The sequence below is a fragment of the Aplidium turbinatum genome, chromosome 4 (assembly GCF_918807975.1).
Source record: "Aplidium turbinatum chromosome 4, kaAplTurb1.1, whole genome shotgun sequence".
Classification (NCBI taxonomy): Eukaryota; Metazoa; Chordata; class Ascidiacea; order Aplousobranchia; family Polyclinidae; genus Aplidium; species Aplidium turbinatum.
The window spans coordinates 36,293,676-36,365,764 of NC_137475.1; the positions used below are offsets into that span (position 1 = coordinate 36,293,676).

The following is a 72,089-nucleotide window of genomic DNA, read 5'->3' on the forward strand; positions in this document are numbered from 1 at the left end:
CTGGCTAGGCCATTTGCAAAATTAATCACCGTTACAGATTTAAAATTTGGATAAAATAAAACATTGTGTATATTTCATCTATATAACATCATAATATGATATTTGTGAAGCTTTGTTACCGGTACTTCATTTTTGACCAGCACACAAGGTCCTTGACATTTAAATTCTTGGCTGCATTATGAGCAGCTGAGGTTAACATCATGTATACTAATACTGTGTAGTTGCATTGCATTGTGGAATTTCGAAATGGATATTATTAACATTCAAAGTTGGTCAAATGAACAAGTTCTAATTTGGTTTAGAGGTAAGTTTGATCCATAGCGACTGCTACGGATTGATAATAATTGAATTCATATCTACTTCAGAAATGTGTGGTTATTAATATGCTCAGCTATTTTCGTTTTCATGTTATTACGTTGTGTGACATTGGTTGTTACAGAACCCATTTTACCACTACTGATGTGTAATTATGGTAAATGAATTCACTGATAACCTTAATTAATACTTCGTGTTTAGTTGGATATATGGAACATGCCAAAATAGAAAAATTGGTAATATTAAAGACTATACCTTTTACTCCAAAACAGAAAATAAGCGTATTAATATTATTAAATTTCAGTTACACTTGTTTTAAAGTTTATCTGAAAAATCGATGCTGGAGCATTTGATAACAGGATTGTATTACAATCACTCTATTAAATGCTTTGCAATAATATTGAAAGAGATAAATGTTAAAGCTTTATCAGTTTCTGTTGTATGTTTTCTGTGATAGCAACATCCTTTTCATGGTGGTAAATTATTCATGAGACAGAAAAAGTTTTCCCAATTTGCAATAGAATTAGTTTCTGTAGACTGGATCTGGATGTACCAGTCGGTACTTGTCATTTTATTTTAGTTGAATTCTCTTTTTTGATGCTTGTCTTCGCAATTTTCTTTTTGTGAGGTTTTTTATTTCAAACAGTCATACTGGTAGTTCTTTCTCTTGAATCATTACAAGCAATTTTTATGCTTCATCAAGCTGAAAGTAGCAAATTAAAAAAAAATATTTTCAAAGTTGCCTGGTCTTGTGTGAAGAATAGCTCCACGATTTCACATGAAAGCGTTTCTCACCTGCTACAGCTTATTTAGATATTTGTCTCATCATTCTTATTTTGTCAGTTAAACTATCATAAAGGATGGATCCTGACTAACCGTGTCTTGTAAAATCAATTAACTTGCAATAGTGTTGGTGAAAGAAAAACTGATTGGTGATGTGGTAAACCTACCACTTTTTAGTACCACTTTTTTAGGAATATACTCTGTAGCAGCACTGTTAGCACTTAGCAGTAATTCGCCCATTTACAGCTATATATATATAGTTAGTACAGCAACTTCCCGAGCACGATAGTGGTGGGAATGACCTGAGAACAATGTGCATACTCTTGTGGAGTAGTTTATTGCAGTAAGAAAATGAATTGACACCATCAGAACCTGATCAGAACAAAAGGAGAAAGACTAGTCTGACGCCCAAAATCAAACTGTTAACAGAATGTAGAACAGAACTTGATTATATACAAATAGAAATCAAATTTAAAATTTATACCCATACCAAAGCATGCTAGTATACCGATATACTATTATACGATCATACTGCTGTCTAGAATCTAGATACTCTGAGGTTTACCCTCTGGTACATACATAGGCGCCGACTTTTCAAAAAACCTTGGGGGGCGAGAAAGGTGATGACGTCATAACCGTAACGCTATTTTACTCAATTAAAATAGTCTTTGATTAAGCTTAGTGTCTTGTTTATATTGACAAATAGGTCGCAAACCGAATTTATTAGAACCGCTGCTTGAAACGATTAGTTTTACGCATGCAGTACGCCTAGTCGTAAAAATTTTGATATTGTTAGCTCATAATTGGATCAGTTGGAAAACAAGACGATTCGTTTCCTTTTCGTGCGAGTGAATAACAACGATCAAGACAGCGAAGTTATCGAAATAAAACGTAAAAAATCATGATCTCAAGCAGAGTGAAAACCCGCTATCAGTTTTATTAACCTCGTTTCGCTAATTACTTTCTTTCAAAGCGTTGACAACGGCGAAGTGTTTTCTCTTCTGTTTTTTATCGAAAGTCTTTGTAGTCTTTTATTGAATACATTAGGCTATATACTCGAGTAAAGGTAGAGATGTTCGCAAGTGATTTTCACATCAAAAAGGCAAGTTCAACTAACACGGGACGTGCTGTTGTCTCCAGCTCGGCAGTTTTCAAAATGAACGCACTAAAAATCATTGTCGACGTAGATTACGGAGTGTGCCTAAGTAAAAGTTTTGAATACGTTTATTTGCAGTGATTCAAACTTAATTTTCAAATTCAATGATTTCTTGTCAATTCTAAACTTTATGCACTTGTTGAGCAGTATGCAAAGCTCACGAGACAAAACAGAAAGAGCTGTTTTAAGAGATCATTTTTTTATTTTTGCGTGTAGGATATAATCGTTCTTATTATTACGTAACATTCCATGATCGTTTAAGTCGATGTCAAACCTTAGCGGCCGCATAAAACAATGATGTCAGGTCAGCTAGGTGATAATAGCGGTAAGAGACGTCGTTAATGCAGGCAATATCTGCGACCAAGACCATTAAACACCTTTTCTTTTATCGGTTTTCGATTTAATTCTGACACATTGCGAAGAAAACAATGCGTTCTGTTAAATCATAATTGTCTCACAGCGGGAAGACCTCGTTGGAAATTAGACGTAGCGCGTCTAATTTAGCTGGTTTACTGAATATTGCCGTGAATAGTTACGTGACTATTCCAGCAGCGTAAGTTACTCTACCATCCACTTTAAAATTTCCATACCGTATGAGAAAGCCATGCGATCAGCTGCTGTTTTGCGGGCAAGAGCAACGTAGGCTTTTCTTGCTTTCGGCATTATTTAAGTCCGTTTAAATTATCTAAATCTCTTTCGCGAAGTGTTTTATCTTTAAAACACCACTTGTAATCACCACTTTTGTTGCCCCTCAACCATAAATTTACGGGGGGCGCTGCCCCCCGGCCCCCCCGGAAGTCGGCGCGTATGGGTACATATATCAATTCGTACTGAAAACGTTTGGCGTACCGTCATGTTGAAACTCATTGAAACTTATTTCTTACACATGGCAACATATTGGAATTTATTTTGTATATACAATATACATCTCCTTGAAAACTATTTTTTACATGTTGAAACTTTTTGAAAACCATTGAAACTAAACGTTGGACGCTCCAGATTAAGTTGTCCAGTGTCCACCACATATTGAATTGATTATGAGCAGCACACAACAAACTAACAACGTAGATGGACGCAAAACTGTGTAGCGCGATTGTGAGAAGGCGAGCAAGTACTCTCTGGCATTTTAATCCTAAGGGTTGTGAAAGAAAGCAAAGACACCTTGAGAAACCCAGGAATGAACTATGAGCCTGCAGAATTGCACAGATTCCAGAACCAATAATCATTGACGTCAGAAAGTGTAGAAACGACGTAATTGTACGAGAGTTGTATTTGTACGTATTTAACGAGAGTTGTAGCTTGCAGCTTCAACTCTGATAACTGTGGATGAAATGCATTTTTCTATGTTTGTGTTAAGATTCACAATTTTCTCTTCAAAATTGTCCAAAGTATTTGAATGAATAAAAAAGTAATAAATGGATAGACTTGAGTTTCATTATAGCCACAATTTATGCTGTTCAGCCTATCAACTATTGACTGCAGAAATATATTTGAAATAGATGAAGTAGCTTTACTATGAAAAAATACTGCTTTATGGTACTACAGCGGTGACATTTTTTTACAATACCTTTTTGAACCATGGTAACATCATCTCGATATGAATCCATCTCAAATTATGATATTACAGAAATACATTTCGTTGTTGCATTTGTGATTTACATGCTCTATATTTCTTGATCTTTCTATTAAGCACCATGAGATATTAGTTTGTTGACAGGTATTGAAAGGAACTGGACGCGACTTTCGTTCCCTCATTTCATCTCCAATTTTCTTGACACTCTGCAGCTATCTGAGCTGTAGGTTTGTTGTTTTAATGACGGTGGGTGAAATTTCTCACAGTGTTTGTCTCATAACACTGACCCTTGCTCATTCATTGCACTAAGATCACCTTTTTCACTGGCAAGAAATGAGCAGCCGCTTTCTAGCCACTTCACAGTAATACCGGAGGTTAATTAGCCGTATCGACATACTCGATTACTCGGGTTACTTTTTCACAACTTGTTGATTTTTCCGTGATTTTGTGTGTGGACCTAAGCGATAATGCATCACATCTCTTCCTGTGGTGCTGCTTGCTGTACAATAATTCCTAACTTTTACATATCCTACAGATTTGCATACTTGCAGTGGCGTACTAGATCAATTTTACAAAGTAGGCAAGGAGGGTCTGCTACTATTCGGTGAGACCGATTCGGTGAGTTCCTAACCTCTAACCCCTAACCCTAAAACGGCAATGATAATAGGCTACGGTACCTGATAATTAAAAAAAAAAATTGAAAAAATCCCCGAATAGGAATCGGACTCACCGAAACGGGCCATTCCGAGGCAAGGAAGGGGCAACATTTTTGGTGACGTCATAGACGAATGCATAAATTAGGTTAACTTTTAATATTAATTTACGCTCCCACTGGTTATGCCACTGCATACTTTTGTGTCCATTCTCAATCTGACAGCTGTGAAATTAATATACATGGTATTGTTTCGGCCATGAATAAGTCTTCGTCAAGCTGCTAACTGGACAATTTGTGCAGTAATAACAAGCAAAACAGTGTTTGTCCATTGATAGACTTGAACTTATGCAGCTTCAACTGTCGACACTTTGAGTGCACATCAACGACATTGGCTATGAGTTATAAAGTATAGCCACCATGCGTGATGACTGCTAGGTACTGTTAGTTGTGCATAACCTGTTTTCACAAGTATTGCTGAAGAAGCGTTCTCTTCAAGCTCATCTTTCAAGAGCATAATACCACACAACTACTCAGCTGAATCAACCCATTTTTGATTTTGAGTTGAAATGAACATTTTGTGCATGAATTCGATTCTGGGTTCAGAGCCATCACGTCAACAAAAGGAAGTCAAGTTGGAGAATGGTTTGAACTTAGGCTCAGACTGCCTGGCGCAAGCTGCTTATCAAAACACTGACGTAAGAGCGAAGTCATGTCGCCTTTTAAAAAGGAAGCCTCCCATAACAATATTCCCACCACGTTTGCTTCTGTTAATGCGCTGTTTCTTTGTTTGTATGAAAGGATCGTAAAAAGAAATGTAGTTTTGAAGTAGAATGTAATTAACGTTTTGTTTTCTTGCATCATTGCAAAACGTGCTGTTTTGCATTTAAACGTTATTTTGGATCCAAACTTCACTACCAAAATTTTGGTGATAGCCTTTGTGTTGAACTGATTGTAAAACTCTGCAACAAGTTTCAAACACGGTGTTACTGTGCGCGCTGTCGTGTTCCAAACGTCACATTACTTATGCGATTACGCCGTTCCCTGCATGTTATTTTAGATTGCTATCAAATAAATTTAAATAGTTATCGCTATCGTTACAAACGCACACAGCCTTTGCTGCCGTAGTTGGCATTTTGTTTTCTTGAGATTAAATTTCTTCACATCATTGTCAATTCCTCACCGTGCTCAATTTGGTCTTGCTACTGTCTTTTTTGCGTACAAGAGCTATCGCACTTGGAATGGATAATAACTATGGTCTCAAAGACTATTTTTTGGAACAGCGTCCAGAAAGCAGCCGACAAACTCAACTAGGGCTATGCAGTTGTGCAAGTTTTAACAACTCGTATCAGTCATCAGGAGACAATCCAGCTAGTAACGTTACAGAGGCGGTTTTAGTAATAAAGTAGATTTTGTTGTTTTGACCAGAACAAGGCGAAATGAAACACCAAAATCTGGTCGCTTCTGTGAGAAAGATCCCAGTCAGCAAATCAGTTTTTTTTCACATTCATCTAACCCAGGGGTTCCCAACCTTTTTACGATCTCGTACCACTTGGATGCTCTGTACTGCCAAGCGTACCACTTCTTGTAGAACAACTAATTTAATCGCATCATATTTTATTCAAAAGAATAATATTGGCGTGCTAAAATAACACTAAAGCACCACAACTAAATTCAATAAGATTTTTGTTTACTGTCCACCAATTGGTCGATGCCCGGTGTAAATTTGCATCAAAAGTCATTTCCGGGCGTACCTAGTCGGTTTCGATTTTTTTTACTTGATGTTCATCATGACTGAAAATCCCTGATCGCATTCCACGTGGAAGGGGAATCAGTAGTTGTGAAGCAGCATGGAAGCTAGGGTTGAATGTGAAGAGGTCATACTGAGCCAGAAGTTTATTGGAGAACATTCCTTGTATCCGTTGTTGAACATTTTTTTCCGGTCTAGTTTTAGCTTATAACTAGCATAATTATTAAACGCTATTTGTAGCTTAAGTCATAAAACAGTAGATGATATTTATCAAGAGCAATCATTTGCATAATTAACGCTCACTGTCCACAGCGTTGTACGACTTTTCGAAGCAACTGTGCCCCTTGTTGACAATCGACATGACCTGTATTTTGAAGATCGTATTGATACGAAACAACAAAAATAGTTGCGTAACAATAAGAAATAGGCTTCGGAAATTTTTTTTTTTTTAAACAAAATATAAAGTTGTGAATCCACGTTTTTGTGAAAAAACGGAAGCTACCCGCGTACCACCTGAAAAACCTTCGCGTACCACGGTACGCGTACCACAGGTTGGGAACCCCTGATCTAACCTCTGCAGACGTAGAATCAATGTAAAAAAGGAGTGCTTTTTGTATGTGAACATGATGGATGATTACTTTCCATCACGAACCATGCTATGTTTTTTGCGTATTCACTATTCACACAGATAAGCACTAAGCATTAAGCAACTGTAAACATTTAGGTTAGGGCTATTCTTTAATCATCGAGAATACTAGGGTGTAATTTTTAGCACCGTTTGTTCAAGTTGTTTTTGTGTTCAGTAAAACTATGCAAGTAGTCGTAGATAAATAATAATGGGCTTTCCTCCTGCATACCAAATCACTAATGTCAAGTGGATGGAAAGCATCGTAGTGATGTCATGTTGTGTGTGATATGACACTGAGTCATGCGAAAAAATAGCGAGAGGTCACTTTAGTTGTGGTAAAAACTGAATACAAATGACCTACGCTTTTATCGCATCTCAGCTTGCAAAATTGGTCTTTTGGAGAATGGTTCAATGCCTGCAGACGTTAAATCAGTGCAAAAAGGTCAGTTTTGCTGCGTCATTTTAATTTCTAAAAAGGATATAAAAATGAAGGCAAAGCGATTTTTCTCTCCCATCCTTTACGGAAGGTGATTTTTTGATTGCTTTGAATTGAAAATCACGCGGCATATTTCAACGTGACTTGGAGTAATTTAACGCCATACAATGGCTACTGCTGACTCGTTTCGAGGCATAGTTGCAATACCTCGCATGACAGAAAACTTTCTTCTTAGTAAGTGGCAGAGCCCAAGAGAGAAAAGACTTAAAAACCATTGTTTTTATGTCAGTGTTGGTTTACAATTTGAAATCGATCGACTACCTTCTCTTGAGATTCGAAAAATATGTTTCCAATTACGAGTTTATCATCCCCTAAGTTCCATTTCAAATTCTGTATGTTAGTTGCTTGGGGCAGCGTCTCATTATTGCGCAGACGTTGAATTATTGGAAAACAGGACGGGTTTTGCTAGTTAAGACCTCTGTGCGAAAGGTTCCGAGTTTATATTCGAAGTCCAAGCTTGCAAACCTTTGATGTTAAATTGCCAAAAAAAACTTTGCGTTTTTTGGTTCTTGTGTTGCTCTCGCCATCGCTCGTTTGAGGAAAGCCAGACAAAGCTGTCCATTTTGACGTTCACTGGAATTAAAACTGTCAACTGCTGTGTGTTGTTACACTGTGCCTGAAACGGCGGTTGTGTGGAGAGAAATCATGACTTTTATGTTGTTTGGCGCATAAGCGCATGTAAAATTTTCTTGAGATGGATTAAATTTTGCTTAAAATTGTGGATTGACTATAATCACAGTTTGTGGCGCTTTGTTAATTAGAAAATCTACATCCGTATATGTTTTCGTTTGTTGTCTGACTACGCAAAATTATTAAATCAATTCTTTCGCAGTTCATTGATCATCGCATTATCACGGCAGAATTCTCATCAACTGTTGGATGCTTTGGATAATTCATAAATAAAAGTTCACTTGATATGATGTAGCTGAATTTGATTTTTTTATTTGTGTCACATTAAAATCGATAAATCGAGAGAAGATTCCGATTAAATACCTAGGTCTTTTTCTTATCATTGATATTTCGTTCTTTGGCAATACGCCTTGTTATCAATATTGATGAGATTGTATGAATTGGAACGTTTGCCATATTTTCTTCTTCCCTTTAGAGAACCGTTGCACAAACGAAGTATACTTACTCGAATGATAATAGATTACGCACAGGAACAGCCACCCCTAAAGTGTGCGAAATGTGTGTTTACTGTTTTAGGTAGTTTAATATTTTTTTTGGTATAATTCTTTCAAAAATTATCATCATCCAAGTTCTGTTTTGTCCCCACTAGTGGGGGTGGCCGATTCCATCCTTGCGCCGATTATCCTCCTTCCTTTTCTCCATCTCATCTCATCAACTATTCTAAATACCTTACAAAACTTGATGCGAGAAACCGGGTGATATTTTATCAATCACTTTGAGATTTACATGAATTTTAACACCCTTAAATTTCTCTGGTCTTTGAACTTGAAGTTGAAACTACTGTGACAAGAAATTTGATCATATTACGCGAGCCTTGTTTGAAGTTTTACGTTAAATAACGTTATTTTAACTTACATTTAAGCTGTATTTATGTTAAATACGTGATTGGTACCGGCTTGCTGTATGCCGGCTTCCCATGCCACGCAGTTGCGAAAAAATTTCAAGTTCTTGTACTTCAGGTTTGGACGAAAGTTTACGACGTTACGAGCCTCATTTGAAAGCAGCAGCCATTGTCGGTGAGCAACTGCTGTCGTTGTCTCATGAAGATTTGCACAATTTGAGGATCAGCTTGGTTGGACACCAAGAACTAATTTTGGATGCTGTGTCGCTGCTTCAACAATTGGTAAGGGTGCCTCCTAGCTTTCAGTTTGCCGTTTGTATGATATCCAAATGTTTGATAACGTTAAATCACTGTAGTAGTGGAAGCCTGGAAGGGTTTGTTTACATTGAATTGTCGTATTTCATTCTTTTATTATTGACTGGCTTTTGAGAATATGAAACTTTTGACGACGGCATTAAATGTAATTCACCACCGCCTGCCATGAAAGAAGTCGACCGATAAATTCCGTTTTTGTGTGATATCGCCGAGCACACAAGATGTGTTCGTTTTATTTGAACTGTAAACAAATCCATATACACTACAGTATATATATGAAAAATTTACACGAACCAATTGTTGAGAGAATACAACTTCTCAACTTTTAGGTTACTTTCAGCTATCACTTATTGCTAGAACCTCACAACCTTGAAATAGAAAAAGCATGTGATTCTCCTAATTATTAAGTGCCCAATTGTCAGCTTTTTCTTGCGATTGTTTCGCCTGTCGAAGCGACAAGTTGTTCCTGGGACGTATCGATTATCTTGCCACACAACCAACACCTATTTAATGTGAGGGTCTGCTACTATTCGGTGAGTCCGATTCGGTGAGTTCCTAACCTCTAACCCCTAACCCTAAAACGGCAATGATAATTAGGCTACGGTACCCGATAATTTAAAAAAAATTTGAAAAAATCACCGAATAGGGATCGGACTCACCGAAACGGGCCATTCCGAAATGGTGAAGAGCTTTGACAAGCGAAGTACTTTTTGTATTGCTTTTAATCTCTATTCAGTTGCATTGTCGCAGTGCGAACAAGTTGAGTTTACTCTTGTTTTCGCCCATTTAAATCGTCTACGTGCTCTATCCGATAATTACATAGCTGGCACAGAACCATTTATGTCGAGCTGAATATGTCATAGCTCATGGCATTACGCGTGTCAGATCAAAGCGGTTTGCTCGGATTGATAAACACTGCTCGGCAGTTTGCATCGATAACAGTGTCAGCAGCATAATGGAACTATATATGTTTTTGTTCACGTTTAAGTTTAGGTTTTAACTTTTTCCCGTTTAATGGCCCATCAGCAGTTCGCATTGATGTGTTGTATCTGGCGCATTAACAACGCGAAGTGAAATGATTAAAATGATACTTCGAAGGGTTTCATTTCCTCACGTTGTACAAAGTGCAAAAAAGCATTAAAAGCTTTTCACCTGAAAAAATGTATATATATAAGCAGTCTCTTGAGCTTAAAAACGTCCAATTTTGAGTTGATCTTACAACCGCGGGGTAGCGTGATAAATCAGTTTTTTGTGGCCCCATCTCGACTACGATGAAGCGGAACCGCCAATATGGCAATCATGTTTGCTACCAAGAGGCCTAACCATTGGCTTCCATTTCAAACGCTATTATAGTGACATCTACGCCAACATCGTCACTTTGTCTCGGCAGGATTTCGGTCTTGACTCTGAGACTCTTCAATCCCGCGCTCTCTGCTTGAAATGTCGTTGTCGTGGCTTGCGCTCCACGGTTGCCACGCGACGGAGGGAGGCAGATGAGTATGAATACGATGGAGGAGTGTCTTTGCAGAGAGGAGCCACCAATCAGCTCCTACATCTTGCCTCAGATGTTCTGGATGAAGGAAAGCAACTCATTTTATGGCTGGACAGGTGCATGCATTTTCTGTACTGTGGCTTGAAGTATTATTTTTTTGCTAAGAAAGGAGCAAAATTCTTTTCAGTTACTACTGTATCTTTGTCTACAAGGTTGTCTTTCGAAACTACATGCATCATACGTTCACACCCCAGACAGCAAAATCCGTCATTTTTACATTGATTGATGCAACTTCTGATTCACCGATTGATTCAGCGTCTGCATACGTTGAATCAATGCAAAAATGACGGATTGTGTTGTCTGGGCACTCTTGTGTTTATACAATCATAATTCATCGCAAAGAAACAATGGAAAAAGTTGTAATGTATAATTGTATATTCTAACTTTGGAAAGAGTGGGACATCTTGTTCTTTGCTATTTACTAAACTACCCGTGATTAAATGTACCCCAGAGACGACGCTTAACAATATTCCGTTTTGTTTTCAAGTCACCAAATAACACGTGGTCGGACTTTGGGTTGTTGCTAATAGACTTGTTGGCGTAAACTGACTTAACAACTTGGCTCTGTCCTGTTTGCTTTTGTAAAAATCTTTCTTTTTATAGAGCTCCTTTCAATGCAAAGCCAGACTTCCGTACTTTGAGGGACAAACTGGTGCAGCTTTGCTACGAATTAAGCGTCACAATGCAGCAGGTAGTTGGCTGAGAAATGTTTGCCTGTCCACATTGTCAATAATCGTCTTCACTTGTGACAAGCTTGTAGCCCAACCCATGGACGTCGCTATAATAGCATCTGGACTGCAAGCCAAACGCTAGGCCTTATCTTGGCAGCAAACAGGATTACCATATTGGCGGTTTTAATGCGTTTGGCAGGCTGTTTCGACTTTGGCATTTTGATATATTTTTGGCGTTTTTTTTTGTTGTTAAATTTTCAGTAATGTAAATAGTTAAAAAAATTGTGTTTTACCAATGCGCAGGAGCCTATTTACAAAACGTCAGGTTTGAAAGGGCAACCTTTGACGAGTTTTGATAATAATGCTTTTCATAATATTGCATTTTGGGCTGATTTTGCCAACACCATAATTACTACCATAGTCCAAGATGTTGCGACCGTGCCATATTTTACCCTGAGAATCCATTAAAAAAACGTCAAATTTCTAAAAGTTAGCATTAAAACCGCCAATATGGCAATCCTGTTTGCTGCCAAGATGAGGCCTAGCGTTTGGCTTCCAGTCCAGATGCTATTTTAACGAAGTCCACGCCTGACCACCCCCATCAGTTTGGCACCAAGAGTGCTAAAAGTCATTGCAAGACCTCGAGCATTGACCCTCAATTTAAATCGCATTAGTTTTTTTAGTATTCAGATGTGATGAAGTAAGTCTCTCTCTAAAGTAAGCCAAGTGGTCACTTTTAAAATGTTTTCTGTTTTGAATTTTCCGCTGCTTTGCTACATTGTGCTAGACGAGTCTACTTTTATACCAAGTCATTTTTGGGTTGTGATACATCACATATCAAAAAGCTAACACTAACTTCAGTTTACGAGTTGTCAAAATTCGCCATTCGCTTTTCCAACTCTGAGAAAACGCCACAGTTGTTTTCCTTTCACTTGAAACCACGATCCAACGTCTGCAGGGTGAAGGCATGGAATTCATGTAAAAAAGAGCTGATTTTTGGCTAGGAACCATGATAGCGCTTTGTTATAACTTTCATGCGTTTGCAAGCATAGATTTCACTTGATGTGTCGTTGAATCAAAGCAATTTGCTGTACACTAATCTGTTTTGTGTTAGACCAGAGGTCACCTTGTCACTTGACAATTTCAATTTTCGTCAGCCTTTTTTCAAAGACAGCCATTCAATTCTCAACATACAATATTCAGTGCAAAAAGATTGACTAAAGACGGCACCAAGTCAGAAAATCCGTCTTTTTTTATATTTTCACAAAGTTTGCAGACGTTAAATCAATCTAAACAAAGGACTGATTCACTACCTGGATAGTTGATAGTCTTTCCATCACACTGTTTAAAAAAAACTAAAACAATATAGAACTTCATCTCTATCATCTCTATGTTTGAATACGTAAAGTCAAGTGCTTTATTTTGTAATCCTATTTCCTGCTCAGTCTCTTGTTCGTGACGTGGCACTTTTGATAGGGCCCATCTTTACGGTGAACATGAAGTATGTAAACACTTCAACAGTATAATCTTACCTTATCTGGTGACTTATTTTCATCACGTTAAATTAGCTTGCTTTTTGTGAATGAGGTCAAACGATGTTGAATGAATGTAAAACGAGTAAAATTTGTTCTAAAACTGTTTCAATCCCAGTCATCAAAGCAGTCCCCTTTTTACGTTGATTCAACGTCTGCCGACGTATAATCAGTGTAACAAAAGGACTGATTTGCTGGCTGTGAACGTCCACTCAAGCATGCGCAAATGCGATGTGACTATGTTTGTTTACAGAGTGTGTTCGCTTGCGTAATTGAAGATGCTGCTTTGAATATCTGTGCCGAGCTGGAGAACAGCGCCGACAGGTAAGCCACACGTGATCTCATATGACACTTTTGTCCACGCGACGTTCTGAGACGTTTTACCGGTATGAAAGATTTTACTGTCTGTGATTACAGCAAATTATTTGCTTTTGCGGTCTGGTTTCATGTTACAAACTTTTTTTCTAGCTTTGTATGATTTGGAGGCATTCAAGTATAGCAGCTTGTTAACTAGGTTTATAAAAATCAGGTCAACTGATGTTGCTTTGTTCCAGAGGCTTTCTGTACCATCCTTCCTCACAAATTCCTGTATTTTCATTTCACATTGATTCAACGTCTGCAGATGTCGACAAAAACTAAACGTCTGCATACGTTGTATCAATAAAAAAAGAACAATTTGCGTGCTAATATCTGACTTGTCCACCAGTCATCACAAGTGTAGCGTTATGAGGACATATATTAGTTTTCGTTAGATCGATGACACAGTCATTTTACAAAGCTGCATTGTTTCTTGTCAATTTTGCAGCGTTCTCAATTGGCGACTACTTGAAGCTCCTTTAAAACGTTTTTCATAGCTTTTTGTTTGATTAGTATCGTGCAGTCGAGCGACTCTCTCACCATCCAGCCTGTGTCATTGGAGCAAGTTCATCTTCGTGACGTAAATCCTGACGAAGGTCTTGGGCTCTTCATCAAAGCCACTTTCGAAGGTCATCACGTCGTGACTGGAACCAGGAACGGCTCTATCGCTTCCAGAATGAGAAAAATAACTGCTGGCGACGAAGTTATAGCAGTGAATGGAAAAACTGTGGTAAGACTTTGAAAAGTTCTTTTCAAATTTCTTCAGTTCTGCTTTCGACGCTTGAGAAACTAAATGATTTATTTTTGTTACTGCTTATTTTGTTTTTTCTTAAATAATACACATTTGTAGATGCAGGATTTGTTAAAGAATGTTATTATTTATGTATGTTAAAGAATGTTATTATTTGTGTATTGTTGAGAGACAGTGTCTGCAAACTGATTGATTTGATTTTTGTCGAATTAAAAGAAATAAATAAATCCGTTTCATACTTGCTTGCAGATTCTTAACTTGCTGTTATTAAAAGCTGACAACGCTTGTAAATTTGTCAGGTACAGTAATTCAGATGCGACCTGTTTATGTAAGGTGATTGACAACTCCTTGGCTGAAAAGGCAATTTTAATCTACTTTCATACCATCTGCCGCTCGTTGATGTAATCCGATCGATTTTATAACGAAACAAATGGTACGCCTGCTCACTGGGTGCTATCTCTGACAACAAAATCCGTCATTTTTACATCGATACGTCTGCAGACGTTGGATCAATGTAAAAATGACAGGTTTTGCTCGCTGGAATGCACAAGTGGAGGTAACTCTGTATGGTTATCAAACTAAACGGTCAGAGGCGTTGGCAAGACACATTTTGTCAATTTGTTGTGATTTATGTGAATTGTGGTAGCGGAAAGGCTGTTTGAGTTCTCTTCCCTTCTTGATTTTTGCTTGAGATTTGACTCTTTTTTATGTAACATCGAAGATTTCACCCAATATATTCTAGTTTCTGGTGAGGTGAAGCAAACTACTTTTCAAGATGAACCCAATTTAATAGCTGGGCCACTTTCTATCAATTTGCTTTCAAAATACATTGTTTCTGTCAAAATGCAGCTGGTGGAGCGATTTCATTCTTGTCCTCCTCAGTCCTCCACCCAGCACAAAACGAAGATGAACCCAATTTAATAGCTGGGCCACTTTCTATCAATTTGCTTTCAAAATACATTGTTTCTGTCAAAATGCAGCTGGTGGAGCGATTTCATTCTTGTCCTCCTCAGTCCTCCACCCAGCACAAAACGCTAGTTAAGCCACTGCTGCCTTGCCTAAACAAGCCAAAAGGCTTCATCGAAAATCAAGTGTGGCTCACTCTGCTTTCGTTCTGTTTAGTTTTCGCTCCAGAAAGCTGCAAATTTTCTGTTTGAATTTGTAGGTTGGTTGGACACTTGGTTCGCTTGTGGCTGCGTTGAAGGAGCAGCCGCACGAGGTCGCCTTGCTCATGAAAAAGCGTCCGCAGACTCTCAGTTCGTCTTCTTCCAATCTGCTGGCGTTGTTTCAACGTAACGAAAAAGACAGGTAGACAGTTTTCTTATTTTGATGGCAATCCATGACTTGGTAACATAAGAAAGAAATATCTCATTATTTCTTTCACTATTTTGATATCGAATCTCATTTGCATTGATTATTATCATTGCATTGATTATTATCATTGCTCCAAATGCTATTATGACGCCTTCATTATAGTAATGTAAATTTTTCGATCAATCTAGAATCTGGTTCGCTTGAGTGTTTTAGACATTGATCTGAAAGAACAGCACACTCGATTGACCCAAGCTAGCAAAGGTTGCCTTTTTTACTGTATGTTAAAATCTAGTGGCACTGAAACAATGTAAAAAAACGCAACTTTTGCTGGCTGAGGATCTTGCCAACTCAAACGTTCAAACTTTCTTAAAATTTTTTTTTGCTTCAGATCAAAACTGATTCGGGTCGCGAACCCAGTGAAGCGTATCGAAACGCCAACCATGGATTCAGGTAACAGACCCAGCAACGGCGGTTGCCGGCCAGTGTCTGCCCGCTCTTCCATGGGTACGTGGTCCTCGCATAAGTCGCATGAAACCATGGAGGAAACGTCATCAGAGAGAATGACCAGCAGCTCAGATATGAGGTTCCCAAATCCCAACTAACTAAAAAATGATCGTTTTTACATTGATTCAACGCTAACAGCTAACCCCAAACAGCAAATCAACCGTAACGTCTGCAGACGTTGAATAATTGTAAAAAAATGGTTAATTTGATTGGGATGTTTGTTGGCGAAGGAGATGCTCGATAAATAGTTCATTGCTAATGTGAGAACCTAGTGAAATATTTTCTTATTTGATGAATTTTGCCAGTTCATATTCCGGAGAGCCTATTCTATGATAGGCTCTCCGGAATATGAACTGGCAAATTCTTAGATAGTTTGATCGAACCGTACATTCCAAATTCGTATATGCTTAATTTTCTTATTTGTTTTGCCAAACATTAGAAAATCAATACTAATGAACACTGTCGTGTTCTGTCAATATGCTTTATTGTTTGAATATCCTTGGATAAGTTTGATCGCAACTTTTCATCATTCTAACGTCAACCGACGTTGTTTTCAGTGATCAACGTCGATCAACAAGCACAAACGAGTCCGGAAATTCATCACTAAATCACGTCACCAACAAGACAACAGAAAAGATCCAAGCTAACCCAAATCTAATGACACGTCCTCAGAATCTTTCGAGAAGAACTGCCTCTCCTCGTGAGTACCTACGCGAAGTTTCGAAGTTGTGTTTTTGGTGTCTCTGGTAAAGTACAACCATTAAATTCTTGTAAGTTCGTATGTATCTGGCAAAATTGTTGTTTTTTGCATTGATTTAACGTTTGCTAAATTGAGTTAATGCAAAAAGAGTCAATTTTGCAAACTGATTATAGTTCAAGGTGTTGAATTTTTCCGCTTGCCTTTGCCACTGCAAAGACGTTTCTTATCATTTTGAACGATTTGAGGAATGCAGGTTTGTCAGAAATTCATAAATATCTTCCCTTTTAAAAAAACGAAAGCGTGGCCATGACGCCCGTAGATCACTGATCTAAACACTGATTCAAAATAAAAACATTCAAACATCAAAATGTCTTTAATCAGCCGACCATCAATTCATATCTTTTTTTTCTTTTTTGTTGTGATTTTCCATGGGACACTATTTTAACTTTATAGCGACAGTTGTAGCAAGTTTAGTTTCCCAGAGTCTGTACTTGTCGGTACATCGATGACGACACCAGGCAGTGGCTGACCAACGGATGCCCTGACATATAGCGACAACACGAGAGAAGAAGGGCACTATTTTGTGATTCTTTTGCCTTGTGATTAGTTCCATTTCGCAGCAATCAAATCAGCATTTTTTACATTGGATTGAACGTCTGCATACGTTAAATCAATGTGAAAAGGGACCGATTTGCTGGCTAGAAGTGACTATACGATTTCGTCCACTGTTTTCCGTTATCGTGCCATGTGCACTGATTAATTTTTTTTGAAATGCAGGAATGGTACCAGCTGTGAATATACAACAACAACCACTAAAGGATCCTGCGAGTCCCATTGACGTGTTGAATATACCCCCTCCGCCTTCGGAACCTTACACTCCCAAGTTAGCTCCCAGACAGCAAAGCAACCATTTTTTACATTGACTCCACCTCTGTAGACGTTGAATCAATGTAAAAAACGATTGATTTGTTGTTTGGGCTTCACTTCGTATGTAGTTTTCGATGATTCGACGCCGATAACGGTAAACTTTCGCCAACGTTTAAAATGTGGAACCAAACTCAGCTACAAATTGGTCCTTTTTTACATTGATTCAACATCTGCAGACTTTGTATCAATGTAAAAAGGACTCATTTGCTGTCGGGGAAAAGTTGCCCCGTTTTCTCAAAACTGATAAACAGATTATCAATAGTAAAAATTTAAAATTTCTCCAATCTCAGTCTTTAGTCTCATGAGTAGGCTACAGAGTATCACCTGACATTCTCAGTGGTCACAACATAGCTGCGTGGCCACCGCACCCTCCCAGCGAACGCTGCCAACCGTCACGCTGTAGGTTTACAACCAAACAGTGACTTCTTGACGACGACCTGAGTCACAGTAGTTGCAACCGAGTCGTTTGAATTTATTGATTTTATTGGCTTTTTGGTGTGTGAGAACCGTCGAGCCAAGTAGTTGCGTACCCCCAGACAGCAAAAGTCAAGTCAAGTTATTTTGTTTTAACAGCACCATATATTAACAAACAATCAGAGTAAATGTAATTGTCAGAACAATGCATTGTACAACTGTTGGTTAGATTATGGCGCAATCAGGATGGTAGCGAAAGACCATAAGCAGTCATCTAGTCAGTCACCACCCCATCACAGTAAATCTAACTACACATTCATACATACTAGTGTGCAGAGGCAGGCACACTACTTTAATGAATATAAAGGGTTCGCCACTGAGATTGAGAAACAACTGCTCTTGGTTTGAATCTCCATTCTCAGACTGAGTAAGCCGAGGATGAAGATTCAAACCAGCTACCAAGAATTAACCAACGACCAATAAGTGATTGTGTGCTACCTATAATAGACTACAGCACTTTCGAAAGTTTTCCTGAAATAACGGGGAAAAAGCAGTCATTTTACATTGATTCAAAGTCTGCAGACGTTGAATCAATGTAAAAATGACTGATTTTGCTGTCTGAGATGTGCGATTGCTTGAATTTTGCAAATCCTTTTTTCGTCTTCAAAATTAATAGATTTATATTTTGGTCTTCACAGAAATTTGTGTTAAGCTTCGTTATGAATTTAAATGATATACGGGTAAATAATTAATGTGTATGTGGTAGAATTAATTCATTGCATTGCAAAATAATCAATATGGTTAAAGTGACATTCACATACGTTCAAACAGTGTAACCCGCATTAACCAAATCAAAAACTCAGCGTTGTATTCAAATTTGCAATAATTAAGCAACAGAACACTGTTTCACTATTGTAACCCAAGGGAGTTCTGTTTCATTGTGATCAATACCCATATGTCACTATTGCGCGCGCACGAAAAAGAAACAGGTTTTTCGATCGTAATTGTTATTTTAATTATCCAAACATTACTTGATCTTTGGTCGGGCGTTCTGATCGTAAAATAATAAATTTTATTGATGATTTAAAAATTTACTTTAAGATTATTATTCAAGTAATTATTTAAAGCTGTTAATTTTTTCCATCATGGTTCTCTGTGTAGGTACACAAATCTATTATCCCTTTGTAAAGCTAACCTTATTATTAGTGTTATTTTCTTAGTTGTGGGCACTGCAACCGCACCACCTTTCAATCGGAACACAAAATATGTTTCTGCTGAAAGGCATTTTTGAACGATTTTTTCGGTGAAATACGCAAAAACTTTTGCGGAGCTATGAATATTACCCACATTCGAAAGGTTATTCCCGGAGTTCGCTAAACGAATAGGCTTTTAACGTGGCAAAGGTTTACTGGACTTTTTGAAAGAACATATGTGGGAACACATATGGCAAAAAATATTCTAAACTAAAACAAGAAAGAATAGTGAGACTTGGATTAGGAATGCTTCGTTAACTTGACATATTTAATTTTGTATTTTTGAATTATCCGGAAATTGAGGATTTGGTATCGGCAGGCAATCGCGTTGCAATCGGCTTAGAATCGTGCACGTAGGAGCGACGTTAAGTTTTGTATTTTTTTTTATGATAATTTATCTTCTGAGTTTTATCAACGCATAAGGATCTGCATTATTGATCACCTGCCCCCAAAGAAATTGGATCTTTAATGCGAATGATAGAAACTACTGGTCCGCACTCAGAGCAAGTTTCCATTAAGGCTGCTTGTTTGTCCTTTACGACGATAGCCTAATTGTGTTAAAAGAACTAGTTGATTCAATTAATCCCATCTAAATTTATTTACGTTTATTTGATGCAAACAAAAAAGGTTTTGAAATTCACCGAAAACTCAAACTTGGGCACATGCTTCAACCGTTTGCTTTTGCTCCTTTCACGTCCGAACTACGGGTGTTGTTACAACATTGCATTGTAACTTAAGCTAACAAGATGATGTTTTTGCTTTTAAAAGAATAACTTCTCTCCTCTCCTATCTAGTTTGGTTTTATTAAAACGTAGACAAAAATGTGTGTTTGTGTTTAGGCATATGTGGCAATGTGGCACACTTATGTACGTAGGTTGGAACGCAGGCTAGTTGATGTTTTTACTTTCCTATGCAAAAAATGTACAAACAATTTTTACTTGTTTGGTTCTGGTCCTTTTTTTTGTTGTTGATTTTTTCTGCTTTCAAATGCCTATAAGGTATAGTTAGTTAGTTAGTTACCCTTCAGCAAGAAAGGACAGTGGGATCAGGAAGTCACCATAGAAAAATCCTTCAGCTAACACTAAACATTGAATTTGTGTTTGGAAAAAGAAAGAGTTTTTCTTAAGGAAACATTCGTTCTGTGAATGATACTTGCTTTTTAATCCTTTGCATTTTCTGGTTGTTTAATCTTTAGTTTGTGAACTTTATTGTTTGTGCAGAGCCGACCACCTTTCAGTCGAACAAATCACCAACAAAAAGCAGAGCGGTAGATCAGCTTCTCCCAATTCAATGATGGATATAGAACACAGGAGGCGTTATACAGTCATCGGTGGTTCCACTGTCGATCAAGTCTGGTGAGTAAACTCTAAAGAGAGTTGCCATTCCAGCTACGGAATGGCCCGATTCGGTGAGTCCGATTCGGTGAGTCTGATTCGGCAAGTCCGATCCCTATTCGGTGATTTTTTAATTTTTTTTTTAAATTATCGGGTACCGTAGCCTAATTATCATTGCCGTTTTAGGGTTAGAGGTTAGAGTTAGGGGTTAGAAGTTAGGAACTCACCGAATCGGACTCACCGAATAGTAGCAGACCCTCCCAGCTAATACCTCGTTTTTCATACAAAAATTTAACGTTAAACGTACTGATGCTAAGTTGACGCTCTGTTTGTATCCAACTCAATTTCCTTTGGTGCCATTTTTTTTTAAAGGAACAAGGATTTCACATTTACAAGACTTTATTTCTTTGATGACCAAAAAAAACTTATATCTTCTTTTTGCACACAAATAAATGGCTAACGTAAAGTTAGTAGCATTGTACTAAATGAGCAAACTGCATGTACCCAGAGAACAAATCGGTCGTTTTTTTCATTGAACAGACGTTGAACTATTTCTGAATCGTCTGCAGACTACACTACCCAGACAATAAATCTGTCGTTTTTTACATGGATTTAACGTCTACAGACGTTAAATCAATGAAAAACGACTGATTGTTTGGGTAGTGTCGTTCACATCTGTAGTAGCCTAAACGTCGCAGGTGTGAAAGTGAGTTTTGTCTCGCGAAAGATAAAAATAGTTGGGACTTTGTTTCGTTGTGAAGCATAAAGTTGGGACGTTGCCTCAACGTAAGTTTGGCACTTCAAGCATCCGTTTTAACTTCAGTGGAAAAAAAGTGATAGTATTCCAGCACGATAAAATATAAAGAAATACGCTTTCTATTTTTTTTGCAACCTAAATCCTACCACGACTTTATTCAGTGTGACAATGTTTTTGGAGGTGTAGATGTCTGGTAGAATTACAGTCAAATGTAAATGAATATGCAGCAAGTTTTCCAGGTACCATTGCAGTAAACTCCAGAGATTTAAGTTTTAAGCAAGTTTTCCAGGTACCATTGCAGTAAACTCCAGAGATTTAAGTTTTTGTCACGCCAGAAATCAATAGAAGGATCTAGTTTTTGTAGGGAATGAGTTGTTTTGGAGATTGACGTTACGTAATAAGCTGGACTGAATCTAGAACCTGGGTTGTTTTGCGCTTTAAAAACATGTTTTAGTTTTTGTAAAACAAAGCACGGTGTTGTTTCAGCGATAATATTTTCAACAAAATGTGCAGTAAAACGTTATTTTTTTATACGCAAACTTGCAGCTACAGCAGAAAACCATGGCATTGTGTTGGAGGAAGAATCCTACCTTACAGTCTTTTGCAGTCTTTCAAAGTTGCAAATTTCCGAAATGCTACCAACGTGGCGGAGAAAAATTTGTTAACCTTATCAATGGTGGCTTGACTCGTTGTCGTACTTTCTAACCTGCAGAAAATATGAACTTTCTTGGCGCCATTTTACGTTAATAATCAAGCCAGACAGGAAAGTCTGTCATTTTTGCATTGATTTAACGTCTGCAGTTAATTTAACTTGCAAATTTGTAGTATCTTGACAGACGTTGTCGCTACATTTGTCTGCAGACAGGACCAGCTCCACAATCATATTATCAACACGTTAAACCTGTATCAACTCGTACGAATATACCAAGCTGGGGAAAAACGATGGATTATTATTATTGTCGTCGTACTTGTGTCCAAGCTATGCGGATCTACTCCCTGAGCGACTGAAAGGCTTCGTCTGAATTGGTGTCTGCTAAACATCGTTTAATGTCCAAGAGACATCACAAAAAATATACAGACATTTAGACGCCCACACGTCTAAAACCCATTCGGTTGTAGGACCCAGGTCCATAACAAGTTACAAGAGAAGTTTCAACCCAGCCAGAAACTTGGTCCTTTTTTACAGCGATCCAATATCGACAAACATTGAATATTAATGTAAAATTGACTGATTTTTCGCCTGAGGTAGGAGGATCACTGCGTTGGCTTACGAAGCCAGGGAAACAGAACTGTGTTAAAAATACGAAAGTTTAGGTTTTTGACCCACCTTGTTCTTCTGTGCACATGCGCTTACAATATTGACACATCTGCACTCACTTCATGGTAAGAATATTAACAACCAGTTTGTTTTCCAATGCCAACAATGGCTGCCGGTTGGTTTTCACGTTTATTAAACCTTTGTATACAGTAAAGTCAATATTCCTTTGCTTGTTAATCTTAGCTAATGCCATAGGAAGCGCTCTGACGCGCATTTTTCCCATCAGGGTGAAATCATCACATTTGAACACGTTCTATATGTTTCTCTACAATACAAGCAACTGTAATTGCATTGCATAGACTTGCGAAGGAGGTTTGATCGTATAGTCTGGCTCAGATTAAGTCCTGAAATTAAAAAGTTTACTTTAAGAGATATAGAAAGATTGCAGGTTTTTCTTGTTAGAAAATATTGGTAGAAGTTCCCAGACAGCTAAATCCGTCATTTTTATATTGATTTAACGTCTGCAGACGTTGACTTAATGTAAAATGACGGATTTTGCTGTTTGGATTGAGTCAGTCAGTGATTCAGATTTAGGTTCTTGTATTCTTGTAAGTTAGTGATTTTTGATTTAAATCTGTGGTATGCCGTTTCCAGGTATGAAGACTTTTTAGCTGAAGTGAACAAGTGCAATTTCTCCTCATCCAGCGGCTGCCCATCTCAAGACAAGATTTCATCGAACGAAGAAGTGTTCAGCAACACACCTCCCTCGAAATATACTTCCGTTGCCAGTCTCTACCAGAAACATCAACGCAACTTTGTGTAAGTGTTTCATCAGCATCATTTTCAGCCTATGTTAGCCCACTGCATAGCGAAAGCCTTCCTTTTTCTTACCAATCCAATCAATGTAAGTGTTTACAGTATATATTTTCTGGACTTTTTACTCACATCACATCATTACCTTTGTTTGCCACCTTTTTGTAGGCAACATGATCTCTGCCGGATTTCACGATTTGTTTTTCAAACTCAGTCTACACATGCCGGACTTTAAGCGCAGAAGAGATTTTGCCCTTTCATGAGACCAACATTAGTCATTTTTTTATAACTTGGTTCGGTGACCCTTTCAGCTGTTACGATTTACAGCCAGCAAGCATTTTTAGTTCAACTTTGAGGTGCCTTTAGCTTATATCAGCGACTTTGCTCAGGCAAAATCAACAAAGAAGCAAGAATGTTGGTCGACCCGTGTCGATGCCTCCGGATTATTACTGCCCAGTCAAACGTGTCGTCGATCAACCTGCCCACCGTCCTCTGACGTCACACTACTCATCACGCAGTGACGCAGCATCTCGCTACTGCCAGGCTCAACAAGCTGCCACTGTAGACAACAGACTTCAAGACAGAAATAACAAGTACGTTGTCGCAACATTGGTTCTGCTTTAAGTGAGTGTGGCAATCTTGGGGTAAGATTTGTATGCGCATTGGAAGGTTACTTGTTTAGCGCTGCATTGAATTTCAGGAATTTGCAAATTTGATACGTGTACTGTATAACACTGATGTTTCAGTTATGGCAGAAATTCATCACTTGAAATGAAACAGTTTCCTTGCAATAATGAAAAAAAAAGTCTTTAACTTCACTCCAACAATTAAACTAAAAATCGAGCTGAAGTAATCAATAGCTTGAAGGTTAGAGTTTTTATAGTAATGATAATGATTTCATTATTTTGTTTAGACGACTTTTTAATCTCTCTATGCTTGGCACTCAGCAAAGCATTAGATTCAGTGTAATAATGTATTTGGATGCGCCTCTTTAAGACTGCGCTAACGCTGCCGAGTGCACGATGCGCATAACTGCGATGGATACTGCCCTATATAAGAACACACACATTACTATTATATCATAACTCTGTACGATTTACCGTCAAAGTTTCGTTTCTGTTTGCAGAGGTGTGTCATCTTCAGGCTACTACGTCACCCAGCAACAACTGCTTCGTCAACGCCAAGAATCGTACAAGCGAGAAATAAACCGTTCAAGATACAACAGTAACAACAACAACAGTAACAACAGCATTCGTGAAAAAAATTCTGATAGAGGAGCCAATTCTGCCTCTTCTTCTTCGTCTCAAACCTCCAAAAATCCTCCTAAACCACCACCACGCTCTTCTTCAATCACAAAGCTCAGTCACCGACTTTCTTCAGAAATACGAGAAAGAATCGACCACTCCCGTCAATCGTCTCTCCCCGTTGAAAGCAACCGCGACATGGGGGAGGAAAGAGCGTAAGCGGCTTTGTTCTATTCACGTTTTCTATCATGATCAATTTGCAACAAGTTCTTTAATTTTTGAGCTTGAGCTTAGTAATTGCTTTTCACACTCATGGGTGGAGCATGATACATGATGTCAACAAAATCCACAGCTTTCCTGTTTTTTTTTTTTTTTATGATCATTATTATATAATATGGCGAGATGACATAGAAGAAAAGATTGGCATCACCTGGATGAGAACAGCAAAAGACAGAACGGTGTGAAAACATATGTGGAGGCCATTTGCCAGCAATGGCATGACCGGCTGATGATGATGATGATTATATAATATTAGTTTATAACTTACTGAAGTAGTAATTTATTTGCAAACAGTTTTCCTTAGCACGAGGCGCTTAATCATACTTTACTTTCGTCGTTCAATGACTATAATTACATTGCAACAACGTCATATTTTCGAATGCATTTTGTTTCAGGTCAAATTCCCTGTCTCTTCAAAAGCCATCCATACCTCGTAAGCCCAGCCACATCCGTCCCGTTTTTTCAAATTCGTATTCCGCTGTTAAAACGGACAAGAAAGCGAAAAGCGAGAGCACTCCCCATCTGAGCAACCGTCGTCAGTCTTTGGAAATCGAGCAGTTGGGTTCCCGGCAACTTTCCGCTTCAGAAAACAGGTTGAAATACTCTCCTACGCCCAACAGCGTTGAAACTTCCCCTCAATATTTAAACGTCCAAACTGCTGTCGTGGCAACCGTTGTCAGCACGAAAAGTTTTCCTACAAAGAACACGGACACTCAAACACAGGTGCAACGGCCTATTCCTAAACCGAGAAGAAACAGAAACACACCTCAAGAAGTGAAAACTCAAGGTAGAACGTGTTGTTGCCCATCCAGCAAATCAGTCGTTTTATATTGATTCAACGTCTGCAGACGTAAAATGAGTAATTTGCTGACTGGGTATTTGTGGTTTATTTCAATGACTTTTCCATGGACTAACGCTCTTGGCTTTCTGAAAGTTCTCTTGAAAGTTGCAGGGTTGCACTAGTCTATTTGTCTGTCGGGAAGAATACATACAATTAAGAACAATATTATTTCGATTTTGCATCCGAGTTATTATCCAAGAGTACAAGAACACTGAAAACGAAAACAAAGTAAATTTGTTGCAGACATTTAAGGCTGCGTTGTGTGTTTCTGTTGTTTTTTTTGCAATCTTGTTGCGTTGTAAAGACATCAGCTTTCCTTCATGTTTAGATGAATTTTCATTAAGAGGACGATCCAACTCTCAGGGTGTCCTTCTGGCCGTCGGGAACCATCCGATTCCTTCCGAGCGTCTTCGCAGAAAAAGCGCCGGTCACGTGACCCAAAAAACCAAAATCGAGACCATTCTGGACTCACTGAAAGACGAGGAGCAGGTAGCATCCGGTTTGTAGTGACAGCTATCTGCTAGTGGAAAGATGCGTAGGTTTATGCCACAAATACCGTGTTTTGAAAAGTAAAATGAATATTTTTCTTATTTGTGTAACATTTTGTTTAATAAAACTTCATTTTTCATTCTTTTACGTGTACATCTGCCATTATACTGCTGCTCACATCCGTCGTCCACATTCACTCAATTTAAACACCAACGATAGCAAATTTAACATCTTACGTCATTTTTTTCAACTAACGTCATCATTTCATCATCACACAGAATGGCAGCGAGCAGCAAGGCAACCAGTCGCCATCTTGGAGATCGCTGACGTCACGACACTCTCCGTCCCGAGGTTCTTACAACGCCGCTATAAACAGTAAGCTTGCAACAAAGTGGCTTTGTCTGCAATCGAGACTTTTAACATCTTCTGCATTCGATCCTTTGCTCGTGCCATCGATGATATTCCATTCGCTTGGTGGAGCTATTAAACTAACCTGATGCTCCTCTACTTGTGATCAGAATTAAAAAAGTCCGTTTCGAAAATCATTCTAAGCAGAAAATAAAACGAGAACTATGGAAAAACCGACGATGGTGTTCGCCCTAATGTGACTGATAGCTCTTCTTTTGTTCAGCATGTTGTGAAAGCAACAACTACCTTTTAGCATGATCTAATTGACTAACATCCCTCTTTCAGCTTTATCATTGTAATTTTTTAGGAAATTAACCTCTGTGTATCATTGTTTATGAAAACAAATTAAGTTTTTATGTACTATGTAGTTTTAAAAATACCCAGCAACGGTGTGGCACCAAAAAGCGAAGAAACATTTTTAATAACGTAAGCCATACAGCAAAAATGTGTGCAGACTTTGCAGACGTTGAATCCATGTAAAAATGATAAACTTTGCTGTCTGGGAGCAGTATGGCCTATGAGTGGCTTGTTCGTGGTGTTTGATCAAATACTTTTTGACTCATTTGCTTGCACATACATCGGGGCAGTTTTACGTTGATTCATTTCACCATTTTCCTTGTATGGAGAAAATTTGTGTTGGTTCTACGTCACTAATTCTAGAACTGCTTGTAACTTGGTCATTTTCTTCCGTTCAAACCTTAAAACTCGTAGATTATTCGCTTCAGTAGAGCTATCTTAGTTTTAACCGATAACATCGTAGCTTCTTTTGCATGTTTTTATATTCACCAGTGAGCTACAAGTAAGTTACAGGTTAGTTTTTTCGACTTGATATTACCAGCTAACAGCATTGTTTATAACAGCATTTTGATTTCAAAAAGCTTAAAAATGCATCACGTTTTTGCAATCGTTGCTTGCAACTATCAAAGTTATGAAAAACTTCATGAGTCAGTTAGGCAGTGATCGACATCTGAGTTCAAAATTGTGTCTTAGCCAAAATCTTTTGACATTTCAGACGCCGAAGCGAGGTGTAGGATGTATTCAAAATCTTCTTTGGCCCCTGAGCGTGTGCCTCAGCTGAACGACAGGTAAGGTCGATTATCTTGTCATTTTTTGTTGTAAACACAGCTGTGTGGTTAACTAATAACTATGGACTATGGAACATATTCAAAGGCAATTTAACACACCCCAGCCAATAACAGCTGTTATATTTCCATCGTTTCAACGTTTATTGCCGTTCAGTTTCCTATTACTGTGGCGATTGATTGCATACTGCATTCGTGCATAGATCACGTTCAGTATTTTATGAGAACAAGTTGGTTAATGGATGACGCTTTCGTCGATGCACTACAGAACTTTTGATATCTACGTTGCCTGGAATTTACTTTTATGACAACTGTTTGCTGTGACGTCATCGAATCGTTTTTTTTTTTCATGCAAAGTTGGATACTTTGAGTACATATTTGTCTTCTACGAAAGTTATTTATTAACCGTGTCTCTCGACTTACTAAGCGGAGAAGGGAAAGATATGCTAGGTACGCTTAACTGGAGACAAGGGATAGTTAAGTCAGGTGAATTGAATCTCTCAGGTAAAGTGTATTTGTTACGTCTCTAGCCATTGCAAAGCAGAAGTGTTTCATTATTAGCAATGATGTCATTTTGTTAAAGAAAGATTATAACGGATGGTTGATTAAAGAGGTTTAGGCTTGATTATTTTTAATTAAAATATGCAAGCAGGTGATACAAGAGCATAGTCTACAGAAAATTAGTGCGTCAAAAGCTCGACTTCGCAGTTAAAAAATAAAAATGTAGTAACGGTGACGACGACCAGACAAACACAAGTAGAGGTTCTTTGTGGTAGTTGATGACAAGTATGGCTTTCGCACATGCACATGACCGATTGCATGTCCACCACTGTAAGATCGAAACTTGCGGCTTTTATGGAGTTGATTGCGTTGCAGCTTTCACGTTCTTGTCTGTCTTGACCCTCTTGCTAGGGCGCCTTCTCATTAGGCACTGCTCTCCTCCACCGAAAGAATGTAGGCGTAGAGTTTTCTTTGTGTTCCATCGTCCAGAGGCCAGAAGTTATTAGAAGAGCATGCATGGCTTTCAGACTGAATTTATCTGTGCACTATGTTGAGGCGTCTCATTAAATCGGTCCAGACAGCAAATCAGTCGTTTTCCACATTGATTCAACATCTGCGGACGTTGAATCAATGTACAAAACGACTGATTTGCTGTCTGGAAGGAGTGAGCAAGATGCTACAACCTGGACAGTCTGGTCAGTGTCTGGTTTTGTGGAAAAGACGTTATCGCATTTGTTGTATTGCAAGTAGTTATTGTATCTGAAGCAAGTATAACTCCTGGTAGAAGAACTTCAGAGTTTAACGTTTCTCAATAAAACGCAATAGACTGCAACTCCAACCTGAAGTGCATGTGAGTGATGGCCCGTTTTACTTCCTCCCCAAGAAAATTGATGAATTTAAACTTGAGATGGCAGCTTTTTATGTGGATCAACTTTTTCTGGCCTTTGTATTGTAGTACCATAGCTTCTATTCTTACCATATCACTTCTGCGTCATACCTACTTGTACCATTGTACCATTTTTTCATTGTGAGCTGATAACTGTGTGTAAATTTTTCCAGTTGAAACCTTTGTGAAAATGTCGATTTTATTGGGCCAATTACACGTCGAAGAACCTTGATATGCACTTTATGGTGAAATTTTAAATATGAAACCGAAGACGTACTTCACGTAAGCTATTGTTTCAGTTTGGAGAAAATGCTGATATTTTCAGAACACGAAAAGACAAACGTTTCTTTGGCTTGACGCGCACTAAGACCTATCATTGTTTCGAGAACCTTTCATTGAATTAAAGTGGGTCCGACACGTAGTTTAAACCATCAATCAGTACACAGGTTGGGCTGAATAATAACACAGTCGCTCTTTGAATAGTTTGACGAACAGTGACAGTAGGTTGTTGGTAACAGCATTTTTTGGTAGTTTTAGTATCAACAAGCGAGCACAGGAAAATTATAGTGCCATGGTATCCAGATTCCATCTATTGCGCTTGGTCTTAAGAGTAAACGAGCACTCTTAGTATATTTCATGCATGTTGTCGCTGAGTTTGATGTTTTGAGAAAGTCTTTGTGAATTTGAATGATTGAGTTAGATTAACAAATAAGGTCAACTATGTAGGAGAGCTGTTGAATCTCATTGCGTGGCATAATATGTGTGGAGTAGAAGAAGTTTGTTTGAGGTAATGAAGAGCCGTTTTAATTTGTCTTATAGATTTTGGGTAGCACTAGCACTGCCCATCCTTGCTGCAAGGTGCTATGTGCTGTGTACGCGTTGAAATCGTGAACTAACGAACACCTATTTACCATCGGTTGTTTCATGTCTTGTGGCATCAGCATAGATGAATAAAATGCAATCTTTTAGTTTCGGTTATTTCTCAATGCTCTGGTGTGGTTGTTTTTGAAGACGAGTTCGCTTGAATACGTATATTTTTTCAATTTTTATGACACAAGTCCTTGCTCAAGACAGAAATTTGTGCAAACTCCGCTGCCCTTCTGGAACAGCGTGTATCCTTATTTGGAAATCCACGTGAACGCAGTAAGCGTTTTCCGAGAGCGGACAGGCTTTTGTGTTGGTGCCAAGATTTGTCCGACGTTTATGCCTAGTTGAACCATAGGCATACGAAGCCGAGCAACGTGATCAAGTTTAACATATTCAAGTTTATTATATTTACATAAACATAAAACTACGCAACAAATTAAGTATCGAACGTTTTCGACATCACAAGATGTCCTCTTCAGGAATAATATACATACAAATTAACTACATCTGAAAAAAATACAATGGTTAACTAAATCTATAAACAGAAAAAGACAAAAACTGCACAGTACTTCTGACTAGCTCAAACTCAACGATATAAGCTCCACGAGAATCAAAGGTAACTGCATCAAACGGTGTTAAACAGATCACATGATATGGTAGAAAGGCAAGGTGCGAAAAAACTAATTTTAAAATACAGAGAGCAAGAAAGACGAGCCGCAAGCATACAATTGTCTGTTCAAAAGTGGATTGTGACGTTTTATGTACAAGGCTTCCAAGATCTTAGTTTGATACTCAGACCTGCCTCTAGACTTTATGCCTAGTTTTAATACTTTCCTGTGACTCAGTTTTTATGTACGACTTCCTTTATCATTGCTGATTATCAATTAAATTGTTACGTTTTTTAAAATTTGTAGTTACTTTTAAGTCTGCGTACCAATCATTTATTTCATAAGACTTTAAATGTCCAAATTCTTTCCAATTTGTTGTACGCTGGTTTCATGACAAAATTCGATGACCATGTATAGACCGCTAAAGCGGCTATGCGATGTTTTGTCTCATTTTTCTAAAAATTTGGAAAGTTTTAATGTCAAAGGTTGTGTATTGGTTGGTCTCCCACATAACCTGCTGGGTTTTTGACCGGATGGCTCGTCACGGTTCTTTGACGTTGATATAGGAATCGTTGTAGCGAAACGAAACAAATTCAAATTGTGTGATGAATAAACTTTAGAAGATCGTTTGGTTTGTTCGTTTCTCCATTCTCCTAAAACAGACTTTTAAAATATTCTTATGTAATGTGGCTTCATAGTTCATCTCCACTTTGTAAAGTTGCTTTCTTTGTAGTCTCATTGTCTTGGTCAACTAATTATTTGTCACTGAACCATAATATTGGCCATTTTTATGTGTTTGACAGCCAAGTGTCGCAAGAGTTGGTAACAACAGCCCTAGGTTGGGCTCATCAGCATTGCACTATCAGTTTTTGCCTCAGAAGTCTCGACCACTACGATATTGGTCAATATGTAATTAAAGTTGAATCCAACGCTGCTGCTGTTCAAGTTCAGTGCACGTCGATATTTACACAAAGCAGAAAAAGTCTTTCACCGCAAAACCAATCTGCATATTTCTCATTTTTCACGTAAGGAATAACCGTTTTTACATCTATTCAATATCGTCTGACGATACGGAAATCTGCGAAGGATTGTTTTCACAAGCCCTCAGGCGAAGATATTGTCGACAAAATTTGTATCCATTGTAGCTCAGGTTACGCTTGACAAATCTTCAACTGCAGCGTCTGGTGTTGAGTCGTTCAAGTGGAGAAAAGTGTTTTCGTGCTTCAAATCTGATGGTTCGAAATCCAGGAATAAGCTTGTAAATCGGCTTTGCCATTCAGTGTTCTTTGATAGCAAATGACTCAAGATTGTTGTTAAATAAGTCTCTGGAGTTTTTGTGTTTAGAGAAGATATCTGGTGTAGTTTTTATGAGTTTATTCAAGTTAAAAGGCAGAAATCTAGCGGTCGTTTGCATTTAATTATGTTCTGTAGTTGGGTCCCAGACTGGCGTGACAAGCTATGAATGAATGTTTTGTTGTACCTTGTATTGTTGGTGACGTTTTGAAGCTTAATGTTCATTGTGGTGGTGGTAGCCAAGCAAGACCATTGCAGCCCAGAGCTTTTCAGTCCAGGTATATATACTGTAATTCTTCTGCACTGTATTTAAAAAAGGCTCTTTCCAAGTTGCAAAGAAAAAATGCTTCAAAAAAGGCAGCTCTTTGTAGTTTATCTCATCATACAACAGTGGCTTGGCGATATTGATATGCGCACACAATGGGCTCTCTCATTAAGCCACGTTATGCTGTCCTTGCAAACCTGATTTGAAATTTCCTTCTTCAGAATGATAAACGGCCTTTTTTTTGTGGTTTTGCGTTAAAGAACATTGATTAGACGCAAGTATACAGCCGACGACGGTCAGAAAATACGTGCTCATGTGATTTATTCTTAGAAATTGCGGATTGTTGATGGTTTGCGTTTTCATAATTGCAACAAACTAGACATGTATCCGATCTAAGTGCTTGCAACTTTAACGGAACTCGAATTGGCGGATGACGCTGTTGTGTATTTGACTAAACACTGTCCTTGCTGTTTCCTAAATTTTTGTTTTATTGAGAGAGATTTTCCAACCTTTGCAATGTCTTTTCATGGCAAGTAAGTGATTGTTTTTTAAGCGCAATATCCTTGCAAGACAAGTTAACTGTGTTTTGTGTAGTCGATTTTCAATTAGAGTTGCCATTTATTTAAGTTGAGTCACGCCAGTTTTACAAGTGAGTTTCGTGGTAATAGTATTCTATTAGCAATACAATAAAATGCCAGACGAATAAGTTATCTATTGTTTGAAGTCGCTGGTTTGCATTTACTTTGTGTTTGCAATTTTAATCAAAATTTTACTCGTTGTCGTCGTTCGTATGAAGCAGAAAGTTTGTGGTCAGCCGAAAGGAAGGACTTGAAGCCAACTTTTCGTCAGATCGTCAAGTGTACTGAGACCCGTTATTCCGTTGAGAGGGTATAGATGGGACACCAAAGATGATGTGGTTGGCTGTTTGCTCCGTCGCACTGCACTGACACATTAAAATTTTACTGAGTTACGATAAATCTAACGAAAACAGCAAAGTTAAACACTGTGCAGTGTAGTAGATGATGCAAACGCTTCTTGCTATCTAAATACTGGACCAGTTTCAGCGTTTGGTTTTACAGCAAAAGAAAAAATTCAGCACCCAGGTAGTATCTAAGTAGGTCAGGTTTGATTCAAAAGTTGCCGTGCGTGAGAATGCAGTATCCCACCCTGGTACTTTAGCTTGCCAAAAGTTCACCTTGGCTCGCAGTTTAACGACCAGTTTTTGCATGCACATTGCGTACGAACGAATTTAAGAGAGTTGTTGCACAAGAATATCGACTTCTGGTGATGTTTTTGGGGTTGAAATGAGTTGTGCGAAGAGTTGTTCTTCTATAGAACAGTGACGTCAACGTTTTTGAATTAACAGAACGTTGTGCCGGTCGCCTGATCAACAACATTGCAAGAAAATGCTTGGCATAAATTTGAGAAGCCATGCAAGGCATTACAACTGCCGTTTGTTGTTGTGTGCAATTTAAGGAAAGTAATAGTCCACCTTAACACGTTCTGTAGTGACATTAAAGAATAGATCAATTATGAGATTGAGATTGTGACACGATGAGTTGAAGATATTGAGCAAACATTGCACGTAATTTATCGTATTTCATTATTCAATTCTTTTGACCGTATATCAAGCGATTGGGTTTTATATGTACAGTACACTATCTTACTTTTCAATAATTGCGTTCATCTGGTCCCTCTTTAACAATTTGAACATTTGAATAAATTAACATTTTATTAATGGAAACACTCTTGTTGTAGTGTAGTGAAAACAAAGGTGTGTTTTCTTTCACCGCGTCATTTCTGGTCTCCCACTGGTTGCTTGAAAGTAGCCAGCAAACCGGTTCTTGTTCTTCTTTCATTCATTTAACGTCTGCATACGTTGAATCAATGTGAAAAAGGATCTTTTCTGACTGGAAAGAGCAAGAGTATTTCTGAATGTTGTGACAATGTTTGCTACAACATCAGAACGAAGCTAGCGAGGAAGGTTTACAAGCTATGCATTCATGACTGTGTGCTTTGCAAGCTGGTTTTGTTTTTATGAAAAATTTATATTTGAGGATGATGTGTTTCTGGCCAAATGTGCACGAAACCGCAACAAAGCCATTTATGCGTGAATGGATGAGTGGTTCACATTTGCTTCTCGTATCTACACAGTTTTCTGATCACGATTTAGATATATATGTGAGAAAGAACCAGAATATATGTGAAGCAAATGAGTATGCAGTGCTACCACCGTCTAAATACAGACCAGAAGAACTCAAATAGCTTCTCATATTTGCCAGGAGTTTTCATTAGACAATTGAATTTAAACCACGACGTTGGTCACGAACCTAATTTGCTCTTTTTTATTTTTCAGTTATGAATTTAAAGTCATAGCAGGAGTTCCTGTTCGATTAAGAAAGGTAAGTTTTGCATGGCGTTGGCCCTGTGGAGTTAGAAGATTTCTTAAGAAAATTTTTCAAAAGTATTATCATCCAGATAACAAAATCCATCATTTTTACATTGATTCAACGTCTGCAGACGTTGAATCAATGTAAAAATGACGGATTTTGCTGTCTGGGCAAGCTCATATTGTTGTTATTGGCCGGAGAGTTTATTTTAGTTTTCTCAAGGGCGTCGTCGCCACTTAGACACAGAGGGGGCTCCGATATTTAACGACCAAAGTTCAACTGTTTTCGCGAAAGCAGCCTACGCAGTACGCAATGACATGTTGCGAGCAAACCCTGCTGTTCGCAAGTTGCTTGCATTTCTCAGCCTTGTTACGCAAAAAACGCAAACAAAAACCATTGCGCAGAAAAGTAAAACAGGGTTAAAATTAATACAGTGGTTTAATATTTCTAATCGTCTCCATAGAGCAGACACGAATCCGTGATATGGCACATCGTGCCAATCTGCATGCTTTCCAGCCAGAAAATCAGTCCTTTATTACATTGCGTTGAATCAATGTAAAAAATGACTGATTAGTGATTTGCTGATTGGGTTGTCTTTCTCCTGACTTTACCCAGAGTTTTGTGTGACGTAAGCGATATAATGACGATGGGTTTGAGTTGAGCAAGAGGGCTGCTGTTTTTTTGCTATGTTTCAATGGTTTTCAACATTTTTGTAGTCAAAAAGTCTGTGAAAGACGTACCAATGCTCCCCACCCCTAAGCTTTTAAGAGTACTCTTAAAGTGATTGTTTCACAACACCACTCTAACAATACCAGCTTTTAGTGCGTAAATTTGGTACTTTATTAACATCAATGCATTCGTGCATCCCTGGTTCAATTAATACAAAATCACTTTGGAAAGACGACTGCTTAACCGAGTGGTGAGAGCTCTGGCACGACCTTCAAAAAGGTGCCGGTTCGACACCGCTTGAGAGCATGCGGCTGTGTCTTTGGCAGGACACTTGAATATGCCTAAAGGTGGACACGACGATTAGCTTCCTCGCCTTTCCTTCCTCATTTAATCTAAATCTTCAACTACTGGGCATGTGTCTGGATACGAAGACTTTGGAAACATTTTCGTAAAATTTGTTAGGCTATCGTTATTGTTTTGATTAAACAATGCCAGTAGCCGACGATACGTAATATGCTTTTTTTTACCAACAACGCCAGTGTTTAGTTGCTGACAGATTCAATTTTTAAACCATTTTTCCCTTTGTCTTTCAGAGCATATCAAGGTTAGCTAGCAATAAACTAAAGGTAAGAGATTTGCTTGGATAAGATATAATAGTTAGTTTCATTCACGCTTTGTTAGTACATCAATAAAATTACACATTTTTAATTTTGTGGAAACAGTGCCTGCTATAAGTAGAATCACATGTTTTTTGTACTTTTGCTTCGCTGTGTTGATGGCATAAGTGTTTTATTGTTTTTGCTGTTTTGTTGATATTTGGTCAACCAACAGCACTAGAGTCTTATCTTTTGTGATTGCCTTGAGCCAGTGGGTTTATCTAATCTAACCGGTTAATGGCATGGTGCGATATTTAATCTTAGCCTACTTTGTCTAAATTGTGAACGTGAACCGCTAACGTCGTGGACTTAATCTCATACAGATTATTATCGGCTTGAGTGGATTGCTCTGGCTGCTTCTTTAATAAATTATTACCTTGGCAGACAACACCTGAAAAAGGCAAGGCAAGCCAATCCTCAAGTACAACAGGTTAGAGTGATTTTACTGTAGTAGAAATTAGTCTGTTTCTCACTGTAGCTTTGACTATTAGATTAGTTCTACAGGTGTAATAGATTCGGTGCAAAATCTATGTCTTGAGAACGAACCTCTTTTTCTGTAACTACATGAAACTGAGTCAGAGTTGTTTGCATACAAATTTAAAAGAGGAAGCAATGAGAAAACGAGGGATGTTTTTTTCCGTTCTAGCCGGGATGAAGAGGGAGAGGAGAGTTTCATGTCGTGACCTCGGATCCGGGGACTGCCAGGGGTGGTTGTGGAAGAAGAAAAGCGGGGTGGACACATCCAGTGGTGGCCCCCTGACAATAAAGTGGGCCAAGTGCTGGGTGGTGATCAAAAACAGAGCGATATACTGTTACCGTAGCAACAGCGTCGACGACGATCAACGTGCGGAATGTTACATTAGTCTGCCTGGATATAAGGTACTGCTGCTATCCCAGCTTGCAAAATTGGTCTTTTTTAAATGGACTTAATCTTTGCAGACGTAAAATCAATTCAAAAACGAGTAATTTTGCTTGCTAAAACAATACGTGGTTAGATTTTTACGATTTTTTTTTGTATTTTTATTCTGTGTATAATATTAAATTAACATCAATAATGAAACGCCACATTGACGTGATATCCTTTTGCTTATTCTGTATTTTTTGCTAAAAGTGAAGTTGTATTGAATATTTTTCGGTTATATTCTGTTAGCAGCCATTAAATAATGCGAGTAGTAACATACCGTGCTGTAGAAGTAGATGGTTTAACAACTTTGAAGTACGTAACAGATTTTAATTTCAATGTAATTAGTTGAATCTACAATTATGTTAGTATGCTCTTGTGCTTTGTTTCGCATCATGTTTCATAATATTGTTTGTCATGAAGCTACCAGTAATTCACATTATACTTTACACTTTGCGGAAATGAGTCATGTACATAGCACATAGTGGAGGCATTGCACAAAAAGTATGTTTGGCTTCAATTAACTGCTGCTGGCAATATGTGCTTCGGAAGCTTTTCGTGTTTACCGTCTTGAAATCAATGTAAAACAATGTCGTTTCAATTCCATTTTTACCACTTACCGCAGCGTCACCTTCAAACGCGTGGAGCCTAATTTCGCCCGAAGCATTGGCATAGTTTGAGTTAGTCATGTGTGGTTGCTGGGTTGCCAGCAGCTGCACGGCCATCATACCTTGAAGCTTGAAAGTGTATCTAATGCTAAGACCTTTATATTAATGTCGATTCAACGTGTCTAGACGTTGAAACGATGTAAAACGCTTGTGTTGAATGAGATTTACCAGCTTCTAATCCTGGTTGACCAATGCTACGGAAAGAATAAGGTTGTCATTGTACTATTCTCCATTGTGATTGTGTAGGAGTACGGTACTTCAGAACTTTGCCATTTTAGCCTTAATAGGCCAGCTGTCTTGTTACGTGAATGGTTAATTGTAGCTTGTCGTCAGGGAAACTAAAATTATTTTGTGTTAAAACATAGTGACCTTGTTTTGTTAAAAAAAAAACATCAAAATGTAGCAAAAGAAAAAACGCCACCTCAAATGCTTGCATCTGATTAAGCCTCTACTCGCTAGTCTAATCCACGCCTGACACAGCCCATGAAGCACATAGGCAGCGTATTGGATGCCGTTGGTTTATTGTCAGCTACCAGTTCGGTCACAATGAGATTCATTTCAAAAATAATCAGCTATGCATAATTTAACTTGCGACGTAACACCAACAGCTGTGAACTGCGAAATTTGCACTTCCTGTCCACAAACATTCAATGAATTCAATTCAATTCAATATGAATAAGTCTTGCTTGATTGTTTATGACACGAAGTGTAATTTATGGATAGATTATATTTTCATGTTTTAACCCAACTTTGTATGGGTGTTCTGTCAATGTAAGCTGGTAAAATGCCATGGTTTGTGGCGTATTAGAGTGGAGTAATTTCGGTCTGGGCTTAACTGTAGAATGTGAATGACCCATGTAGTTGACGATGTAAGTGACAAAACGCAGCACAATTATTTTAAACGTTATCAATTTTATATATGAAAAACGAAAACAAGAAAGACCTGGTTGTGTGACTTCTTCGTCTTTGCGTCCACTATTGGTTTAGTCTTTTTATGCATCATTTTTAAATTATGATTCAAAGTCAGAATGATATTTTAATCTACCATCAGTGGATATGTCTCAATTACGATGATTTTCTATATCTATGCAGGTTGCTCCAGCCCCGGAATGCAAGAGAAAATTTGCTTTCCACATCAGTCACGTGAAGAGGAAAACTTTCTTCTTCGCTGCTGAGAGGCAGATGGACATGTCGCGGTGGATGAACAAGATGGGCTTAGCCGCTATTGAATACAAATATGAGACACCTGAAGAAAATGGAGAGAAAATAAAAGGTCTGCACATTCAGCTATTTCGAAAAAAGTTCTCGACTCTCAGTCAAAGGTTGTCGAAATGTGAAATGTAGGCAAGACTACAGCGACCCACAGCATAGTTATTTTCTTATAATTGCTTATAATTATCATACAAAACACAACGTATTCGCTATAATTGTTTTCATTGGGGCGTGTTTTCACCTGCTAACCTTTATTTCACAACTAGGAAAGGGTTTTAGATTGTCATTCGTGTTCAAAAAGTTAGATCATGTTCGACTGTGCAAAAGTGTATAGCAAGCAACATTGTATAACATAGCAATATGTTTGACCAACTGAATTAAACACAATTTCCTTTTTTGGTCTACAGATGAAGATTATTACAGCGAAAGTGACGAAGAACGTGTTTCCCCTAAAAAATCTACCAAATCAACTGCTGATTGCGACGTAATAAACGTGGACAAGAAATCACGTAACCCTACTCGGCCTCACACGGTCACTTCTGTACCCGCCTCACAACCCAACGGTGACGTCAGAACTCGTTGTAAATCGGATTATGTCCAAAGCAAAAGAGCGTCCAAACAAAGCGAGTCTTCCACGTTGTCCGAGAGCGTGATCAACGAGGAGGACACTCTTAGTTCTCTTCCTCCTTCTCCAAGAAAGGCCGTTGTAAAGTCCGAACAACGGCGCCATCGCGGAAACCTTTACCGACGAATGGGCACGTCAGATATGTCAAGAAGTTTAGACTCCCTGATGAAAGCGAAAGAAATTCTGGAAGTTGGAGATTCAAAGGCAGCAAGGTACAAGAAAGCAAGAGACATGGCCGCCGAAAAGGTACGACATAGCAGACAAAAAATCATAGTTATTCATTAATGCAAGAAATTTATTCTCACACGAGTCAGTTCAATCATATACAGTATAGCTAAATATCGATTTCGATCAGCTAGAAGCTAGATCGAAATCGATATTTAGCTATATATGATTGAACTGACTCGTGTGAGAATAAATTTCTTTGCATTACAAGACATGTAACCGAGTCGTTCATATCAAGCATTGTTGTGGGTTTGACACCTGTCAGAATATACTTCAATTTCTTGATAGTTATTCATTATTATTATTGATTGATCATTTGGAATTCTTTAGAAGTTAACCTGAAAAAGCAGAGAATCAAAATTTTCATTTGTTTTTTTTCTGTCGCACGGAACTGTTAGTAAACTATTTTCTCGACAACTATTCTTCTAAACTTCGTTTATTTTCGATTGAGCTTATTCACAATTACAGTGCCTGAGAACATTGCCGCAAGCGGTTTTGTGTGGGATGAAACCATGGATCACACCTCCGCTTGTGGGAGCCAATCACACATCGTCAGCAATAGACCTTTTCATTATATCTAAAGCCTTCTTACTCATTATGTATTGCATAGACTATTTATCTTGTTTCTTAAGCTCAAAAAAATGTTTCTTCACGACTGCGTCACAAAGCTTAGCATCTCCTATTAAGTTCCAATAGCTGGACAAACTTCACATATATTTGCATAGGCTTAGTTAACATTATTCAGTGTCTGATATCGATGTAGAGTCTAATGTGAGATTTTCATTGAAAAATTAGTTGAAAGTTAAATGGGAAATTAACCGCACAAGCTCACTGACACTTTGGCATGTATCTTCAGGCTGAGATATTGAAGAAGCGGCAAATGTCTCTCACCTCTCCGACCATCACGATTGACCTTTTCAACGAAACAAACCCCGGTTCCATGAACAAAAGCGTGTCTCTGTCAGCTTTCCACTTTGGTGATGCCTTCGATCAACAAAGGTAAGGGAACTTATGTTTTCTTTTTATTGCTTTTTGTGCTTATTATTTTAATTTTTCATCGCTTTTGACTCTACTCTTTGCGTTTTACGCGTGGTTGAGAATCAGTCATGCATAGAAGTTTCAGACAATTTACCTTTCATCATCGATAGGCCAGACAAAACTAACGTTATACAGTTGAGAAAAGCGTACGCATAAGATCTCATTTGGTCGATTGAATTCAGTAAGTTCATTGCCAGCAGCGTAGTGTTTAAATAGAAGGAGGTCTTGTTCTCCAACTCTTCAAGTGTATGCGTATGGAAGGAGGCAGCTGTGTTCTAAAGCTTTTCATGTCACACTTAGAGTTTTGTGCAAAAGGAAGACTTCACCATATGGTAACACCTTATCGCTTGCAAAGATTGAAAAACATGCAGTTTTTTACAGTTATTGCTTACGGCAAGAAATGAGCACGATGTGATATTATTGACAGTTTTCCTGGTACAGCACTGAAGTTACTACAGTATTTTTATCAATCTTGTATGCATCGTTTGAAATCTTGTCATGTTTTTCATGCCCGTAAATCAGTTTGTTGAATGCAGCTTAGGTAGCAGGTTGTGTCATTCAGAACGTAAGTGTATTATGACAGATTATATCAGGTGATAAGTGAAATTAGTTTTTGTTCTTTCAGTGGTGAGTTAAGGCTATAATTTCACTACGATTGACTTGAGATGCAAGATTTACCAAGGACAAGCTGTTTCTGTGAGCAGGAAATTTCAAGGTTGTTTTATTAACCTAAGATGTTAATGCAAAGAAATTTATTTTCACACGAGTCAGTTCAATCATATATGTGAAAAGTGAAAATACAATAGCATCAATTCACAGCCGATGCTGACGTTCACATACGATACACGGACAGTCGGACACCAGACCCGTTTTTCATTACTTGATACGTAACAGCTTAGAACAGCAAAGAATACAAGAATCCCGGTAAAGAATCAAGATGAATGTTGTCATAGCAAGGTTAGCATTAGCCAGACATGGTTCTTTTGAATACATTGTAATCGTTAAGTGTTTGTAAATATATTTTATGTCACGTTGCAGTATCCATGACTGCTGGTCGACTGGGCTAAGAGTGGTCAAGGTTGTCAACCTCTCTGTCCATCTTCATTGAAGCATGTCATTAAGTGTCTTGTCAAGAATACTGACGCCTGCCTTTGACGGGTATCGAACCGACGCTCTTTGGGCTGTCAGTCAAACGCTCTTACCACACGGCCACGCTGGCAATGTCATTTCGGAAGAAAATTGTAAACCTCTACAATACGTTTTATGTAACATCTCACCTGAAGTTTACTGCTGTGAATCACTGTTGTTCAAAAGATTGCTTTTTTCAGCTTAAACGCAACGTCCTCCACTTCTGGACCACAACGTGTGCATTCCCTATCCTCGCCCGCCCTTTCGCCTGTCGACTTCCAAGCCGTAAGTACTTGGTTACTACTTATGTCAGTACGAAACAAAACAGTTGCAAAGAGACGATTTTATGCCACTGGAATGCGTGGCACGTGTCTTCGCAATTCGATACCTTGCGCAATAAGTCGTAATTTGACCGCACTATTCATGCACAAAGCGAAGTGTTTCTGTTATTGTAAACAGACTTCATCAAACGGATTTTTATCTAAATAAAAGTTGTCAAACCGTACGGTAATTTCTCTAATTGGTGGTGCCGGCCACTTGATCACATAACCAACGGAATTTCCAGCTAACTCGGTGGCATGATAGTTGGCATCAGGTATATGAACCATTTCCGTATCCAGGAAGCTATTAATGAAGGACATTTTTCTCACCATACCAGTTAGGAATGATTTTTTTTTAAACTTTTTACCAACGTACAGCATCACGTGTAGAATCCCTTTGTGCGACTGAAATCAGTCCCATTGGCTAAGTTGAAAACTCTTCAGAACGAGAAAACTCTTCAGAACTCTTCAGAAAGAGAAAACTCTTCAGAACAAACATTTACATTATTGTAAAAATCACAGCTGGAAATTACACGTTATAAGTTTGTCATGCTGGTACAAACAACTTCTATACTTGCAGCGCCAGTTTCAATTCGTGGATCACTATTCATTCACTTCCATTTCTCCTCTCGGTCACTGTGTAAATCATTTCTCTCCACAGACTTTCCCATTATTTGGGTTGTTTGAAAACCGTGCTATACTTTGCCATACTGTGTTTGCTTCATCTTTTCTTCTCTTTGATTTTGTTTGCTTTGAAATACCCTTGGGCGAACTCTTGCGCCGGCGTCATTCAGCAGCGGCTCAGGTTGAACCAGTTGAGAACATTTTCCACCTACGCTGCGATGAAGCTGGTCATGTGTGGAGAAAGGTTGTTGCTTCGTGAACATCGCTACAAATACTTTGTGACATCATAGTTTCAGAGCATTGTTAGTTTTGCGACGGTAAACATCAAGAAAGGAACGTTAATTATACAAAGATTGTGAAACCGATTCCCTAGCCGCGTACTAGCTTCACTACCTGAATTTTCATGCAGTGTAATCGCAAAAGGAACTTGTCAATGTCTAACAGGGTAACCTGTTTTCAGGCGCAAACGTTCAACGCTTTATTGGCAACTGTTACACCCTACTAGTCTAACCCAGCTGGGAAACTCCGTGTGAAAAAGGATGGGTTGTGCCAGCTGGTAACCCAATAGCTATTTAGTTCTATGCTTTTAACCAGTTTCTTCTTTTCATAGTTGAATACCTCACGCCGTGATGTAGCGGGAAGACCAAAAGTGAACTTCGACGCCTCTTTTTCAAATTCTTCCAACAGTAAGTTAAGACTTTGTGTTTAAGTTGTTAAGATTCCAGTAGTTTTGACCTAGGCAGTAAGTCGTTTCAACGTCTATCATCGTTGAAAAGATGTGATGAGGACACATTTTTGCTGGCTGGGTACGCTTCCACTACGTCACGTACTCGCCCAGCAACAATGATTTTTTTACCCATGAGATCCCTACACTAAAAGCAATAACAAAAATTAAGTTTATGGACGAAGTATCTGATTTGTCATGCAACCTTTGTTAACTGAAGATCAAACTTGTAAAGTTATTCTGGCTTAGGCGAATATTGGAATTTTCAAGTCGAGAAAGTTTAGCCTGTTTCATAGACAATCTTATGTACACTTTACCCTGACAAAATTCCTCGCAGCAACCAACAGTGAGCTGTTCTTTCAAGTTCGTTTATTTTTAGATGTAATTCTCCATTTTGTTCACTTGTTTCTTTTGCGTTTTTTTTTTTTTATAAAGAAAGTTGTTAAATCTTGACCGACTGGTTGTAAAGATATGAATTTATTGTATGGTTCTAGCTTCAATGATCTACTTCTGTTCCTACTAAGCCATCGCGGTCAAGCAGTGCCTGTGACAACAATCTTTTTGTTTGCTCACACAAAAACATCTCTTTGTTTAACTTGAGATAGCCAAGCAAGCGTCACATATTTTTGAGTACTTCAACAAACCTTTGCTTCACAGCGTCTCCATCCCACCAAGAAAACTCTTCAAAATCGACTCCCAAAGACAAAGCCGAGCAGCTCAAAGCTGAGTTGTCCAAAGAGGACCCCCTGGATGACATGTGCAAGTCCTTGAAACAATCCGAGATCGACATCCGGGGTATTAGCAGACGCACAACTCTGCGTCGTAAGATGACCATTTTGTCACGTGATCCTCAAATCAACGAAAGGATGCTGAGAAAGCGAGCCTTGGAGAGAGAGCTGAAGGTAAGGTGCATGATTTGTTAAAACGAAGTATTTAATAAAAATTTGAAGTTGACCTTTTTTCCCTTTACCAGTATTTTGGGACACTAGTCTCTCTTAGTTCGGGATTGGAAACCCAATCACTTCAATCCCATTTTCACGACAAAGCTTACTTTGTGTAAGTCGTGCCATGTTTTTAAAAGAAAGACGAACCTTTCATGCTTTTTTTGCTTCAATGAGCTTGCTGATATATCTTTCATGCTTTCTTTCATTTAAGTAAGCGTGCTGATTATAACCTCACACGCTAAAATCAATCTAAAACTCACTGAAAACTAGATTTGACTTCCAAGTCGCCTGTTGTCCCACAGTGGGTAACAAGGTTTGTAAGTTGTTAAAGTCTTTACATTGGCTATAACTTCATTTGTTATTTTTCAGGCTAAGGAACTTGAACTTGCTTATTTCGATAAGCTGCTGTCGAAAGAAAACTTCACACACAATGGTCTTCACGCTTGGATTAATCAGCATCCTTCACTGGTAGCCGAGCTTGGGACTATAAGACGCATTTCGAAGAAACAGCGCCATCCATTACCTGAAGTGTCTGGTGAAAATAACTCGCTAGATGGCGATAAGCCATCGATATCTTCTGAAGAAGACGACACCACCAGCGGTAGCACGAGTGACAGCGAAAGAGACTCTCGGTTGATGGAAGATAGTTTTGATAAGAATAAGAATAACAGTAACAATCATCTGTCTCGTCCGATAAGTCGCGGGAGGCCGCGTTCTGGTGCATTTAGCGAAAAGGATCTCAATATTGCAGCAACTCACAAGTCTAATTCTCTCGGCAGAGATGGTTCACCTTCAGCCAACAAAACTGGAAATTCTATCCCACATTCCAGGCGAAGAAAAATCCTCCCGAAGCGTCAAGTGGCCGCAAGGACTTCATACGATAAACCTTATTTGGAAACGGACTTGTAGGGTTGGCTAACTTTCTACTCATGCTTTTTGTGATATCTCATAAGTCGTGTCACCAACTACTGTCCAGACCCAGACAGAAAAATTCGCCATTTTTACATTGATTCAGCGTCTGCAGACCTTAAATCAACGTGAAAATGACAGATTTTGCTGTTTTTGAGGCTATAATCACTTTTTTTTTTTATCAGCTAATTTGTCACAATTTCTCGTCAGGTGTATGTGTGCCCAAAGGAAAGCTAATTAGTGTTGTATCCGATGAGTTAAGGAAACCGAAACTTACAGTGACATCGCGGTAGAAAGACATTGTTTGTTTTCTTTTAGGCTGCATTTTTACGATCATGTTTTTTTTTTGGTATCTTAATTCTTAATTTTATCCGCTTCTTCTTACATAGTTTTATAATCTTGTTATAGTTTTTGAAGGAGCTCGTGAGTTTTTATCCCACTGCTTGTCAAGATAATTTTATTGTACGGCTTGTTTTATCTTCAGAGGCTTCATTTGCTTTTGTTTTGTCAAAACTGTCACAGTGTGAAATAGAAAACAACGACTAAAACAGAAACAGTTTATTTTAATTCTCACTGCCATCCTCAATGTCGAAAGATTGGAAATCAATTTTTGAGACTGGTTCATTAAATTGCTGAGCTTGACATTTTTTTGCGTTCAATTTTGCAAAAAAATTGTTTTTCAGCTGATAAAGTATTCTTGTTCTTTATCAAATTTTAAACGAAGTCGTGACACAAGTATCTATGGACGTTCAAAAGAAGCCGAATCATTCAAACTAGCCTAAAAAATCCGTTGCCAAATATGCAGGGAAAGTAGAAAGCCAAATATATTGGCAATGACGGAAGCTCTTGTAGAAAGGTGTCGTTGTTTTTGTTTTTTGGACATTTTCGTTTTCTACACCTACAATTAGTTGGAAATTGGCCTTGCGCCTGTAAACCAACAATATTTTCTTTGACCAAATCACAAATTCTGATAGAAGCAGCCAAACCAGGACGTCACATAAATATGCAGTTAGTGATACGTTGTTATGTGCAATTTGATTTGATAGATTGTGTCGCTATCAACTGCTCTCATGCAATGTTTTGTCGAAATAAACGTTTGGTGCGTTTATCACCAAACCAGGAAGGTGCTAGGTGTGCGAGCTAATGGTGGATCGAAATTAAAAGTTGCCTAGCAGGTAGAAGCGATAAAACGCAAGCGTTATAACTTGATGCCGAAACGGGATATACTTAGCTTAAAATTTACCACACTTGTAACAACATTTTGGAATAGTTTAACAAACACCGATAAAGAAATTGTTGAAACGTGCACTTGCTTCCTTGTTTTTCGGTTTCAGTTTGAATTTTCTTATCAGTGACCATGTTCTTCTTCTCTCGTTTGACTTGTAGTAGCTTAGATTGGCAATGCCTCATCGTGCAGCCATGATACGGTAGTTGGGTCCAGTTTTCGAATACCAATGATTCCACTTGGGGGTCGTAAGATGGAGCATTCGTGAAGTATGTGTTGCATTGTTTGTTCTACCACTCCGCAGACACATATCGGCGTATTATGCAACCCCCACCTAAACAGATTAGCTCCAGTGCAGCCAACGTCACATCTGATCCTGTTCAATGTGACCCATGCCTTTCTTGAGAGGTCTGCTCCAGGAGGGATGGAGAGTGCTGGTATAACTGAAAACTGGGGAGGGATATATGGCAGCTCGTTCCATTCCTGGGCCCATGTCTCCATGCAGCTGAAGTTCTTATCCACAAGCTGTGTAGCATATCGATGGAATGGGCGCCTTGATGACAGGCGTTGGGGTCTGACTGGTCCATATCTTTGGGAGTGACTGTGGAGAAGGTGTTGAGGATAGAGTTTTGCATGCAAAGCCAGTTTGTGAGAGGCTTCTTCCCTACGGACATGAGCAGGAGCAATGCCAGCCAAAGTTGGCAGATATGCAGTAGGTGTGGGGCGGAGACAGCCAGTGATGATGCGCAAGGTGTCGTTAATGCATACATCCATCTTTTTTGTGTGTCTGCTACGGTTCCACACAGCTGTGGCATATTCGGCTGAGCTGTAGACCAAGGCTAGTGCACTTGTACGCAAGGTTGATGCTCGGGCTCCCCATCTTGTTCCTGCAAGGCTTCTCAAGAGGTTATTTCTCGAGGTAACTTTGGCACGGAGTGACTCGATGTGGGGTCTGTAGGTCAACTGTCTGTCAAGTTTTACTCCAAGGTAAGTTGGGTTTGGAGTATATGGTAAAGGATTTCCTTTTAGCGAGACAGACAGTTGACGCTGGGATTCCCGATTATTTAGATGGAAAGCGGAGATTGTTGTTTTCGACACATTCAGTTTGAGCCTCCACTTGTCCAGATAGTCAGCCACCAGTTTCAGGTCAATTTCAAGTTTTCTTTCCACCTCGTGCCAGTTCCTGTGAGCGTATAGAAGAGCTAGATCATCCGCATAGCCGTACTGTTGCGATGTAGTGCATGGGAGGTCACTTATATAGATATTAAATAGGAGTGGCGATAGTGTTGACCCTTGGGGGACGCCATTTTTCAGGCGGCGTGGTCTGCTGGGTTTTCCCTCGTTGGTATGCAGTATGAAGGTACGGTTCGAGATGGTCTCTACCAGAAACTTAACCATGTGTCGGTCAGGAATGAGTTGTAATAGTTTCATAGTAAGACCGCGGTGCCACACAGTGTCATAGGCTGCTGTAAGATCCACTAGGACAACACCCACCTTCTCACGGGCTTCAAAACCACTTTCGATGTCATCCGTAAGCTTGACAACCTGGTCAGTTGTACATCGGCCGCGTCGGAATCCAGCTTGTTCTTTTGGCAGTTTTGGATCAACGATTGGTTCGAGTCTGCTCAATAAGAGACGCTCAAGTAACTTGTATGGTACACAGAGCAAGGAAATGGGCCTGTAACTTTTAGGGTTATCAGCTGGCTTGTTGGGCTTTCTAATGGCTATGATGTTAGCTTTCCTCCAGATCTTTGGGAGGAGCAACTTCTTTAGGCAGAATGACATGAACTGTCGCAGCCACTCTCTTGCGAGTGGTCCAATATGTTTAATTAGCTCTGGTGGGATCTTTTGTGATTTGCCAGTTTTTAGGTGTTTGATGGCTGTGTCCAACTCAGAGATGTTAAAAGAGGTAGATAGGAAACAGCTTGAACTGGGTACCTTCCATAGTTGGTTGATTTCATTTTTCACTGCTCTGGCATGCGCTTTATCAGCTCCTTGATATTGGCCATTTGCGAGAAGTTGTTTCGCTATGGAGTTGGCCGTTATAGGGCATGGCTTTGGTTTCGTGGTCCTGCCTGTGAGGCGGTTGAGCGTTGACCAGGCTTTACGACTTGAGTGGGTGAAGTCTATTCCAGCGACGGATTCCTCCCATCTATCTCTTTTTTTCCTGTTGATGTAGTCTGTTAAGTGTGTAGCGGCTGCCGCAGCTGTCAAGCCAGGTTCGGATGACATAAAAATATCATATTTTTGTTGACATTCGTTATCCCAGGTTGGTATAAAAACCATGTTACCATGTTACTTTAGTTTGTCTCTTATGGCTGTAAAATTAGAGCATCATGTCAGCATTGACGGCAAGAAAAGTTACGTAATCAATGTTTTCCGAAAAAATCTCATCCCATGACCACATGCACAAAAATATTCAGTGGATGAATTTAGAACTGTGGTTGATGACGGAGCCAACATTAGGTTGTGATGTAATTCATCCATGTAAGCGAATCGAAAGATAATTAATTAAAAAAATCCATATAGGTGCATCCATATAGAAAAATCCATATAGGTGCATCCATATAGAAAAATCCATATAGGTGCAAAAGAGGTGAAGCAATCTCTCTATAAAATTTAGCGGTTTTACCAACAATTGACTAGAAGGAAGGCTGCACCACATAGGTCGACTACTTGTTTCAGTCTTGTAAGGTTAGCCTACTCTTGGGATAGATAAATTAGTTATCACAACTGTAGGTGTAGATTACGATTCCTTGCTGACAAAAGATCAGTGATTTTAGGCATCTTATTTTTTTTATCTGAGCTCCGTGTTTCATGGTAGACTATACTTGTTAATCAATGCTGTTTGGCTCAGATTTTATTATGTTCGACAAGAAGATAGTTTACTGTTGCAAGGGGTGATAAAACACCGTGTGACGCCTTTTCTTGCTTTACTTCACCTGCTGAATTTATCGTTTATCGTAAATTTTAATCAAACAATGACATGATGATTAAATTAAGAGGTAAACCCTAGTGGGTTTCTACAAAAATCAACCAATTTGAAATGTTCTTGGAGGTCATATTTTGCAAAACTTATTTACTACTCAGTACTCACGCTTGACAATACCCCAGGAGAAAAGGCATCTTGTTGGACCAGATATTACTTCACAATAAAGGTAAGCATAAAAACCAAGAAGCCTACCATCAAGATGGGGCGGATGCAGTAGCGTAGCCAGGAATTTTGAAAGGGGGGGTTTTGACAACCCAGCGGCGGGGGTCTGGGGGGCCTCCTCCAGAAAATTTTGAAAAATTACTTTTAATTTGGTGCATTCTGAGAGCATTTTCAACAAAAATGTGGGTATGAATATTCCTGTGAAATGGTGCTGTCCGGTGGCATAACAAAAAGATAAGATCATGTTTTCTTCGGCATTTTTCGGAAATAAAGCTAAGTCTCTATGTTTTCTTGTTGCTAATTCCTGGCTGAGATGTTTGGTATTGGCAAAACTCGCTCTTTTAATGCAGTTTTGTTTAAAATTAGGCAATTTTTTTTTAGACTGAAAGCATCATTCTCAATATCGTGACGTCACACGCGTGCCAAGGGGGGGGTTGCAACCCCCCCTTGGCTACGCCACTGGGCGGATGTAAGCATTTTTGTGGTTTGTTGGTAAATCACAATGGTTTTGAAGCAAATATTGGTGCCACGGCAAAAGCAGCTAAATATCTCAGTCATTTCTTTTCAACAAACAATTTTAATGATTTATTTTGTAAAAATATGTTATAAAATAGCGACAACAAAGTGTCTTCGAAATTGATGTCTTTCGATTGGTTTTTCAGTTACTTAGCATTCTCCGAATCGGTTAGGGATTGATATCTTTGCGTGAATGTTTGAGAAGGTCTTTCTTGATTTCTTTTGGCGCTGACCAATTACCATACAATAGAATGGTTTCACAAATAAGAACATCACAGAATCTAATAATCTACAATATCAGTTAACATAAGTTATTTCACTCAAAAAGAAGGCAGACAACTGGAGGGTCATAGTGCTATGACAAAATTTGGTACAACTACAGCTTGAAGTCTACCGCCATACGTCGCATACCCAGGTGCAGTGTATGTGATCTGGCTGTGTGTGTACAAAGTGTGTATTGCCAAAATAAACGCATGAAAATATGTGATATCATGTTTATGTAATATTATGCTAGTCATAATAATGCAGCAATAGATTTCACGCTACAGTGGTAACAGTAGTTAGCCTCACCCTGCTGTAGTAAGGTTCTGTCGATGTTCTACCATCCCAAACCTCGCGCAAAATATAGCATTCATTTGATAAAAATGAGCTTACCTAAAAGCAAACAAAACTTTTTGCAGTTCTGCCAATTTTTTAATTTTGCGGTGACCCTCCAGCTGTCCATATCGCAAGAAAAATCAATTAAGCGAGTCGTCCCGGTATTATGAAACTTTTGCTCTCCAGCAGTTTGTAATGACTGAAAACAAGTTTTGTAACTGGGATCTGACAATGAATTGTTAAGCATGAACTTTCAAATACAAAACAGAGGCTTAGTTAGCTCAGTTGGTTATCGCGTGACTTTTGGAACGAGGAAGCTTCAAGATCAAGCGGCGCTGGTTCGATTCAAGGACTTGAGCGCTCTCTCGCTTGAGCAACGCACGTTAAGGGCTGCTCTCTATTCAGCGGCATATAATGGATGGAATAATTCTTCGGCAACAACAATCAAAAATTCCACTTTGTCAATCTCGGTGACCTGGCCTGCGTTAGTGATTCAAAGCTTCTGTGTATGCGAAACTGCCAGGATTAATCTCTGCTAGAAGCTTTCCCAATCCGGGGATAAAGATTCAATCAACTGAAAATGGTTGAAACATAAATTCGTAAAGCATTGATTTTCGACTGCTGTGACGAGATGGTGGCAGCTCAGAGAGAAAAAAAATGCTAAATTTGACAAAACTAAATAGCCTACCATATAAAATTTGAAAAATTGTTAACAGCATTCTATTTTTATTCATTTCTTGTAAAATTTTTATTATTTTTTTGTTGATGGCCTGCCTTTGAAATTTGTCACACAAAATCAGGTTGTTACCCTGAAAGGTACTGAGTTAGGTTTGAGTTTTCAGGCATAGTTTATTAATTACGTCTTACAAGCCAACTGGCTTCTATGTCCAGCTGCCAATTATATTCTTACAGCGCAAAATCTTTGTACAACACTAGTTAGTTCACATGACAGGTGATTAAGCGGTGTAAGGCATTCATCTCCTGTGCGATATTTTTAATTTTTTGATGTGAGATAATTGACAACTGCTCTGGGTCGTTACAAAAATGATCTAAAAACGTTTATGCTTGAGGCGGAATTGCAGGTCGAACAGGGCTTTTAGAGTCTGGTTCGGGGTTACATTGTACCACAAGAAATCGGGTCAAATTCGGGTTTGCATTTTCTAAATCTTCACATAGGTCAGTCTGCCTTTGCTAATTTTATGAATTCAGAAAATTTAACTTTAGGAACTTTATTTGGACTCAATTGAATTTTGTGTTGGAAAATTGTTTCAAATCTTCAAAACACTTTTTTATGCAACAGCTTTGGGACGAGTTGTTATATTCTCTTTGGCTGTAGTTCTGGTAGATCTGTGTTCGATTCCAGGTCGGGTCATACCGAAAACTTTTAAAACCGTATCGATTGCGTTCTTTCATAACGCAACGAAGATAAGTCGAATAAACTTAATAATGTGGCGACATGGTAAATATTACAAAAAAATTGAAAATAAGTTCTGTCGCTAAATGACTTTAGCAGTTGTTGTATAGCGACAATAAACAAACCATAGCTTTATTCTTTGCCCATTCAATGGAATGTTTAGTGTGATTTTAATCTGACAAGAAATTTCTGTTCCCTTTTCCTGCTCCTTGTCTCCAAGTTGTCGATAATACGTTATCTGTCTAATATATCAGTGATAAGGGAATTAATTTCTATAAATCTGTTGTACAAGTCAATAGGGGCACGTTGTTGTGTGATTAGAGAACAAAATAGGTTACTGGGGAGGGGTTTTTGTTGATAACCAGGCGATGGTGAACGACTGGACTAAGTTATTTGTCGCTTAACCCAGAGCCCAGAGGGTAAAAAAGTTAACAATGCATTCTGAATATGCAACACTTTACACGATTTTCACCTAATCACACAAACATTGCCGTTGCCTTTGTGGTTTAGTTTGTCTTGTGTTTGTTGCATGTGCCATGGTTTTGTTTAAAAAACCAGTCTTACTGCATTTTACGTCTTCACAGCCACGCCTCATTGTGATGAAACTATTTTTTTCGAATAATCGTGACTCTAAATGGCCTTTATTAAAATTTTAAATCACTGAATACCGGTGTTCAATTGCCTATCAAAAGAAATGCATGCCGCCGCAAGCCCCAAGGCAGTCGACTAGGTTTTTCAGTTCGAACCGAGACAAAGTCCATTTATTCCCGAAACCAACAGGTTAGCGCGAACTTAGGGTCATCTGCAGTTTAGACATCAATGATAACATGTGTGTTTGAAAGCAACTCTTTTTAATTGTGTTTCATGGAGTTGTTTAGAGTTGTCAGTAACACGAAAGCGAACATTTTGAGGGCATACCAAACTCGTCAAAATTAATGCATTCATTTTAATTGAAAACTGACGATAGATAAGACGACATGATAAAAAAGCAAACTTTTAATAAAATGAAGAAAGGAGATGCAGAGTTTGATTATTTGATTATATTTTGCACATGATATCGAAATAGATTAACAGAATAATCAACAAACGTATTTTTTCAAGACTTCACAAGTTTCTACCCACAATTTTTCTTCAACGTTTTGCTTCTAAAAGATTTATTGATTCGAAATAGTGTGTGCTGTTTTCTTTGCAGCAATCGCCTTCAATGTTTTTAAGTTTGAGCCAATTTTAAAAACTAGCTTGAAATTCAAAAGCACAATTGTGGGAATACTTTTGGTTGATTTAAAATTTAAATGAACAGAACAGAGCCTGAGATGCTTATAGAAAACTCACCGTCAAGAAAATGCGAAAACTAAGCTGTTTTTAATCATGAAAACAGATAATAAATTGCTGACTGTATAAAATGTGGCATACCTTTTTGCAAGTAAATCATAATCATCATTTTCATCATAAATCAACCGTTTCTAACCATCAACAATTGAAATTCATGCCACAAAACTTTTCTTTTTTGGCTGGAAGAGAAAAATCGATGCAGAAGCTTTACATGTTGTTCACCGACATTTGTAGTATCGGTGATTGTGGCTATACCAGTTTTCAGCCGACAGTTTTGAAAAGATAATCGCTTCTGAAGTGGAATTTATACCACACATTTCCTTGTTTAATTTATGATGACGAGTTGCACTGTAGATTGCTGGCTTAAAAATGGCAAACTGTACTTCGCTAGTTCACGGTTGTCTGGCATCCGTACTGGTTTGTTGGTCTTTTTTAAAAGTTGTGTCATAACTTTATCCTTCCTATTAACTGTTGATAGTCTTTTTTAATATAAACAAAATTTTGAAAGTTATACTCATCGCACATTTTGCAATAAGGAAAATTTAAACAAACTTTTGTCAATATATTAATATTATTATTTTTTAGTTTTCTGTTTGTAATTATAAAGCCCTCCAATATGATAGTAGAGTATCAATGACATGATTTCTGCTTCATGGTAATATTTTAGATACTGTTCGTGTGTTGCGTTACTTGAGTGCACCAACTGCATGTAGTTCTGTATAGACAATTTATTTACGGCAACCTATTCTTGATTTTCCAAAAATTAGAATCTAATGAATTGCAAAATTTTGATTACTTGCGCTGACCTTCTGATATTTAATAATTCCCGCACACCACAATCATGATGTCGCAGTTTAATAACTTAGACCAGATTTTGACTACTTCTAAAAGTTCCGCAGCACCCAGTGTATTTGAGGGATATTCTGCATTAAACTTTTTTTTGAAATCTTTGTTTGAGCATCTGTGTTCAAGGCAGTAGCGGACGCAGAAGAGCGATTAAGATGATTGCCCCCCACAAAAAATAAATAAATAAATAAACACAGAAAAGTAACTTTATTCACGGTGTATTTACAAGGTCAGATTAATGTAGACAAATTCATCTTCATAATGTTGAGGTCAAATCTTTCCTTTTCCACCAAGACCGCTTGCTGAATCCGCCTTTTGGTCAAGGGTGTATTCTTTCACTACCCGAAGTTGTCGATGTTTAGAGCTTGAGAGGTTTCTAGATAACAGCCAGTCTTCGGTCTCAACATCCGCGACAGACGTTCTGCTCATCGGGTTGATTGAAAGGCGTTGGAAACTTTCTATTTCAGAAGAAATTAAACTTACTTTGATGGTTACACTTAACAACAAAGCTAATTGTTTGGCGATTATTGACGCACATGAAAAAGGGCATAACATAGTTCAGAAAAAATGCCTAATTTTTAATGCATAACTTATACGTTTGGACATTATAAACAACAGTTTTAATTTGAAATTACATGCTTGCATCTTACGATTAAGGTTTGGTTTATGGTTAAAATTTAAAATTAGACAAAACGTTTATGTTGGAGTTGGAACATGTGTTATGCAGCTCCTAAAAGTTAAGTTAAGTTGAAGGCTTGATTAAGGTCAGAGTTTGTGGTACGTTAAATTTTGGGTTAAATTAAGTTTGGGTTACGTGTTGGTTTAGTTTTAGTTAAAGCTTGTGGGTTTTGGTTAGATCAGTCTTTATTAAATTAAAAAACGTCAAGATTACGTTGTTGTTTTTGTTATCAACGCATTTCTTTGGTATTTTTTACCGTGACACTTTTCCTGTGACATTTTTTTCTTAGATTTATTCAACTCAAATAAGTTTCTGGATTACGCAAGAAACTGGCTTCTCTCCTTACAAGGATTTTGACTCACCGCTTCACTTCGGCTTTTGCATAACAAGTTATTGTTTTATGCTATTCGAAAACCACCGCTGGCCACAAATACCGGGAGGCAATTTAAAAAAAATATTTCATGCCCTGTTTGATGACGTAATGATCAAGATATGGACGAGAAACTTAAAAAACGGCTTGGAACTTCATGCTGGAGGCTACTGGACGAGCCTTTTTTTTAGGAAACAGTTTGGTTTTTAAATAGATTGCAACCCACAAACTTTTTATTCAGTGGTGATGATGTTTTGCGGCCTAAACAGTGAAAGATTATGAGCTAGTTTGCATAATATAATTGTTGTTTTTCAAAGTAGGTGTTTTGTAAAAAAGCTTCTCATACAAACGTGAACTTCTTATGCCGTTTGCTCAGAATTATCATTCCTTCAAAAAATGCAATAAAAACACATGCAAAATATACAGTTGCAAACAGCCTTTTGTTGCAGCTTAGCAGATGCCGATAATATTGCTTAAAGTCGCTACTAAAACTTTTTCGTTTTCTTTTTAGCATGCGGTAGTCGATAGTCCGGTTTGGTATAATTTATAAAGTATAATAATAACAAGTTATGTGCAAATATTGAAATAACCACAATTAACACAATGTCAGTCTTCTCAAAAACGCTATTTATTTGCTTCCTCGTGGCCTCAAGCTGTTGGTTGTCCGTGTGTGGCCAAAGAATCAGTTTTACTTCAAGTTCACCACAACGCAGCAGAGCTTTAATAACCAAAAATCAAAGATCAAAGCTAATCAGTCAACTCAACTTTATGACAAGAATATTAACGGTACGGAGGTAAACAATAATTCGATATTAAGTTGATAGTTTTTGTCAGAAAATTTTAACAGATTGCACATTTAGCATATTTGTGTATAAAATAGAATTTTTGTATTTTTGCATTAACATCTGATGACATTGTTCCGATGTAAATAGAGAAAACCGTTTTGTGCCTGTAAGAGACTAAGAATCGGATGGCACCAACAGCGGAAGCGGTCGATTAAGCTAACCGTCTGATTAGTTAATCAAGGATCAATTTGCATGATGCTCATCTGTGGATCAAAAACCGGCGATTTTAATTAACGGATTTTAGTTAGTGCACAAAAAGAAAATCATCCACGGATTAAGCTGATCAATCGGCCCATTTGCTTGATTTGTGGCTGCTTTGCTGTTGGTGAATTTCACTATCCTAGGCTCAACAACGGTGTTGGTTCGACTCTTGGAGGCGTTTGAGGAACGTTTTCCAGGGTAGCCCTCCATACAGCGGCACCTAGTGAATGAAATAATTTGCAGACAACGACACTTCAACAATCGGAAACTTTTCTCTGTCAATCTCGGTGACTGGGAGTGCATCAGTGGTTGAAAGCTGTTACAGGTATTCAAAAATTCCTGGATTATACTTTCAAAGAAGCTTTCACAGTCCGAGGTTAAAGATTCCGACCATCAATCAATCATTTCGTCGCTAGCAGTCTATCACTTTGCTATGCACTTAGCACCCAGCTTCGTTACATACCACCACCGGCAATTAATAGCTTTGGTAATGAGACGAAATAGATCCCAATGACTGTCGAATGCTGCACATGCTGTATAGTGTATAATGGTAATCTTTTGGCCATGCGGTGAAATGATACTCCAGCCAAGAAATGTTGTGAGCGCGATTCTTGTCCCAAAATGCTAGCAAGAGTTTGCAATGAGCAAAGTCAACTGCAAACTTCTTACAGCCCTGATATGTTACTTTCACGAACACAACCATTTTTCATGATGGTATGAATTTCTGGATCACATTCATTGCTTATCAAGATAAACTGTTTACGTCTTGTTGGCTTAAAATTGTGTGAAGCAAGGCTGGACATTTGATGGTAACTTAAACGACTTTATTTTGTCAGAGAGAAAACACGACTCCTTGCGAATATACATCGATAAATTTATCTACGCAGGTCAGTGGAATTAAACTTTAACAAATATTTCTTCTTAAGCATTGGACATCACCGCCCACCGGTCTTTGATTGGTTTTCCAGGAATTGTTACAGAATGACTTTGATATATGGCTTTTTGTTGCTTAAGGCATTATTTTATATAAGTTAATTAAATGTTTAAAGTGAATAAGCGATATGCTGTTGTCTGTCTCCACTGTCTGCAGACGTTTTTGTCATATTCAGGCCCAGTGGTTGAAGATTTGGATGAAGTGGAGGGAAAGGCAAGGAAGCTAACCTTTGGGTCCTCCTTCCAGCACATCATTAAGTGTTTTGCTAAGACACAGCCACTGATGTCGAAGCGACGTCTATTCGAGTATCGCAAGCTGCGCATGTTCTCAGCCACGCAAGCGACGTAAACAGACGTTAAATAGATGAAAAAAATTATTAATTTGCTGGTTGGGGCTTGCATACGAAAGAAATAATTAAATTGTTTTGACTTGTTAGGGCTTTCCAGCCGTGCAAGTTTCCGTTTTGACTTTGTTGTTTCATCATCGCTAAACATTGATACGATGTAACACTGAAATTTTTGCAAAAATTATTATTTCATAAAAATCCGATATTTTATTTTAGGTTCGTGTTGCCATTTCTGCAGAACCACACATCAACGGCGAAGACTTTGTAGAATATTTAAAGTTTGGCACTGTCTATTTTACAACGTATCGAAATGTTTTTGAAGCTTCTAATGTGTTAGGAAGACAGTTTGGTGGATTTTTAAAACGTTTACGTGAATACGGACGACAATACTTAAAGGTAAGTCTGTTTGAAGGAAGTATTCGATTTAGTTCTGATTCAACAACAGTATAGTGAGGCTGTTGTTGGAAATCGAATCTATTAAATGATGTGGTTTTCTAGTGGGTATATTTTGCGGTTAAGTCAACGAAACTTGTTGACAATATCTAAAACCCTGAAGGTGGACACGAAAGATTGGCTTTCTTGCTTTCCCATCCACTTAATCTAAATCTTCAACCACCTGGTGTAAGCCTGAATGACAAAAAAATCTAAAAGCTACAAGTTGAATATCAAAGCTTGTAGACAGGCAATTAAGTTGATACTTCGTGTAAGCATGAAACCGGACCTATAGTCGCTCTTGAGATTTTTATGATTTTAACTTTTTTACTTTATTATTGCAGCAACTTCAGCCTGAAGATTCCGGCCAAGCGATCACGAAGCTTCGTAACCTTCCCAGTCCTTCTCAAATTCACTTGATCACTTTCTTAGATTTTATGCACTTCATATTACACTGCAGTCCTCACCTCAAAGGAAGGGAAAGAGTTGACGAAACGTGCAGAAGTAGAAAACATTACGAAAGTTATTTACTGAAATGTCAAAAGCCAAGTGCTTGATTCTCTTTGTTTAACATTTTATTAACTAAACTACATTGATAGTAATATTATGTATTGAGATTACATTTTTGCCATCGTTTGATAAGTTCATTATAATCAGCAAGCCAGAGCGACTGGAGTCGACTATAATCAGAGTCGACTATAATCAGCAAGCCAAGCCAGAGCGACTCTTGCTATTTTGCGATCATTTGCAACATTTGCAATGCAACCATAAATGCCTGCGCTGTATCACAAGCTCTTCATGCGTTTCTGTGAAGACTGATCCCTGTAAGCCAAATGAAATTCATTGTTCGAAGAAGTACAGTATTGCTTAGAAAAAAAATGAACGTTTTCTACCCTTGATTAGTGTTTTTTTCTGTGTCAGTTATTCTATCACTGTGGTATTTAGAAGAGTGGCGATTTTTCGTCAGCGAAATACACAATTGCTCTTACATGTTGACTGATTTTGTTCAAGAGAAACTTAAGCAGTGATATTGTCAAAGGATGCTTCATATATCCGTTTTCAGTGACATAAGTTACTCTAAGTCCGCAGCCCCGTTATCCCAGCTTTGAAAATTGAATGAAATAGTCATTCTTTTTCGCTGTAAAATGAAATCCGGTATACAATGTCACTTTTAGAAGTTTTGAAAAACTTTACGTTGCAAGAGCTTCAAGAAAAATGCCATGTGAACGAAGTCTTCACGAAAAGTCTTCTTTGTTGCCTTTAAGCTTATCTCGTTAAAGTCGCTGTGACAACTTTCAATTTTTAACCTTTCGGTCTTGGACTGGTTTATTGGTTATATGCCAGAGAACCGCAATATCGTTGCTGACCTTGTGATAGTTTTTTTTAAAGTATCTTGATTCGGGGTCCTAGGATTTCATTGGTACTGGCCCAAATTTTCCTCTTAACGGCCCTGACTATAAAACACCAATCCATGATCCCGTTGCTGTCGTTTTCTCATTTGCATGTTTTGAGGATAACATTTTAATCACGATGTGAGCTCGAATTTGGAAAGAAGTTATCCGGTGACAAGTTTTTCTATTAGTTCATCCATGGCTACCTAAAAATACGGCCTGATTTGTCACATTTTGCTGAAATTTTCAGATTTTGCTAACTTTGTGCGAATGTTTGAATAATTTTTTTTTGAAAATTATATTTTACGCTTTCTTTATTCTTTTCCCCAGATGACACAATAGGTTTTAACATCCTCAGATGTTGAAAAACAAAGAAAATTTGATTTCGAAGATTTTAGTCAGACTGTTAATTTTTCAATAACAGTCTGATTTTGCGTTTTTCAACTTCCTTTTTCTCATTTGCTATTGCTTCCCCAAGGCAACAAAAAACTTTTATATCATTAGAAGACAGCAAAAAGTAAAAAAATCTCAGAAAATGTCACTCAAACACTAGCAGTAGCTATAATCAGAATCTGCAAAATGTGACAAATCAGGCCGCATCTACAGGTGGCCATGGTTCATCAATGACGTTCTTGTTGCAACAAGAATACAAAAGCATATCACCAATAGTAGCGTTGAGTTAGACGTCCAGAAACTTTGCATAACGCACTTTCCAGAACTGATCCAAGGGGATGGGTGCGGTGGCTTTTGATAAAGTACGTATCAAAACAATAAGGCAAAATGCGATTTCTTCGTAATCAGATTTTTGATTTGTTTAGCAACAAAGTGATCAAGAATTGGCTTCACGATCACATTGTGCTCCCATCACGTTTATCAACCCCCCAGGGCTGCGTTTATGTATTGAACAATGTAAGGCCGATACAGACGCGCCCTTGGATAACCGGCCTGCGATTCTGCAATGCTTTTCATTGAAACTGGTTGATCTCGGGTCTTGATAAATTGTGTACTTGCCCTTAGATGATTTATTTTGACACACCATGCGAATACCGGTTTGTTAACATATAATTTAGAATAGCTTAAGTCTATATTGTGAATACACTGTCAGCTATGGTCGTGACCTTACCATGGCTACCAATGCTTTGGTTAGGCTTTATTTTTGGGTTGCCAAATCTTGATGGGAAGTAACGGATGAGTAGAAGTGAGTCACGAGGTGTTTGGGAAAAAGTGCTCCTGGTAACTTTATTCAGTTTTAATATTTCCCATTCAATATTGTAAGTTGGAGCATATTTTCGGCGGTTTGTGTTTGAAGTTTCAGCTTAAACGAACTCGGTTCAGGTTCGGACTTGGATTTACATTGTGTCAGTGGTTGTGTTGCAAACGAATAATTTTCAAATAGGAGCAAAACTCTGCATAAAGTTTAAGAATATAAATTGATAGATTTCCTTCAAGGCCCACTTTGCATGGTTGTCCACTACTGCCAAAACAGCGTTATGTTCAGCGTCAAACATCTTCTCATCGGCGTATCAGAGGAGGATGGAGTTGCATGAACTCTGTGAGCTACAATTGCTGTCTCGATTTGTTGTCATTCGCTTGAATGCAAGTATCAATTACCAGGGCTCACAACTAGGAGGTTGACAACTTCAAAACAACTTCTAATTTATATCAACGAAAGTGAAACTACTTGCATCACGCAACATTAAAAGCAATAGTTCTGTGGGGTAAGCCTATAAGCTTAAGAGCAGCAAAGGGACACATCAGCTTATTGCGCAAATTCGTCGACGATCAGTAGTCTAAATTGGTTACCCGATGAAGACGTATTTTGTTTTAAAAACAATAAACAAAGTAGAAAAAGCAAACTTATTTGAACAACTTTTTGAACGCATTTCTGATCTTGGTTTAAAGCGTAAATGCAGATGTGTTTGCATAGCCGAAAGAGATGAAAGTACAAGGGGTTGGCAGTCCCACCCCTCTACAAAAACACGTCTCACATTTGTGCAAAAATGTTCAGTTATTTGGAAAAATTGTAAATTGTTGCGATTTTAAGAATATATTTGCAAAAACAAATTCTTGCAAATTTTGTTCGCACCCATAAAATTTTTTATGCTGACAACCGCAAGAAAGCTGATGAACAAAAAAGCTCTTTGTAAAGGCTTTGAACCACTGATTCAAGCTCCATCAGCAATGTTGAAGGTATGAAGTTTCTATCTATGGCCGCAGTGTTGCTGCTTCAAAATCACTTCATTGAATGCGATTCCTGAAGAGCACTTGGTTGACTGATAAATGTCACCTCTTGGTGACATTAAACAGCTTTGAAATTTTCCTTTCAAACAGTAAAATTTACGCGTTTAATATAAAAACAATCTGATTCATTCTCTGCGCAAGTTGTCACATCAAAGAGCTTCCCATCGGCGATCAGTTCTTAACACAAAAGAAAAATGGGAAACATTAATTTTGTTGCAAAGCAGCGATTAAAATATTCAGAACCAAGCTGAAAGCATAAATGTTCTTCATGAGTTGCAAATTTGCTATGTGGTTTGATTTTTGCTCTGGCGTTACGAGTAGAAAACAGTCAAGATTTTAGATTGGAAGTCTTTGTATTATCTAACAACTTTAGCTACATGCTGGTTTCAGTTTTAAAACACTTTGCCTCCTGATTAATTCACACTGTCACAACTTTAGGAAATTAAAAACATAATAATGGAGAACCCTCATATTATATAAAAATGAAACTATCATCGATGTCAAAAATACTGTATACTCAAAGGCATGAACTGAAAAATATCCTAAATCTAAATGTTTGATATAGCAGCAAAACTGCGGTTGAGACTAGTTTGCTTCCCAGCAAATCGGCTGCTCTCCTGTCTTCTACGCACAATTCAAACTCAGGTATTTTCTTCATTGCACATTGAAATTTCAATACATCTCCAAATATCTTTTTAATTTTTCTTTTTAGCCGACATTGATGTGGTCTCCTTTAGTAACGACGAGGTCCGTGCCGTTGACATGATACAAAGAGTAACCTACTGTTGTTGTTATTATCCTTCAATAACCATGCTTCTTGGACATTGATAATAACAGCTTTTGAATGCGAACAGACCATTAGAAAGAATTCCACTCGGCTTTCTCTTCACTTTGTTTTTTTGCCTATTAAGTTCAAGGCACATTATCTTAGTTTAACGTGACCAGGGTTGCCTTTTCGAATTACATTCAGCGCATTATTCTTTTCATTACGTGCCCGTTTTCAAACGTCTCAATAAATAAACAATAAAATACTATACAGCAATTAAACCACTACACTTAACTCTTGTAATTCAGTAACCACCTGATTAGTTAGTGTCTCCATTTCAATGCTGGTAGTTCTGGGTTTGATCCCACGTCGAGTCATGAAAACAAAGACTTTATGAAGATAGTTATTTTTTGGTTTTTCTTGTGCGAAGCTGTGGAGGTAAGTCGGGCTAACATGTGTTTGGGCTAACATGTGTTAACACGTTAAGATGTTTTAAGCACTTGCAAAACGACAATAAACAAACCAGTTATTATTAAGTTATTACTTTTTCTTTGACGCAGTTGTTAGCTTCAGAGGTGTCCTTTTATAACTCTTTGAGTGAGGTTAAAACACGGAACTTTAGTGAAAGTACCATTTTTCTTTCAAGATTAATCATTTAAGATTAATCAAAAGCAGATTGTCACTGTATACATTTTGTGATAGTTTAGCTTAATTTGCACCAGTAGAACGCCTCATATTATTTAATTAGTCATTTGGTTACTCTGTTTATTTATTTTTATGTTAGCTTAATATACAAGGTATAAATATTTTATAAAAACTAAAAATAACGAACATTAAATAAAACATCGTTTGCAGGTAAGAATGCGTAACTTCTAACTCTCGAAAACTCACTCCGGCAGTTTTTGTAGATTGCAAAAATAGAAAATGTTTACGATTCAGTTGTATATTCTTGCTAACCAATATTTATGTAAATGTAAGCCATTGCATGACACTGTTGCAGACTATAAGGTGTGGCAAGAACTATTCAAACATATTATCTCAAAAGTTACATATCGAAACTTTTTTTAGTATTGGCATTGTCTTGCTTATTTTTGTTACATAATTTTAAATTGATGTAAAAACTCGGTTTAGTTGCTGCATTCTGTCAGCAAGGTAACCTGCTTCATGTTTGGTTGCGTGCGCATGATGGGCGTACCGTCTGCAAAGCAAAGAATTTCATAAGCTACTATTTTGGTCTCGCCAATCTAATCTCAATAGGAGCTCTTCCTGGAGAAGTCATGATAAGTTCTTTCGGGCGATTATTTCACACAATGACTTGCAATAAAAGCGCTTCAAACAAACACATTTAAGAGATTACCGTAGGCCTCACCACAGGCTAAACAAAAGAACAAATCACGATGATTTTTTCTTTTTCGAAATTGAAAAAATTTTCATCTGAAAATTTCATGCTCACCTTGTATTGTTGCGACATTTTTGACATGAGGTTCCATCTTTTTAAATTTAGATTTCGTGAAACAGTGACTCAGGATTCAGAGCAAAGTACCAGAACAAGATGAGAAAATCTCCTGGCATAAACATTGCAGTCTCCTCTGCCAACTTTTTATGACGTTGCAGTCTCAACTTGATGTAGATAAGACGCAACACAAAAAGAAAATTTGTTTTTTTGATTAAATCGATCCAAATTCTGTATCTGCGTATCTGTGGTTTATGACTACTTAAGGCAGACCTGAACTTTTGCTCTCTTGTTTGTTGGAGTCAACAAGGTCACACTAAATCACTTGAATTCCATTTATAGAAAAGTCGCGGTAAAACCTGTTTGTCAAAAGCACGTGCGCTTTGAAAAAGTAAGGATTTTAGATAACTTTTTAAGGTATTTTGTAAATAAGTGATCAACCGATGACGAAAGAAAATGCGTAAAATCTAGAAGTGGCAGTAAGCGTTTCATATGTGAAAAACTGCAGACCAATGCAAAATATTTACTAACGTATCAAAAAATAGCAATATTAAAAAAAAATGACAAAGTTGACTTTTGTTGCAATTAGTGACCTGCTTGCTAATTGAGTTATTGCTAAATACTGCAAAGTTTAGATGTTCATGCAAGAAATGCAAAAGTACTGCTTTACTGATATATTGCACTTATAGTCGAATGCGTCAGGAGGTAATTTCTCTTCCTCTTTTGTAAAAATATCGTCGCAGTTTTGGGCAAAAACCTACACTTTTTCGGACAGTGACTGCTCAACAAAAAACCCGTAAAATATCAAGTTTCACAAAATATGTAGACTAATGTAGAATTTTCATTTGATGCACTCATTTTGTTGTGCTAATTGTTTGTAGTTTTGAGTATAATTAATCCTTTATGAAACTATCCAAACCAACATGATGAAGCTATCATAAAATCAATGCATCATGCTGATTTGTAAAGCCACAAAAAGTCAATTTATTTTAATCTGGTCAATTCAGTCAGCCACACGATGTAGTTGTCGATATTAGTGAACAGGTACAACATCAAACACATTATGCTGTACTATACAGCAGCCACGGAATCAAAGCAATCCTATCATCAGGTATGTGTTCACTTATTACTGGTCACCTATAACTTCACATAACAGGCTAATAATATTTGTAACCACAGATATGAAGTTATTTGCAAATTGTCATGCATCTGCCCAAAATTGTAGGCTTGAATAATATTGTAGTAAAAATGCTGTAAACACACTGGTTAGAACTTCTGCTGCTTTGTGTTCAGATGAAACAGCATTTTCTTGTTGAGGAAGATCGAAAACTTACGTTCACTTCTTTACGAAACTGGGGGACACTCATTTATTTTGACTATAATCAATACTGAAAGATTTTTTCGAAATTCCATTAAAACCAATTTTGTTATTGACATTTTTAAATAGCAACATGGAAGAGAAGTTCCATTGCATTTCAAACGTGGGCTTTTTACAAAAGTCAACATTTACTGCAAAAAGAACAGAGTCAACGTAAATTGCAGATGTTTTGTAGATCAGAGCACAGTGGCCAGTGTCACAGCGACTCTGTCTGAAGTTATAACACTTATGTTTTTAAGATCAGGGGATTTGATACATATGTTTGGAAAATATCAAAAAGTTCCCACAAATTTGGCGTTTTTTGTTTTGCTTCCTCCCAAAAATGATTTGATTCCTTGCGGCTATGACTAATACTATGTGTTGCAAATCTTGGCGACGCGCATCCTCAGAGTAAATATCGAGCAACATAAAATTTTGAAAACTTGTACTGCAGTGCGGGAGAAGACAAAAAGAAAATGTTAATTCAAAACAGATTTGGAATCTTTTGTATACGAGTGTAACTATGGTGTAAATCTACTCTTTTTTACTTTCCTTCCCCGGTTCACCTATTGTAGTAAATATATTCGAAATTTCTTATCGTACGTTATTCGCTCGGAGGATATTCATCTAGACTGCAACAACCGTCATTTGTACCTATGCAGACGTTGAATCAATGTAAAAATGACGGATTTTGCTGTCTAGGCATTGACCTTGTGAGTCAGTGAAGTAATTAAACATCTCGTACGCTTTTGCATTTATTTTTTATTTCATTTTATGAACGCTGCAAATATTGCTGGAAAAGCAGACAATAGAAGCATCACAAGCAAGCTATGTAACAAATACCAAACGAATTCATATCAATTAGTAACTTGAAGATCATGCAGATGCAAATCTAGATTTGAATACCTGGCAATCAAGGTCTTTATATCGGTTGAAACCGCTAAGTTTAGCACACTTTGGTTGTTAAAAATGAAAACTTGCAACATGAAGCGGTTCGAGAACCTCATACTCTCCACTCTACACTACTATCTTTACACTTGTAGTTTGGAAGCTTTATTAGAGGACACGATTTTGTGACTTATTCTAGTAGCCTTTTCAAGGAAAATTACGGTATCATTTATCGCAGTTCGTGAACAAACTTTCACATCCCACGTCTAATTTGTAAGCGTAGCCTTCTGTAGAAGTAATGCAGAGGACTTCAAAGTTTTGCTGATCTTGCATAAAATGGAGTATATAGCGTCATAAGTCTGCTGCACTTAATGGAGCCCAAGTTTGGGCAACGTCCGTCGTTTCAAATCCTTCCGGAGAGTTTCCAGCGGCATTTAAGTCAAGCAAAGGCGGAGAGGCACTTTCAAACTGTAGAGGTGGGATGAAATTGCTGTTTGTTGACACAGATGAAGAGCAGGAGTCGGTGAGCGGTATGTACTGGTCAACACCACAACTATTAAAATATACTTTGTTATTGCATTTTTCGTGGCATTTGGACTAGTTTACAAAATCAGATTACGATACGAAACAAATTAAAAGTGCTTGTTTTATTATATAGCCCATGTCTCATTCAGCATTTGTGATGTTAGTTTAATGTTGCAGTACTTTAAAAGCGGTTCTTCAAACCGGAATGACTTATATATTAGCCTACTTTATAAATTATGAGAGTAAATTTATTTTCTGTTAAGTCAATGATATTTGAACATTGAATTTTACATTTAATCAGGCAAAATCCTATTTTACGATGGAGCTTCGGCATAAAAGCTACAAATAATTCAATCTACTATTTACACTAAGAACTTGGCCCACTGACAGAACTTTTCTACTTTGTTTGGTAACATTTAAAGATGTTACTTTTTCGAGAAAAATATTTACCATGCAGTACACAAATATTTTACCTGTTTGTGTAGTGAATCGTTTCTTGGGGGGTGTTAGTTGCTAAACTACTGGAGGTCGTCGAGTAGAAAAAGGCTTCAGATCCGAAATTCCAATTTACCGGCATCTGTGCGTGCTCATGTGCAATTCCAGACCGGAGTTGATTGCTGCTTTGGCTTCCTGCCGATCCGGGGAGGACTACGCTGTTGCATGTTGAAAATAAGTCATCAGGAGAAAGCTGATCGTAGTTGAAAGACTCAAGGCACTGGACACTGTTTTGATTATTTTCCTCCTGCCAATCACGAGGATTTGTGAACTCCAGTTGTGAAAGCTCATGCTCATTCTGATGCGAGTAATTTCCCATCATAGTATCGTACGACTGATGGTTAGGTTGATAATGTCCTGTAACACATACAGTAATAGATTTATGGTAGTGTGCATGTATTAGTTTACAAGCTTTACGGTGATAAACTGTTTTATTTTGATCAACAGCGCACGAGTACAAAATAATTGACACGGCTAGAAGAACACAATAAACATAGCCAGGTCAGAGACTTTAAAAAACCGGCCTTTAGAATTATTTCTTTCATTGAAGTTTCATCGAAGTTTCGTTTTAATTTAAAAATGTAGATTATTATAGAAATCAGCTAAAAGCCTTCTCCTTTTTGTGGAATCGTTCATATTTTCGCATCCTTATCGCGTGGTCATTTTTATGAAACATTTCAAGATTTTGCCTGCACTACAATTATAAAACATTGGTGTCAGCATGGCCACCTGGAGATGCGGCCTGATTTGTCACATTTTGCAGCTTTTGATTTCAGCTACTGCTAGTGGTTGACTGACATTTTTTGAGATGATTTTACTTTTTGCGGTTTCCTAATGACAAAAAACTTTTTTGTTGCCTTGGGGAAGCAGTAGCAAATGAGAAAAAGGAAGTTGAAAAACGCAAAATCAGACTGTTATTGAAAATTAACAGTCTGACTAAAATCTACAAAATAAAATTTTCTTTGTTTTTCAACATGTGAGGATGTTAAAACCTATTGTGTCATCTGGGTAAAAGAATAAAGAAAGCGTAAAAATCTAATTTTTAGAAAAATTTATTTAAACATTCGCCCAAAGTTAGAAAAATCTGGGAATTTCTGCAAAATGTGACAAATCAGGCCGTGTCTTTAGGTGGCCATAGTGTCAGTAATTTTTTTATTTTAAACTGTTTTTAAAAATTGAAATTAGTGAAGAAATACCTGTTGATGCGGTTTTAGCATAATTCTGTTGACACAAGTCATAAGGAGTTTTGCGTCCGTTCTTGCTCACAACTGGTCTATCTTTCCCGTGCGGTATATAAGACGAACTTGCACACTGCTCCAAAGGCAATAGTGAAGAAGAAGAAGTAAAGTTTGGATTATTGAAAACATGTTGTCCTCCACCTAAACCTGGAAGTGTCTCTGAATGTGGCATCAGCCATCCGTTAACTGGAAGAAGAGAATTGGGTTACATTTTTTTTTGTAAATCTTGTCGATTTTAACTTTCCAACATAACATATGCTCAGGTTTTTTTTAAATTTTTCATCTAGTTAGGTTACACATTATTTTATATTTTTCATATGTTCTTCGAAATATTGTGTTAAAATATTTTTTTTGTTTTTGTTTAGTAGGCTACATGTGTCTTGTGCCTGCACCACATCGTTTAAAGTCAATGGATGAACGGCTGTGCACTTTACCTTGAGAGTAGTTTTGAGCTTGTGCGCTTGTTGGATCAAAATATTGCTTGCAATCTGTTCGACTGCAAAACAAATTTGTTGCAAAGTTATAAAAAACAATTTTAACAAAAATTTAACAAACTACTCTCATTTGGATCCGGCACTGTTGTGGTAAGCCAGGAGTGAACAACATTCTAAGCATTTTTTGTTACAACAGGAAACTGGTATTTTTTATTCATTGTTAGGTCTATAATACAAAATCTTGTAACATTTGAAACAACTTTTCTCACCTTTCTTTTGCTTCTAAAAATGCTTTTGCGAATGGATTGTATTTTATTTTCAAGGAGGTAACCTGAAAAAATGTAACATTTTGTCTTGTATGGTCTTGTAGAAGCAATAATTTAATGGTGAAAACCTTGGAACAAAACTTCTACTTATCAAAGCGTTTGTATTCAGTCCAGACAGCAAATCAGTCATTATTTACATTGATTCAACGTCTGCACTCTGCAGACTGGGATGCATAGTCTCTGACTGATTTACTGTTTGGGATTAGCTAAGAATTGATTTTACAATGAATTGGACTTTTGTTACTTCTTTTATTACCAACAAATTGTCGCTAAGTTGTTGATAAAAATGTAAACTGGACATTATTGGTAAGACAGTACGTGATACGTGTCATTTGAGACGTGAGGTGACGTGTGGTGACGTCATCATAATTAAATCAATAACGATAACGTCTAATAATATAAACTTTTATTATTGATCCAACTATCGTGACGTCACACATGTATTGCATCCATGAGTTAATGAGACCCCCATCTCCATTTCCCCATCTTGTGGGTGTGGAACTGCACACATCGTACTGCCGATGCATTGCAGAACATCTTCTTATTTTCAAATATATCAATTCGTTACAGCGAAGTAGATATTCAGTCGAATAATTGCAAACGTGTTGCTGGAAAGGATTGACACTCACGTCTTCGTTCTGATAAGCTGTTACCGCGATGAACCTCGTCTCGGGAAAGGAATGGGAAGCCAACATTTTTTGTGATTCTGCTCCACTGACCTTGACCACGTGGATACGAGGCTCGTATTTATGCAGAGAGTTCAACATTATTTGCTGCAAACAAAACAACAAAAGTATTTTTTAAACATGCAAGTAAAAAGTAATAAGATGTAATAATACCTCTTTATAAGAATTTTCTACATGTAATTTCTATGTCTTCTACATCTAATTTCTACGTGTGAGTGTTCACAAGCCTGTGAGTACAGTATTTTGCGATACGCAGTGGAATACTTTTCAATCATCTAAATGCCGCAAGTGTTTAAAATTCTATAATAAGAGCTGCCGCTGGGTAGCGATAAAACCTTATCTGTATTCCAACAATGAGCTATCAGTTCACCTACTGCAGATGGAGTTAAGCTAAGTTTAGCGTTTTAAATTTGTTTTTTTTAAAACACTTCATATTTTTGATTTGATGCTGCTAAAGAGTTAAGGAATTTCAGTAGCCTATATCTGTAAAGCTGGTAATACAACTGCGTACATGAAAATAACTAAGTGACATAACTTAATTAAGAGGCAATAGCATTTCAACTACCAGCGGAAACTTCACAATGTCAATCACGGTGACTAAGTTTGCGTCAGTGATCCAAAGCGTTTACAATGGTCATGTATGCGAAACTGTGAGTATGAAGTTTTCAAAGAAAATTTGTTTATTCAAAAAATAAATATGTTTGCTAATCGGGGAAAACAATCGTTTTAAATTGGTTCAAATAAACGAAATTTTTTGAGAAACAGTCAAGTATTTTACTCTTTGCTACCACCAAGCGTATACCTGTGAATTGCCAGTTGCTTTATTTGTCAGCTTGACTCGGCTAAACCCTATCGGTTGTTTCATCCAGTGTGATCCAAAATTTGGTGAATCGGGGTGAACATAAACACAGGAAGAGGCGTGGGGTTCGGGTTTTCCCCCTGGAACCCACTCACCATTTACGTATTTCCATCTGAAATGTCATTAACTTGATAATCAAGAAGGGTTGCGTTTCCCTCAAAATGCCATTCAAAACAATATATATGTTGACGTGTGGTTTCTTTTGTTAACTTGCTTCTGGTGCTTTGTTAACTTTTGAAATGATCGTGTTTTTGCACATGTGATACAATAAACGCAGCCATTTTGTTTTGCATGCAAACTACAAGCTTTTGAGCTCACAAACGTCTTCAAAAATGCGATACATCAATGCCAGAATGCGCAACTGAAGACATACTCGCGACCTTGGGTTGATTAGCAACTGGCAACACTACGTGAGTGTTAAACGGATAATATTTGATTTTACTTTATAAAGTAGACGCTCCCAAGACCTAGCCTACTTGGGACTGTTGGAAATAAAAGCTTTATAATTTTTTTTGAAGTATGTCGTTTCGTTTCGAAATAAGTTACTTTAGCGAGAGTTTCGCTTATTTTGTTTCTAATTTCAAGCAATTTTATGTCGTTGTAAAGTACTTTAAAACGCAAGCAAAGCGCAAAAGGATCTTAAAACGCAATCAACAGTGTAAAAATGTTTGGTACAATGCACCATGTCTTACAAAAAAAAATCAGGATTAACACAAAACCGTTTCAATAAAAGTTTGTTGCTAGCCTATAACCTACGTTATTTTTTGTCTTGATGTCGTTTTGAATTGAGCTTTCAATAAAGAATTTTAAATTATTTCATTTCAAACCGTGTTAGTAAAACAAAACTGCTTAAATTGAACAACCTTGTACTAGTATACCTCACAAAAGAAAATGGGAGAAAGAGACGAATCAAGGACTCAAATGGATATCGTTCTTCGAAAAAGTTTGCATTGTTGCAAAGATAGGCTATCACTGAACAAGTTGACATGACTACAGTACCAAAAGCCACTTAAAATAAACGCTAAAAGATTAAAAATTGGCTTGAAAACATGTACCATTGCTTTAACATGATACCCCCCGAACCTTATTTGAAAGATAATTAACCAGTAAACCATGAAAAATGTTTCTGTATTGGTTTGTTTTTCAAGTTCTCTAGAATCTGGATGATTAAAACATTTGTGAAATTGAGCTAAATTGAAATTGAGGATATTTTTTCCTTTACATTGCCCTACACATAATTAAGTAACTAATTATTTAAAGATAACTTTATTGTACCTGTTGTTGTCCACTGGAATGAAATCAAGCATGATTGAATACATGGCTGTGGGTTCTAGTCCTGTAACCATTGCTTTCAGTACAGGAAACATTCTTCTTCCGTTTTTTGTCACAATCATCTCGTTTACAAAA

General features: G+C 37.8%; 2 protein-coding genes across 2 annotated transcripts in view; one reads left to right on the forward strand and one right to left on the reverse strand.

The window, feature by feature from the left end:
- The first annotated feature begins 246 nt into the window (after nucleotides 1-246).
- On the forward strand, nucleotides 247-46,255 carry LOC145769364 (uncharacterized). The gene is made up of 29 exons (XM_082580978.1): nucleotides 247-304; nucleotides 9,003-9,166; nucleotides 10,590-10,807; nucleotides 11,355-11,442; nucleotides 13,208-13,278; nucleotides 13,825-14,041; nucleotides 15,228-15,370; nucleotides 15,765-15,959; nucleotides 16,438-16,580; nucleotides 17,358-17,463; nucleotides 20,395-20,529; nucleotides 23,178-23,342; nucleotides 23,726-23,929; nucleotides 24,463-24,795; nucleotides 25,255-25,646; nucleotides 26,029-26,189; nucleotides 26,468-26,564; nucleotides 27,610-27,682; nucleotides 34,456-34,501; nucleotides 35,752-35,784; nucleotides 36,199-36,244; nucleotides 36,461-36,693; nucleotides 38,476-38,656; nucleotides 39,003-39,466; nucleotides 40,302-40,444; nucleotides 41,812-41,896; nucleotides 43,166-43,241; nucleotides 43,937-44,181; nucleotides 44,593-46,255. Exons 1-29 carry the CDS (start codon nucleotides 247-249, stop codon nucleotides 45,130-45,132), a joined length of 5,055 nt encoding a protein of 1,684 aa, XP_082437104.1. The 3' UTR covers nucleotides 45,133-46,255.
- Nucleotides 46,256-66,470: 20,215 nt separating this feature from the next.
- LOC145769120 (T-box transcription factor T-A-like) overlaps nucleotides 66,471-72,089 on the reverse strand; it is a 6,664-nt gene continuing 1,045 nt past the window's right edge. The window contains exons 2-9 of the mRNA XM_082580714.1: nucleotides 71,958-72,089; nucleotides 70,626-70,794; nucleotides 69,767-69,910; nucleotides 69,081-69,142; nucleotides 68,812-68,873; nucleotides 68,336-68,563; nucleotides 67,118-67,496; nucleotides 66,471-66,672 (exon numbers count right to left, since the gene is read on the reverse strand). The exon at nucleotides 71,958-72,089 is cut by the window's right edge and continues 41 nt beyond it. Of these exons, the coding sequence (XP_082436840.1) occupies nucleotides 66,471-66,672; nucleotides 67,118-67,496; nucleotides 68,336-68,563; nucleotides 68,812-68,873; nucleotides 69,081-69,142; nucleotides 69,767-69,910; nucleotides 70,626-70,794; nucleotides 71,958-72,089 (1,378 nt within the window). The remainder of the gene's footprint in view (nucleotides 66,673-67,117; nucleotides 67,497-68,335; nucleotides 68,564-68,811; nucleotides 68,874-69,080; nucleotides 69,143-69,766; nucleotides 69,911-70,625; nucleotides 70,795-71,957) is intronic.

What these genes read in the sequence shown, in the direction of transcription:
- LOC145769364 (XM_082580978.1), top strand. Translation starts at nt 247, where the DNA reads ATGGATATTATTAACATTCAAAGTTGGTCAAATGAACAAGTTCTAATT. An exon ending in TCAAGAAGTGAAAACTCAAG is followed by an intron (nt 25,647 to 26,028) that starts GTAGAACGTGTT and finishes CTTCATGTTTAG; the next exon opens with ATGAATTTTCATTAAGAGGA. An exon ending in CCTTGGAGAGAGAGCTGAAG is followed by an intron (nt 44,182 to 44,592) that starts GTAAGGTGCATG and finishes GTTATTTTTCAG; the next exon opens with GCTAAGGAACTTGAACTTGC.